We start from the raw sequence: 72,089 nt of genomic DNA, 5'->3' as shown, positions 1-72,089 counted from the left end.
GCTCAGCGTCGCTGACTCCTCTAGCTTCCCTAGTGCCGATCAGAAAAAGGGTGTTTCCATGTGCTGCTTCCTCTCCAATTCCTGACACCTGTCTTAGTGCTTCCTTCTTGCCTGTGCAGTCTTGTGTGCCATCAACATCTGGTCTGTTCCACTTTGGAAATGCACACAGCACTACAGGCTGCTACTGGCACTGGAATTCCCTGCCTCTGCCCCAACAGCTGAGGCCTCCCTGAGGTCCCTGGGGGATGGTGCAGACTCTTACGAAACTCACTCTTCTCTCAATGCTTCCCAGTAGCATGGGCGGGGGGCAGGGTAGGCAATGCCTTCTCCTTATTGTGGCATCTTTGCTAAATCCCTCCCATCACCCCAACAACATGACCATCATGATAAGCAGTGGGGCATTGACAGGAAAGAGGAGAGAAGCTAATATCCATGGGATTCCCACCCCCCTCTTTAAATCAAACATGTTTGCCCTTAAGGGTCTTATCTTTTTTTATATACATTTTTTTGATTCTTAAAATAAAGTTCCTTTGACAATTATCATTTTAAAATCCTCCACTCAAAGCAAAGGGCTGCTAACATCTAGGCACCAGAGATACTGCTCAGAACTGTGTAGGTTCTCTTCAATGCGCAGCATAGATAGCTGCCTAGTAAATATGGAGCATGCTGAAAAAGATAAAAAAGCATGCCAGATGTCCCCGAGTGTTGACTGGACCAGCACGAAAGCATGAAGAACAAATATTTCAGAAATGCTGACTTATACGGCTTTGCTACAGAGTTAGAGAGGTCATTGAATTTGCCAGGTTCCAAATGAGCAGATCCCCTTGGAAGCTTCTCCAAGCTTGACCTCCAAGGGATTCTGAAGGTACACAGCAGAGCACAAGGAAACTGATCCTGCATTACTGAACAGCCATGTCGGTGACTTTTCTACATATGACATTCTAAACTAAGACATCTGGGGGAGCAACAGGCAACAAAGTGACCAAAAAAAATTGTGTGAGTGTTCCAGTTGCTCAAAATTGAATATTAAACAAAAACTCCCAGTGACCCACATTGCTGGAGGTTGGTGTGCATTTGTAAAACACAACAGGAGTCAAATCAATATTCATCCAGAGAAACAAATGAGGAATGAGCAGTTCGTACTTAGCCGAGCGTACCCAGCTCTCCAAGGACGTGGACCTGAAAGATCTCTGCAGTCCTCTGTGCATGCCCCAGAGAACATCTTAAAGCTCCCCAAGGTTAACTCCAGAATAAAAAAGACCTTTGGCAATTGTGATATTGTGAGAATTTCCATTAGATAAAGTTAATGGAATTTTTAAAGTGCTTCTTGGTTGCTATTAGGTCCATGCTGGGAAAATAATGGGAAAAAAATCCAGTAAAAATGCCTTTCGAAATTAATGGGAAATAATATTGGGAAGGAAAATAATCCCCCACCAATGAGAGCAATCTAATTTCTGGAAATGATCATTGTGTTGGGTAGATTTTCCATAATGTCAATTACGAGTAAGGTTAATGCTGACAATAACCGGGACCAGCACAGGAATCCAAGAGGCGTCTAATCACAGAGCTCAGGGAGTGGGACACTGTCGGTAAATTGTTTTTTGTCTTGTTCACCGTCTCAGCGTATTTCCTTATCTCACTCACTTGGCAGCTGCTGTGAGTTGAGGGAAAGGAGGGGGTATTGTGTGGCTCCTGTCATGGGCAAAGAGTCAGAGTCAAGATTTCCAGTCATGTGGAGAACTAGAGGTTGGCAATCCTGTTCGTTTCCCAGCCTGGCTGCCCATCAAAATTCTTTGGAAAATTAAGAAAAATAGATTATTGGAAATGCCTTCAGACTTGCTCAATCAATGTCTTTGAGGTCCAGAGATCAGTATATTAAAAAAAGTCCTGGTACAAAATAGCCATTACCTGGTGTGTGTATATATCTCATATATACTGTACATTATATTTCAATTTAGATAGACATCCAGGTGATCCTATAACAGGAGCAGGTCTTTGAAAAAACGGGGCGAATATCTCTACAGGTAAGAAAGCCAAGTTCCTGAGACACAAGGGATTGGCTTAATGACAGCCAACACAAAGTCATAACTAGAGGCTTGTATCTAAATTCAAAGTGTAGAGCCTTCCGCTCTAGGTCAGGCTCATGTAGTGGTTCTGGAAATGCCTGGGAAGGTTTGACACCACTCTTCACAAAGAGAGCCATGGAAGAACTGTCTTACTTGGTGGAATGTGATGGTGTTATCAACTTTGACAGCCCCTTTACCGGAAGCCATCAAATGAAGAAATATCACCCCCTCTTCCACTGAGTGGTCTCCATTGGCAACTGGACAGAATGCATTTTGCTGATGGTTTACCAAGTAACAGTTATTGAGCATTTACTATGTGGCAGGCACTTTTTTGTCCCCTAGAACTTCACACCTACACCTCAAGGACTAGGAATTGTTATTACCATTTTCCAAACAAAGGGTCATTTTACAAAAATTTTACAAAACTCAGGGCTCAGAGAAATGAAGAAACTCAACCAAGATCACACAGATCAAAAGTACTGAAGGGTTATCAAATCATTATGTTGCGCACCTGAAAAATTAATATAAAGTCTATTATATCTAAAAAAAAAGAACCTAAAAAAAGCACCATAGATTCACGCCCACATCTTCATGGCATCAAGGCTGAAACTCCTTTCTTTGCCTCTATGGTGCTCCTCTTACAATAACTCAAACACCATATCCAAAGAGTTTCAGCAACTCTCACCCAGTTTAGAAGCCAACACACTCTTTGCGATAAAAGAGAAATCTGTATCTTTTTCAGTTGAAAGTGGCTCCAGTGATGTCAATTAATACTTTATAAAACTTGCAAAAGTATCAACTTAAAAGGCAAATAAACCAACCACACAGTGGACTCTTTCCAGTAGGTCTTAAAGAATTTCGAAATCAGGGAATTCTCAATTGTGAGCAGGCCTTGATGAGACCGGCATGCCTGTTAATGAAGTCTTTCATGTTCAACGACATTTTTCTGAGTATGGAGGTCAAGTTCGGGCATTTGTAATCAGTTGATAAAAAGACATGTGTGTGTAGCCACATGGGAAATCTATGAATATTATAAAATAATGATGTAGAGTATAATTAAGGTTGAGCTATTAAGCTCTAATTAATTAAGCTGTCAGATTTTAATCAAGGAATTGATGGTTTCTGTACAGACCTCTCATGGTTCCGCATCTTTGCCAAGCTCTGGAACCCTGATTTGCACAGATTAACAGATGCTCCAGCCCAAAAAGACAGTGAGCTTTTCTGTCCCCCAGGGTGTGCAGACCAAACAAATTTCTGATTCTTATAGGAAGCCGAAAAGGCAAGTGTGCCTTCTTGGGTAGAACCAGGTAGAGATATAAGGGTAGAACCATTATATCTCAAAAAAAGAGACCAGATCCAAAGATTGTACTTGAAATGTAGTTCCTTGGTGGTCAATGGTCAGATTTAAAAACATTTCTGCATTATCTACTCTGTTTCTGGAAATATGTCATCCCACTTTATCCTGGAAACTACCCACTTTAATAATGAATTAAAATTAAATAGCCACATTTGACTGGTGGCTACTATATAAGCACGGCTCTAATGACGCGTTCATTTTATTTTGTTTTGACAGATGAGGGCCCAGAGAAACCATGTGACTTGCCTATATAGTCTTATAGGTTGTACGTGGCAAAGCTGGGATATGAACACAGGTGAGGTAAGTCCTGACTGCTACATTCAACCAAATGGGAACTCCAGGTCAGGGCCTATTAAAGCAGGAGTCAAAGGCCATGTTTTTACCCCATGCTGATGTGCGGGAAGAGAGGGGTGGGAGAAGCCAGGCCATCTTACTGTGTCTGGGTGCTCCTGCCACCAATCTCCTCTGCCCTGGTGAGTCATCTGTTCACAGGCCAGAGGTGGAATGGCCCTGCCAGGGGCACAGTTCACTACCTGGTTTGTGCGGGCTTCTGAGCCAGGGTGGCCCCATGCTTTGGCTTTCAGTTAGTTGAGAAAGGGAGCACAAAAGCACAAGGCAAGTCTAGCAAATGTTGGTTGTGTGCCAGCTGCCATGTGGGTACTTCACACAAATGCTGACATTTCACACCGTCTTTTAGGCGCTGCCACAACCCTTCTGGGGATGAGAAAACCAAATCCCCAACAGGCTCAATGACTGGCCCAAGGTCATACAACGTGGAGGCACCAATGCAGGGGTTTGAAAGCAGGCATTTGGCGTTGTTATATTTTAAGGATTCACTTGCTTTATTCTTTTTCACTGAACTTTTTTTATTGTGGCTGTCTCTCCCTCTTAGCCTGTTTCACTCTCATCTCATGCTGGGACAGGTTTTTGGGCTCCATCTCTGCGGGCAGGAAAGCAACACGTGGAAAATGGAATTTTGCTGAATTTGGCTGAGGCAGCTGTAGGCAGGATGGCAGAAGGGAGTGGGGAGCTGAGGAGGAATATGAATGATAGAGGACCACACCAAATAAAGCCATTATTATAATAATAATGGTAATTATGCTGATTCTTCACACCCTCTCCCTGGGATCCCCGTGACTTCTCCATACCCTGCACAATGGCCTGGTATCTGTCATCTGCCAAGGACTGGTTATAAAAGATTGCCGTCATATCTGGAGAAAATGGAAACAAAACTGCCAACATTTAAGGAAATGCGTCTGCATTTAATACTTTGTTTCTTTTATGGAGCAATAAGAATGCCAAGATTTACACATTTCGGGATTCCTAATCGAATTGTATCAGTGGCAAATGTGAGCACTGGGAATCTTTGGAAAAGCAGGCAGCGGTTTGTCAGCATCAGGTGTCTGCACCCACTTCCTTCTGGGACAGCTTGGTGGCTGCTCTGGTGGCTCTGGGTGTGTTTTCCACACTGAGGCATTTTGTTCCCCTGCAGGGAAACTCTTGAAAAACAAAGCAAAACCAACAAACTTTTGGTCCTGGAAGCTGGTGCCCCCCAGCCTTCTGTCCCCTCCACATCTGACTTCCGGGGTGTGGCTTTCTGAGAATGTAGAGGGATATGAAGAGTCCAGCTCCTGGGGCTCTGCTGTGTCCTAGCTGTGTGACCCAGGCAAGTGATTAAGCCTCTTTGAGACTTCATCCATACCTGATTCTGTAAAATGCAGAGCATCGATTATAAGGGTCATTACAAGTTAAATTGCCCTCCCCCTCATATGTTAAAGTCCTGCCCCCTGGCACCTACGAATGTCACCTCTTTTGGGAATAGGTCTTTGTAGATATCATTAACATGAGGTCATATACTGGAGTCAGGTGGGCCCTAAACACAATATGACAGGTGTTCTTATAAGAGAAGGGACACAGAGACATGAGGGGAGACAGCCATGTGAAGACAGACACAGAGACTGGAACGATGCTGTCACAAGCCAAGGGATGCCTGGGGCCACCATCAGCTGGAAGATTCTCCACTAGAGGCTTCAGAGGGAGCATGGTCCTACTGACACCTTGATTTCTGACTTCTGGTCTCCAGACTGCGAGAGAACGAGTCTCTGGTTTTAACAAAAAACCTGAGATTTCCATAAAATCAACCTCAGGAGTGGGCTGCTTTAGGCTCTGCTCCTGCGTCTCCCTGCCCTCTTCCCCGCCCCTCCCCGCCTCCCCCCCCTCCCACCCCCAACACACACACACCATGACTCAGAGTGCTGTGAAGGCTGCTGTCCTAGGGATGAATTCCATTCTCTGGTCCCTCTACATCAAGTAATACAAGTAACATGTTTACCATGGCCCAGGCACCAGCTAAGTGTTTTGCACCCATTTGCTCCTTTATCCAAAATGCCTATTAAGTGTTCAAAACCAGACATGCACTTTTCTGCCTTTGAGCTCAAGAGTTCTTCATCTTCCCTTTCTCTATCAAACAAACTCCTACTTATCCATCAAAACCTAGTTCAGGCAAACCCTCCTCTGTTAAGTAGTTAAGAACAAGGGGCCTGAAGCCAGCTGCCTAGATTTACATTATCCTCTGCCTCTTACTTGCTGTGTTCTCTTGGGCAGATTGCTTTATCTCTCTGTGCATGTTTTCCTTCTAAATAATTGGATGGTGATAATACTATTTCCCTTACAGTGATTAAATGAGACAACTACACAAATGCTTGGAATAGTAAGTGGCACATAATAGTTGACTAATAAATGTTTAGCTATTATTATTAGGCTTTCTTTGACCCTTCCTCTATTACCACTTTGCACAAGTCTGGGTCTCAAAGGGCCTTTCTGGAGTTATTTGTAGGTGTTTGTAAGTGTTTGTGGAAAGAAAGCATGTGATAGAGAGATGATATGCAGTAGCGACATTTTGTAGGAATGGGTTCTAAAAGCTGAGCAAAAATCCCAACCTTAAACAAACTTCTGAGACCTGAATAAACAGATTCCACTGCCACTGAGAAAATCCTGTTACAGAATTGGGAAAAGAGATGCACGATCTGCTCTGGTGAGCAGCTGTGAGCTGGCCCCAGCACATCCAATTAAGCCTCTTATACAAACACTCCTCTGTTAGTCAGTGGCTTCCTGTAGCATGGTGTTAAGAAAGATGCTGAGGCTGTGTCTGGGGATGGAGTAAAGAGTGGCTTAATCACTTATGGCTATCTGTCGTGGGTAATGGGCGGGAGGTGACACGCATGTGCAGGTACTTATTAACTCTGGATTTTTGAAAACAGGCAAAGGTCCTTTCAGGATCTGGCACCCAGCAGACATTCAGTAGACGGCACATACTGCAGCTGGGCAAGGACACAAAATCTGTCTCTTGTTCTTCTTGTGCTAACACTTGCTGAACACGCATGGAACAATTAAGTGTACTGAAAGTCAATAAATGCTACAAAGGCACAAGGCAGTGGGATGCAAAAGTTTGGGACTTTGAGTCAAGCTGACCTGGGCTGGTATTCCAGACTGTTAGTTGTGTGACCTTGGAAAAATCACATATCCTCTCTGACCCTTGATTTCCCCCTTTGGAAAAAAAAGGGACATTATTGGGAGGATTGATTGCACACATGAAAATAACAAAGCGTGAGGCTCATTGCTGCTGTTTTGTAAGGGGCAGTTTCCTTTCTTTTGCTCAGTTTGAAGCTGCAAATTTGTCGCCTGACCCACAGCCAAGTCAGCCTCATAAATCCGGAAAATCCTGTGACTGATTTCCAAGCAGCAGTGAAGCTCAAAATCACTCACAAGTCTTCTTGCTCCGTTTAAAATTTCCTCCGAGTTGTTATTTTCCTTTTGAAAATAGGAAAAGAATAAAATGGATTTAAAAAGCTACTTACCCATACTCTGCAGATAAACACCCATAAGTAGTCCAGCTGCCACGCAGTCTTTGGTGAAGGATAGGGAAGGTTTGCTTTTGCCCCGTGTTGGGTTCATTACACACCCTGGAGAAAGCGGGGTCCCAGGGGAACCCTGCCACAGCCCAGCTCGGTGTTGCTATGCTACGTACAACTGCGTCACATAAAATCAGATCCTGAAATATGCAGCCTGAGACTTCAGTGACTGAGCCCCTATCTGTCTTGCTGGGGAGCCTGGGTCACTATTTCCTGCTAATACCACTGTTTGTTTTATTTCCTTGATGTCTTAATGAGACTAATTGATCGTGCTCCACACTGTTGCTTCCTTTCACCTTGGGAGATGTGAGCAGACTCAAGTAGATGAGCCAGTTTCCCAGTGAAGTGGACAGTCAGGGGCAGCCAGGGTGAGGGGCCACTTGCAGTTTCTCTGTGTGCCTTTAGACAAGTCACTTAAGGACTCTGCTTACAGTGAGGACCTTCTTCCCAGCTGATTGGAGTCAAGGGTTCTAAGGCCATGCCTCTTGAACTCCAAGGTGTATGTATATCACAAAGGGGTCTTCTTCCCATGCAGATTCTGAGTGAGTGGGTCTGGGGTGGGGCCTGCAACTCTGCAATTTTATCTAACAAGTACCTAGTGATGCCTCTACTGTTGGTTCCTGGTTGCTACTTTGAGTAGCCAGCTTTGAAGACACGTGGAAGTTTTTTGGGAACTGGAAGGTACTGTACCATTGTAAGGACTTTTATATGGGAAACACAGACATAAACATTTCATTAGCTGCTCAGCTAGGTGAGCACTCAGCTAATGCTTACTAAGTGCCTTGGGGGTACTGGGCACTGGATTCAGAAGCAGTGACCTGGATTGTAACTCACTAATCCTCCAGCATGATGATGGGAGTGGGGGCTGGGGTGGAAAGAGAGAGAGAGAGAGAGAGAGAGAGAGCGAGCATGAGAGAGGTGTTGGCCCCAGATAGACCTGTGTTCTGGGTTTGAATCCTGCCTCTGCTATTTCATGATTATGATGATAAACAAGTCAGCTAACCTTTCTTGGCCTCAGTTTCCCCATCTGTTACATGAGGATGACATCGCCATCACAGTGTGGGTAGAGAGGCTTAAGCAAAATGATAGATGCAAAGTGCCTGGCCCAGTGCACTCCTACCAGGAAGAGGTAGACACTCCTTCTGCACTTGTCACGGGCACACACCTGAGTGAGAACTGGCTCTTTGTGAGACTGGCTTCCTCAGGTCTGGGCTCAGAGGGGACAGGCAACCTTCAGCTCTCTCAGCCCTGGCTTGGGGAGGGGCGGCCCATCTCTCTAGGGACTCAGAGGCCATTCCTCTCAACTCAGCTGAAAGGGCTGCAGTGAGTCAAAGTCCTGGTCTGTCTCCAAGGTGAATTACTTGGACCCACAACTCTGCCAGCAGTCAGCAGGCTGCACTTCGTGAGGACCAACAACACATACACCTGGGGCAGCAGCCTTTGAGAGGGGACACCATAGGTTTCCGTGTCCGACAGACCTAGGCTCAAGCCTCACCTAAAGAACCTCTGTGGAACAGGATCACCCCTGCTTCCCTTGCAGAATCATGTGAGGACCAGAGAAAGGGATGATGATAGCCTTGGCCTGGTGGCTTTGTTGGAGCATTGTCCCGTACACAAAAAGTTTGCTGGTTCAATCCCCGGTCAGGACACATACTTAGTTCGATGTGAGTTTCATCCCCTGTTAGGGCATAAACACTGGGCAACTGATCCCTCTCTCTCTCTCAAATCAATAACTACATTCTTGGGTGAGGATTTTTTTTTAAATGATGATAATTAGAGCAGCTCACACCTTACATGCTCAGCACTGGGCTCGGTGCTTTGGATGCGGCATCTGAGTCCTCACAATCTCCATGGGCACTGGTCTCATTAAGTTGCCCCATTTACAAGTGAGGAACTGAGGCTCAGAGAGGTTAACTTATATGCCTGAGGGCATACAGCTGGCAAGAGGCAAAATCAGGATTTGAACCCCAGAAGCCTAACGCCAGAGTTTGAAAGTCTAGCCACTAGACTCTACTGCCTCCTTCATAGTTTTCTTCAGAATCTAAGGTGGGGTTGGGGTGGGTGGCAGGCAGGGCTGTGCTGGGGTGAGGCCATTACTGCTCCTTGGTGGAAGAACAAATATGTGCAAAGATATTCTTTTTTGATGACTTTCTGTCTGAGTCTTCCAGGCTTCTTGTATGGTTTCTCCAACAACCTTGCAGCTAATATGGTTGCATGATCATAAGAAAGTCATTCAGCTCACCTGTCATGGCCTCAGTTTCTCCATTGGTCAAATGGGCATGACGTCACTATCCTATGAAGAGCTGAGATCATTGAGCAACACAAGGGATGCAAAGTGCCTGATCCATCACGTCAAGGTATTACCTTAACAGCTGAAGATACAGTCACCGGATGCCAGGGCTCCCTCAATCTCTTTTCCCCTGGACCCCAGTCCTTGAAACTAGATGTTTCTTTCTTATGTGTGTCTAGAATAGTGTCTGAGGCATAGTTAGAAACTCAGTATTTAGAAATTGTCCTATTATCTGAGCAGTAAGACCTATACACAGGGTGTCTCCAGTCCTGATTATATCCCGTGTTATCAGGGGAACAGCCTCTGGGGTCCTGATGATCTTCCTAGAAAGGCAGAGAAAAAGCCTTGAGAGGGCAAGGTTGTGGGTGAGGTGGTCAGGATCTATCTCTGCAGAAACCAGCGTGCTCTGCAGCCAGCCTGCGAGGCAGTGGCTACAGCTTCCCAATGCTAAGGAGGTCCTGCTTCCCTGAGCACTGCTGCGCAATGCAGCAAGTCCTGACTAATAAAGCTGTCGGGGGATGGGCTCCTTCACCCAGCACAGAAACTGCATCAGTCCCAGGCTGACCAGTATTTGTGTGCCTTAGCCCATGCATCTGGCCTCTGACTCACTCAGGAACCCTGGGCAGAGAATAAACATCACCCATACCTCTGGGAGTCTGGTTGGGGTGCATTAGGCCAGTATGTGGAGCAGCTGGGATGCAGAGAAGAGAGCAGTAGATTTGGAGACTGACTCCAAGTGCTATCCTGTGGGGGCAACTTTGCCAGCAACTGCCCCCATCCACCAAGGATGAAAGTAACACTACCAAGACATGATCTGCTTGGGGAGGAAAGGTGGCCAATCTTTCAGAGGAGAAAAGCCAAGAGCCCCTTCCTCAATGGCTCTTACTGGGTTGTAATACCCAGGAATTCAGGTGACAAGGATCAAACAGTAGATAACATTCCAAAGAAATCTGAGGGCTTAGTCTGAGTCAGTGTCTGTCAGGTAAGGGGGTTGCAGAAACTTTGGGAGACATATTCATTTCCTGCTTGGACCTGCTTATCATATGAATGAAAGTACTCCTAGCAAAGCAAGCTTCATAGGACTTTAGGAATTCTTTCTTGTGACCGATCACCCCAGACCCCGCTGTAGCTGGTAAGGGATTGCACCACCTCCCCCATCATAGGTTTTAGGTTTAAGTGGATTACAGCCAGGAAGTGCTTCTCCCAGAGGACATGGGGACTCGGGCTATGTCAGAATAGCTGAAGGGGGCAAGGGTCCATCATTCCCTCTTTGTTGCAGCCCCCTGAGTCCTTCCATGATGGCCTCCTAAGTGATCATGTCTGGCTTAGGTTGCGCCCTCTCTGAGGGGTTGCACCCATCATGGACTAACTGACCAAGCGTTGCGGGGCTGGGGAAGAAGCAGAAGCAGCGTTTGCTTCCAGAGACAAGCTTTGTCTCCTAAGTGGTTTGCATTCCGGAGGTCGCTCACTCAGCCTTAGCCATGGGGGGCAGTTACAACTCCTGAAACCAGGCAGAGTGGTTCCCAACACTACCTGGTCTCTCCCTCATACTGACAAGTGCCCCCAAAGCCTTGACTTAGAGAGGCAGGGCAGCCGAGGGCAGGTGCTTGGCAAGTCTGGATTTTGATCTTGGCTCAGCCACTTGTAAGCTGTGCCTTTCCAGGAAAATGACTTCACCTCTCTGATTCTCAGATTGCTTTCCTGTAAGCAAGGGAGATAATGAGGGTACCTAGGCCATCAGAGTTACTGTGCAAATTAAAAGAAAATAATGGGTAACGAGCTTAGCCTGTTACATGGCAAAATGTAAATGTTTAGTCTTCTCATAATGGAGTTGTTCATTTCTTCCTTCCAGATAGTGTGTTGGCGCTGAAGGCACACGAGCTAAAAGACCAACGAAAGCTGAACAGACAATTGAGAATTGTGGGGAGAATTAGCCATGATGATGCATGTGATGGAGCCAGACCCTGGCCCAGGAAGCCCTCGGTCTCCACGTTCCCTTCTCCTTACCCTGTCACACCTGCTGACACTACTAATGGTCACAAGAAAGAGCTAACCCTGCATAGCTCATACTAAGTGCCAGGCATTGTTTCAAGCACTTTATAAATGTCAGTTCATTTAATCTTGTGATATGTGAGGTGTTTATCATTAGTATCCCCATTTGTAGATAAGCTGAGCCACAGGGAAGTTAAATATGTAACTTGCCAAGGTTATGCAGCTGCTGAGTGGTGGAGCCAGGATCATAAACTTGGTAGTCTGGTGGCCAGCTCCTTGCTCTGAACTACTTCACCTGAGATGGCCTCTCAGGATGGCAGGCTGGGGCTCCTGACTTTGATTTTTATGTTTACCCTCCTGTCTATTGGTTACAAGTTTCCCACAAGAATGTAGCCCTTAACTCAACTCAACTCAGTTCAACTCAACTCAACTACTTGACTCGGTTCAACTCAACTTAGCTCAGCTCAGGCAGAACACGTGCCCAGGGATCTTAGGCCAGGTGTGACTCCAAAAAATGATGCAAAATTTGGAGATGGTGTTTCCTGCTTGTTCCATTCCCATTGGTCTGATGGGGATCTTTCCCCTCCCTTTCCATGAAATAATACCACAGCATTATGTGCATACCGGACTATATGGTTTTTGAATCTTTTTTATATGTGTAGCTTATTTATAACATGTTTTCTAAACCAAGCCAGTTTGGAAGTAAAGAGAAAAAGGAGATTATACAGGGACTAATTATAATAGTATGTGCTATTAATTGGGCAGCTACTATGTTTCAGGCATGGTGATTGCATGCTTAACGAACAGTATTTAACTAATTTGACATGTCAGCCTGGAGAATGAGATTATTCTGGGCATTTTACAGGTGAGGTAAGTGACATATGGATAGGCTGAGTAAATTTTCCAAGTCATAAGTTAGTAAGTGGCATAAGTTGGTAAGAGGCACCCTCCTTGGGAAGGGTGACTTTCCAGAGCTCCACCCTGCCTTCTGGGCCGGCCACCATCTAGGGAGACCAGCTTGTTCCCTCAAGAAATCTGGGCTCAGGGAACAGGGGAGGACTAGAGGTGTGTCCTTCCACTCCCTGTAAACCCAGAGAAAAGGGAGCTCTGACCTCTGGGCCAGCTGAAAGCAGGTTTCTTGCCACAGGAAAGAGTAAGAACTGCGAAAGAGTGAATTCTGCTTTGCAAACCTGGTGTAATTTCATTCCTCACCCAAACATAAGATTCCTGCTGAGCCGACATGACCCCTGCAAACCTTTATTGTTGTGGGGTGGATGTCTGGGAGTTTGGGTTGAAGACCATCTCCCTCCACATCTTGCTTTCAGATGTACAGGCTATGGTCACAAGAAACAAATCCTCAAATCCAGCGGATGAGAGACCAGAGCTCAGACCTCCACACAATGTTTGCTGGGTTAATTAAATCAACATCTTTAGAAAGAAGAAGGATTGACATTTGGCTTTTAAAAATTAACATCAATCATATTATTGATCTTTTCTTCTTCTCCGCCCCCCCCCCCCGCCCCCAGCATTTGTCTTTAGGGTCCTTGGACTGTGCTTGTTGTGGGCTTCACATATGATTAAAAATCATGTTATTTCACATGCTTAGATTTAACAGGAGACTTTCCTGTGGGAAGCGTGGGTGGGACCCACTGAGTGGGTCCAGAAATTGTGTGTGACTTGGGTGCCTCCAATATAAAAAAGGTTTCACTGAGAACGGATAGTCGAGGTCCCACTCATTTTTCCCTTTTGTCTGGATTCCAGTTCTAATTTTTCACTTGCTTTGAGATGTTAACTCTGGGAGGCGGCATAGCTCAGTGAAACAGCCACTTCCATGTCAGGTTATAATCCCTTGCTCATCACTCTCTGTGTGCTCTTGACCACGGTTCTTAACTGCACCAAGCCTCATTTTCCTCACTCATTAAATTAGGTTAATGCTATCCAACATGCTGGATTTCAGGATGGAACGAAAATAGGAAGGGCCTACATTACTCAACAATAAGTAATTTATTATTTTTGGGGGGGACATCTTAATAGCTATAGAATAACTCAATATCTACAGAACAGGCTTTTCTGTTAGAGAATATTGATTAACTACCTCTCAGTTCTCAAATGATGATACATTCTTTCCCCACTGGGTTTCCAAGCAACCTTCCAGAGCTCACAGTGCCTGTACAGGAGTCATATTTATCAGTGAGCAGGACCAAAATGATGCCATATGTGTAAAGCAGATGCTGAAGACAGTCTCCCACTGTGCACCTCTATTTTTACTGTGGCCACTTTGTAGCCTAGAAGTGCAAACTCTGCCCCCTGCTGTTCTGATGGGTTCCATTAGCCTTTGGCTCATGGGTGATGTGTGCTTTTCTCTCTTGCCAACCCAGCAATCTTTTCCTTGTCTCTCTTTTGCACACAGCTCTTCTATTCATGCACAGAAGTTAGAAATCTAGAGAGAAGCACGTGACCAGAAGAATCAACTGGAGCACTGGAAAGAACCAAGTTGGCCTCCTAGTTCTCCAAGCCCCACCCGTGTGCGCTCAGTTACTATGTAGCCTCTCGGAACCTATCTTCTCTGCATTGGAAAGAGGTAGAATAGTCCTTTCTCGCCCCCAGAGTTGTCATAAGGAATAAATGAAATGCATGTCAGACAAGTGCTTAGCTTAAGGCCTACATGTTAGTTGTTACTATGCCTTTTTTTAAAAAACAAGAAACCCTATTTCTCAATCTTGCTGAAGTCTTCTGAGATGGAACACAAAGAGATCACTGAAAGAATATTTAAAGTAAAATGCATCACTCTCCATTTGCCTTGAGAGCCAAAAGGAAACAGGACCTCACTCTGCCGTCTTCCTCATTGAAGAAAGGAGGTTCAAATGGTCCATTGCTTTCAGGTGGGATGGCAGGTGTCATTAACATAAGAAACCAGCGAAGGATAGAGGTCAAACTCTTTGGCTTGGTGTTTGAGACCTTTCATGAGCTGGTACTTACCTGCCTTTGGGTCTCCTCTCCTTCTGTTGCTGCTCATGCACATGCAGAGTAGGAAAGGGGGAGAGTAGAAATAGCAAAAGGGGGTGCTGCTCAGTGGTGTCAACTTCTCTTAGAGAGCCTATCTGGAATTCCTTGCTCCCCATTCCCTGACCGTATCTGTTTGCATTTCATTCGTTAGAAGGTGGTCATGTGCCACACGTGGCAAGGGAGTCTGGGAAATGTAGTCTTTTAGTGGAGTGCTGAATCTAGGTTCCAATACTAGCAAATAAGGGGAAATGAAATGGACACTAGTATGTTTGCTACTGTCCACATGAGTTTACCTATCCCACAGACAGCCAGAGTGGTGGTGAAGGTTGAGGAGAGTTTAAAATAATTTGAGAGCAAAGTGCCAAACCTTAGGGGCTGATCTAAACCTTGGAGACTGGAAATCAGCATGGTCTGGGGGGAAAACCCTTTAGAGTGGGTGTTTTGACCTGGATTATTGTCTTTGTTTGCATGACCTTGGGTACACAATAGTAGATGGGGATGGAATGTGGCCTCTCAGCTTCCTTCCATCCCTCTGTGATACTAATGGAAGCGTTCTTGCCTATACTGGTTCCATGCTATGCATGTTTTTGTTGTTCTTAAACTTCTCACCACGGCCTTTGCCTTCCATTTATAAATGTTTAAAAATATTCATTTGATGCACAGGGAGATTATAGATTCTCATTTCTGAGATGAAAAGCAGCTCATGCATTATTCAAGAAAAATATTGTATTATTGAACAAAGGTTGGGTACATTCAACACTTATTACTCATTCCAACCTTTTTGCTACCTTATTACTAGATGTGTTCTGTGAGGATTTTTAATGATGGGGTTTGTAAACAAAGGTGAAATCAAACACTAGTGTGTTTAGATGGCAAGATTAAAAGACTGTCATAAAGTCATCAAATTGCATGGCTAGCATATCATCTAGTCCACCTAGTGCCTGGGCTCCTTTTACCTATTTCTACTAAGTAAAAGTTCAACCTTGAATTCTTCCAGGGATGGGGAGCTCACTACCTGGATCTTATCTTTATAGGGTTTGTGAGAAAGCTCATCTCATACTGAGTTGAAATCTCTCTCCCTGTGGCCTTTTCCCACTGGACTTGATTTTTTTAAAAAATATATTTTATTGATTATACCATTACAGTTGTTCTATTCCCCCCTTCATTCCCCTCCACCCGCACACTCCCTCCCCCACCATTCTCCCCCCATTGGTTTATAACCATGTGTCTCAAGTTCTTTAGATTCTATATTTTCCCCACTATTCTTGCCCTCCCCCCTATCTATTTTCTACCTACCCTCTATGCTATTTTCTGTGCCTTCTCCCCACTTCTCCTCCTCCCTCTCCCCTGTTGCTAACCCTCCATGTGTCCTTCATTTCTATGGTTCCACTCCTGATCTAGCTGTCCTCTTGGTTTGCTTTGGTTTTAGGTGTGGTTGTTAATAACTGTGAGTTTGCTGTCCTTTCACTGTTTATATTTTTCATCTTCTTTTTCTTATATAAGTCCCTTTAGCATTTCATATAATAAGGGCTTGGTGATGATGAACTCCTTGAACTTGACCTTATCTGAGAAGCACTTTATCTGTCCTTCCATTCTAAATGAAAGTTTTGCTGGATAAAGCAATCTTGGCTGTAGGTCTTTGGATTTCATGACTTGGAATACTTCTTTCCAGCCCCTTCTTGCCTGTAAGGTCTCTTTTGAGAAATCCGCTGACAGTCTGATGGGTACTCCTTTGTAGGTGACTGTCCCCTTATCCCTTGCTGCTTCTAGGATTCTCTCCTTCATTTTGGTCTTGGCTAATGTAATTATGATGTGCCTTGGTGTGTTCCTTCTTGGGTCCAACTTCTTTGGGACTCTCTGAGCTTCCTGGATTTCCTGGAAGTCTATTTCCTTTGCCAGACTGGGGAAGTTCTCCTTTATTATTTGTTCAAATAAGTTTTCCACTCATGGCTGTTTCTTTCCCCCTTCTGGTACCCCTATAATCCGGATGTTGGAACATTTAAAGATGTCCTGGAGGTTCCTAAGCCTCTCCTCATTTTTTTGAATTCTCATTTCTTCATTCCTTTCTGGTCAGATGTTTCGTTCTTCCTTCTGGTCCATTGCATTGATTTGAGTCCCAGTTTCTTTTCCATCGCTATTGGTTTCCTGGACATCTCCCTTCATTTCAATTAGTTTAGCCTTCATATGTTCCTCTAATTTGTGATTATAATCAACCAGTTCTGTTAGCATCCTGATAAACAGTGTCTTGAATTGTGCTTCTGAGGGGCTGGCAATTTCTCGGTCGTTGAGAGTTATCAGCTCTGGGACTTTGAGTTCTTCTTGCGCCATCTTTTGGGCTGTTCATACCTGTTAAGTAGCAGGATCGGAGCCCTAAGGTGTTCACTAGCGCAGGGCAACTAAGTCGCTGGGTTGTGACGTTATATGTGGGGGCGGGGTCAAAGAGGAACCGACTGGTACCGCAACTGCCACCGTCACCGGGTCCACGCGCGTTTTGTCCCACTGCACTCGAGTGTGCCACCACCGTCAGCCCTCACCCCCTGGGGCCTGCGTGGTCCGTCTCACTGTGTGCAAATGTGTGACCATGGTCAGTCTGCCCCACACCCTGACAGGGTCCGGGCCATTTGCATACCTAGGTCGGGGGATCTGTCCTGCCCGATCCAGCTCTGCTGCTGGCTCCGCCCCTCTTACCATCTGGTTAGAGGTCGTCGGACTTCCATATAATTCAATTTTCTGTCTTTTGGCTGTGTCTTTGTTCTCCAAACCTTAGTTGTATTCAAGCTTGGTTGTGGGAGAAGGCACAGTGTTTCCACCTATGCCTCCATCTTGGTGGAAGTCCCCAACAGATTTTTTTTAATGATTCAAATGCCTATATGACAAATTAAGAGGCCACAGCAGAAATTTTTGTTCAAAGTATAATGTAAAATTTACTCATTTGTCACCTGTATCCTCTACTTCCTCTTGTGAACTTTTTTTCAGTATTGACTCCTTCTTTCCTCTCCTTTATTTATTTATTTTTAAGAAAGATTTTATTTATTTTTAGGGAGGTGAAGGGAGGGAAAAAGAGAGGGAGAGATGCATTAGTGTGTGGTTGCCTCTTACGTGTCTCCTACTAGGGACCTGGCCTGCAACCCAGATATAGACCCTGAGTGAGAATTGAACCAGTGAACCTTTGGTTCACAGTCCAGTACTCAATCCACTGAGCCACATCAGCCAGGGACCTTTCCTTTAGAATGGCAAGAAGAGTTGTACTCATGTCCAGCTGACACATCCCATGATGTGGTCAAGCAAAGCAATGCTAGCATTCTCATTCTGCAGATGAAGAAACTAAGGCTCTGAGAGGTTGAAGGTCATGCAGGTTTAGTGACAGCATATGGACTTTAACCAGAGTCCTTTTCACCAACAGATGGACCAGTAGCAAGCCCACTCCCACCAGATTTTCTGCAGCAGCCTCAGACCAGAGCAGCACAGAAAATAGGGCCCTCCCTGGGGGATTCCTCAGGGGAGTGGACTCTTCATTGCTTCCTCCAACTCTTGTGCTGAGATAGAATTTTCCAGAGAGTGAACCTCTGCTTCACAACTCGCTCTGAACCAATCCAGTTAAGGCAAATCCTGCTCAGCCTGGTGGATCCTCTTAAGTAGAACCAAATAAATAAGCAGGAAGCTCTGAATAATTGGCTTTTTCTTCTCAAAGCCAATTGTTATCAAAATGAATCCTTCCTTTTGCCTCTTTTATTACATTTAACTAAATTATCTTTTGGTCTCTGGAGAAAGATGAACTCTTCTACTTCCAGATGTTTTCTGGGCAATAGCCATACTTCCTTACCTTTCTCCAGAATTTTAGGGTTGACAAAGGACTTTCATAAGAATCATGATTTCAGTTCAGACACGTCAAACCATCTTGTGATGTGTAAAAACACATTTTAAAATATTTCATTTTATTTTTAATTAGAAATTCAGAATCAATCCATAGATGGCTGTATTCATTTTCTAGTAACAAAAACTCAACTCCAGTGGACATACAAATAAAGGGAACTTACTGACGTGGGATTGAAATATCCAGAGGAAATGTTTCAGTTTCAGATGCAGTGTGATCATTACTATGGTTTAATTTCTCTGTAATTTTTTCCCAGTTACTTTGCAAATCAGATTCATTCTCAAGCTGGCTTCTTTCATGATTAATATATAGTTACAGCCAACAATATTTCATGCTTCTCATTCACATCAATGGGTCAGAAAGAGCACTTGTGTTTCTACATTTCATGCAAGATTCTGGAGATTCCCCTCCATTGCACCTCCATGGGTCACATGCCCACTCCTGAACTGGAGACTGGCCGGTAGACTAAAAGATGCTGATTGGCCTCAGCCACTCAGAGCTTACTCCTATTTTAGGGCTTGGAGTCAATTTCCCCTGAAGCATATTGATGCTGTTAAAGGAGAGGGAAGAGGGTTCAAATACTCTCTAGGCAGCTAATGTGTTTTTATGACAGATCAATGATACAGTTGAAGAAACTGAAGATTGAGTGATTTATTAAAGGGCGTTGATTACATGGTGGTAGAGCAGAGTCTGGAACCCACACTTACGTCTTTGTACTCTAAACTCTTTCCAAACATCAAATTCTCCTCACCCTTTGCCGGTATTGAATTTGTTGTGTTCCTTTTGTCAGAGGCTGGGCAACTAACACCGGAGTAAGATCTTAGAGGTGAAGGAAGGCCTCCTTTGTGTCTTGCTGATACCAAAAATTCCACATGATTTCTTCCTTCCAGGTTATAGCATTACTCATTTATTCATCAACAAATTTTCTTTGAGTCGAGAGCATTTGCTGGACTGAACCATCTGGAAACTTCTCTTTTAATCAAGAGTCTTTCAGTTGCGAAACTGAATCGAAACCCAATCAAGTTAGTTTGAGCAAATAAAAAAGGAAAGGGTTTATTCTAAGAATACAGAATTCTCCATCTCCTCCCCTATTCTCCCATCAATGACAACATAATCTTATATGATGACATGTTTAATAAATGCACACATTGCTTTTTGAAAATATTGATTGACCCTTGAGGCTTTTGCAGCTCATTTGGTAGCTTCCATTTGTCTTATATCTGGGTGGAGGGAACTTCAAATGAAATCTAACCCAATTTGCATGATCTTCCTGCTAGCTCACTTATGCTTAATTAGATGGATGTGTTTAAGAAAAGGGAAAGGACTGAGAAGTTTCTCGGGAAGAAAAGATAGGGGATGAATCAGAAATCTGGAAGTGTGCTCACCTCATTATCTAGCTTACATATTCAGTAGCTGTAACCTCACCAGCGTGCCCATTTGCTACTGAGTTTGCATTCTGATTCTGGTCCCACAGGTGCAAGCAAGAGACTACTGCAGGCTGGTGGGAGGTGTGTTGGTTTCAATAATTTTCCTCTGCTTACTCCCATTCAAGAACTGGGACTATGGAAAATTTCTCAGCCGTTGAAATATTCAGACATATCAAGAGAGGGCTCAGTGTTCTTTTCTTCTTTGTGTCTTCATGAAGACACTGGACATCTCTCTTTTGGGGATGGTAAGAGAGAATGCCTTCCTATAGGTCTGCATTAAATCGACTTGAATGAACCTTTCCATTTTATGGATTCCATAACCCCCTCCTCCTTCCAAAAGGAGAGGAGGCCAACACTGAGATAACTTGATGAGTCAGCAAATATCTGCCTCCAAGAATGAATGAATTCTTTCTTTGCTTTCCCACCTAGTTCTGTAGGGTTTCTCTGCTCAGATTGTGCAGCACCAGAAACAGCTGAGAGCTTGCTGGAAATAGACAATCATAAGCTGCATCCCAGACCCTGAGTCAGAATCTGTATTTTAGTAATATTCTTGGGTCTTCACATGCACATTAATATTTGAGAAGTACTGCTATGGAAACTGCTTCTATAGCACCCCTGTTCCTTTGTGGCACTCATTTCATTGCACATCCGTGTCCAGGAGAGGGGCCCAGGTCATGGCTACTCACCAGTGTGTCTCTGTCTCCTACATGGGGACTGGTAATAGGGAGCATTCAATATACTGGATGGCTGGAAAAAAACAATTCTGATAAAACTTGCCTGGGAGGCTGCTTGTTCCAGTAGAAGAATGCTGGGGTTGAAAGGAAAGGGAAAGTCCACTGAGTGGTATTTTTGCCATCAATAGTTTTTGAGCTTTGTGTGAGGTAGTTTACCTACATTATACAACTCACTCCGCATAAAACATGACCAGGGAGGTGTGGATATTATTATTTCACAGCCGACTGACTAGTGCAGCTACAGCTTGGAACAATACCTTTCTTTCCTGCTGCACTGCCATTCAGTATTTGTATGAGTTTGCATTTGCCATCTGACCCTTCAGCCTCCACTTTCTGCATCTGTGGTGGAGGCTTTGGTACTCTGCTCATCTCCACCCTAGCACTCACTGTTCCTGCCAAAAGCTTCAGTCTGTAGAGAGCCTGCTACTCTGCCTGAGGGCTTCCCCTGGTCTTGGGAGCATGCTTGTCCTGTATGGAAGGTGGACCCTATGAGGTAGCTACTGCTACACTCTCCAGATGAGAAAAATGAACCTCAGACAGGCAAAGTGATGCGCTAATGGTCCCCCAGCTGGTAATTAATAGAGCCAAAGTTTGGACCTATTCCTGTTTGATGTCAAACTTTATTTAAATACTTGCCTCCCAAAGTTATTAGGATTATCATCTGAGATTATGGATGTAAAGATGCTTTGCAAAGATTAGAAGTTCAATTATTGTTACTATGTTCTAGAATAGGCTGACTTTGTCAAAAGTTACTATCTGTTTCCCCTGCCCCCCAAAGGCAGTTAGGACAAGTCAACCAGGATTTGATTTGCAAGGGGTCTGTTAAATACTTGGAGAGTCTTAATGTTAGGGTTCAAAGGGACCAGGGAAAAATGGGTAAGTGCCAAGTCTAAGGAGAGGGGAGATCTTGTCAGTAGAATAGGATGAGGCTGGATAAATTCAAGGATAAGCTGGGAAAAATCAGGAATAATCTGGGTTCTTCCACTGACAGTCCTTGTATGGTGCTTGGTATTGAGGCACAGCCTAGGACTGTGACAGACAAGTATGGAAGTAGGAAGAAGGATTATATGTCATTCCTCCCAGTAAAATTTGAGCACCTGGCATCCACATAAATAATTTCTAGATGCCAGCATGGCGACAGCTTTATCTTAGATGCCAACTCTCGCTGACTGATAGTGGCTTCCTGGATCCCCACGTTGAGAGCAATTCTGAGGCTACTTCCCATCTCAGAATGAGAGTCATGATTATCAGTGATGTCTGCTCAGGGCACAGAAGTGGAGAGTGTTGGTACCCATGACACATGGAGGAACAGACTAAATTCCCATATGAGTCAGAAGTATTCTTAAGTTAGGACTGAAGCAACATTTACATTTCAAGTAGGCTTCTAGTTATGAAAGAGCTGGTTTCACTGTAAAGAGAGTTTATCTTTAATTTGAATATATGTGGCTAAACCTAGGCAATATGCAAATGATAGTTTGATCAGAACTCCCTAGGGGCAAGGAAGAGAAAAATCAGAACAAAATTTTCTGAGTGGAACACACATGGAAGAGGAGTTGCTTCTGCTTCTTCTGTTTTTGTTGTGGCACCCTCGATGTTGAGTGAGCTTCGATGAAGCTGGATAAACAATCTTTTTTGAGTCTGTGGTGTTCACCTCCAGGAACACTGGCCTCCTGATCTCATCTAAGCAACAGTGACAAGTCCTGATGGCTGGAGTTTTGTTTTCTTAACCTACTGCATTTGGGTGAGGATGCAGGGAGCCCCCACACATAGTTCTCTGTGAACTATGCATCTGCCTGTGAGGAATGCTGAACATGAACTATAAATAATGCAGCCACTTCTGCCCTTGAGTTTGGAGCTCATGTAGAATTTGCTGCATCACGTAACTTACTGAGGCTCAGTGCAGACCTGTGTGGTGGGGAGAGTCATACTCACCCATATTGTTAGTTTAACCCATAGTTGGTACCCTGGATTACAAAGTGCCCTTAGAAGTCATACACTTTTCAAGATGTTTTGAAATTCTCAAGTTTTCAAAGGAAATTCAAACATTTAAGTAAAGTCACATGGAATGGACTTGTTAAGAATTCACAGTGTGACAAATCCTGCTCATATTTAATTAATGATTGTTAGGTTAAATGGCTTAACAGTGTACTTCACACTGAGAGTCTTTAATAGGAAGTGACTTTTCTGAAATGAGTTTTGCATTCAGCAGGTTAATGGGGAGAGGGTTGATATCCTTCTTCCAGTGCAAAAGTTTGGTTTGGAAACTCAGATGGAGTCTTGCTGTAGAAAAAGGGGTGGAGAGTAGTTTTCCTTGGGTTGGTAGTGGCTGCCTGGAACTTAACTAAATAGAGAAGATGGGGTGGAGGCTAGGATCAGTGAGATGAATACCAAGATTGACTGGAAATATCTGCCATGGGGGAAGGTGGGGAAGACCCACTACACAAACATATATGCCATTCCTTCTCCAAGAAGTTGCCTGGAAAAAAAAAAAAACAGGGCAGGTGGAACAGACACTAACTGTCTTGAAAGTGAAAAAGAATTGGACAAGATTCATCCTGACAGCCTATTACTGGAGAAAAAAATGTTCACTTAGAGATTGTCAGGCTCCAGAAAAAGCTAGCCTCTCCATCCTCCACTGTTTCCTGAAAGGATGAGCCAAAGGCATTGTTTAAGATCTCAGGCAAATGAGGTTTTCAGTCAGGGAAGAGACAAGAGAGAAACAAGTGAGCCTCTTTTTGAAACTGGGCAATGACTAGCAGAATGGTAAAAGAAATCGCTCTCTGATCCATGTCAATAATGGTGCTGTGACTTTGCTTGGAATTCCATGTCTTCTAGATCAGGGTAGTGGAAAGAATTCATTCAACTTTGAATACAGAGTCAAATGCTGTCTTTATTACACATTACCTAAGTAACCTCCGACAGGTCATTTGGATTTTCCAAGCCTAATTTTCTTCATATGTAAACTAGGAATAAATATATAAAACCTTCTTAACTTACAAGGTTTTGCCAAAAGTGGAATATTAATACCTCAGAAATGGCATCATATGTGTGGATGCAACCAGCACAGTGTCAGGCCCGTAGTGTGTGCTCACAAATGTGAATTCAGAAAGGGAAAGTCTATTTAGGCCGGAACTGCTCTGGGTTTTGCTCCTATCCTTATGGTCAGGGAATGCTTCTTCTCAGAGGTCATGCTTTCCAGAATGTCTCTAGAAAAAAAGAAGACAACTCCAGATCCTGGTGGCTTTGGTCACTTTATCACCTCTGTGAATTCAAGAGACTGTGCAAGGAAAAGCAGTGTAGTGATTTGAGCAGATCTCAAAGGCCATGATTTATCCACGCTGTCTGGATCATGGAATCCCTTTCTTTATGAAATGTTCTGGGTGTTGAGTTTTAGTGTTTTGATTCTGTGCAGCTGGGAGATGGAGTCAGGTCTTTATGACACTCCAAGCTGAGGGTCACTGCCAGATACTCTGCCACCATCTTGTTCAGCATCTCATTTTTGAGGTTCCCAAGTCGTGCACCTCTTTCACGCCCAAGGAGAATGAGGTTGTTAACAGAGCCATAAAAGACCTCAGGCTGGAAGGACTTGGGGGCATTTTTCAGGGCCATCCTTACCTGGGTGGCTCCATTAGCAGAAGGATGTCTGGACCTACAACTCTTTCAGCCTAAGGTGATTAAAAAATTGCTAGCAGCAATGGATGAAGAATCCAAGCATATCTCTTCATTTTTGTACCATTCTCCATTTTGAGTGAATATTGCTGAGTTCCTGTGATAGTAATAGGTGTAAATCATAAATTTTTCTGCTAGTGCTGTGTACAAGACCAACTCAGCATGACTCCACCCTTGGCCTTAGTTCTGCAGACACCAGGTCTACCAGAGTCCTCCCTCACTTTGGAGTTTAAACCACAGTAATTTTTTTTTCTTGCTTGGCTCTTGGGGAAGGGTCCAAGATCAGCATCCATCTGCTGACTCTTGCTTCACCCCTTGCTAACTGAGAAGACCTGGAATCCTATGTCCAGAATCAGGCATCTGCTGGACTGTGGTGTTGGATGTACTTGAACATCTTGCTCATGGAGAGCAAAGGCCCTGCTCTCAGGGCCTCTGAGAGCATTGACATGTGAACCCAGGAGACATCACGCCATGGATAATCAAGGGAGAAACTGAAGCTGATTCTTCTTCTTCTTCTTTTTTTCTGGCTGCAGCCTTGCTTTCTTTCCCCCTCTGGGGAAATTAGCTCTGGCTCAGGAGAGAGGGAAAATAAACAAGTCTAACCTGAAATATGCATTAGAGTTTAGTTATTTTGGGAGGTTCCAAGATTGGAAATGACTAAAGGCTAACCAGTTCCTATCTGCCCTGAATTAACTTTCAGAGGCTTTGTAGGGAGAGTGAGGGGGCCCATGCACATCAGGACACTGAGTTAAGATTGGCAGTGATCTGTGGATTTGGTCGAAAGAACTGTGGCCCTAACAAGTCTGTTCCTTTTAGTGACTGACTCAAAGAGAAAGAGACCTAGCTCCTGCTCTCTCCACCATGTGAGGACAAGTGAGAAGAAAGCTGCATACAAATAAAGAAGAGTCTCTCTCAAGACACCAGATCTGCTGACACCTTGATCTTGGACTTCTCAGTTTCAAAAACTGTGAGAAACAAGTGTTTCTTGCCCATGATATTTTGTTATGAAGCCCAAATGAACTCTAATCTCTCTCTGCGAGACAACTTTTAATCTTTCTTTCTGCATCCACAGCTCCTAGTAGAATGTCTGGCACATAATAGGTGCTCAATAATCTTCTTTGCTAATTGTGGAGTAAAATTTGTTGTTGTTGCTGTTGAAGATATTGCAGGCATGGGTTTGTGGGACAGGTAAGTCTTGGAGTGGGGCTGGTATAAGAGAAGAAGGAGAATTTCCAGGTGTCTTTGTACCACCCAGCCCCATGGGATTCAGCCTCTTTAAGCTCCAGGACAATGTCTTTCCCAGCAGCACATTTATTCTCAGCATAGTTAATACCTAACATCACACACACAACATTAAGCATTTAAAGCTATTCTGACTTACATGGGTTCAGTTCTATTCAAATGCTGTATCAAGGACCTACTGTGTATGAGGTGACGGTGAAGATGAGAAAGTAACCCCATTTTAAGTGGTCAGTAGCCACATGTGGCTAGTGGCCACAACATTGAACAGTGCAGATGTACAATAGAACATTCCCATCATTCTAGATACATGTTATCTGTTAGACAACATATATCTAGACCTTTTGTACAACCCCAAGTTCTTAATGGGTTCAAGCTCAACTTCCTGTCTCTTCTTTATGGAATTGGTGACATGTAATCATTTCTCTCGTCTATGCGTGTCTATCAAGTCACCCACGATCTTTTCAGAGTTCCCCACTTTTTTCTCTATAGCACTTGTCATTATCTGTTTAGCTTTCTATGGCTGGTGTAACTAATTACCAGAAATTTAGTGGAGAAGAACGCAAATTTATTATTATGCAGTTTTGAAAGTCAGAAGTTTAAAGAGGTCTCAGCGGGCTAAAATCAAGGTTTTAGCAGGGCTGCTTTCCTTTTGGAGGCTCTATGGCAGAATTTGCTTTATTTCTTTTTTGTGTTTTCTGCCCTCTAGAGGCCATCTGCATTTCTTGGTTGGTCCCCCTCCTCCATCTTCAAATCTAGCATCCTCCTCTTCTGCATCTTTGTCCACTTTAAAGGCCCTTGTGGTTATACTGGGTTCACTTTGATAATTCAGGATAAACCCCCTTAATTTAGTAATCTTAATTCCATCTGTATTCCTCTTTGCCATGTAACATAACATAGTCAAAGTCTAAGAATTAGAATGTGGAGATCTTTGGGAGGTTATTATTCTGTATACCACACTACCTTTTGTTCTAGAAGAAAGCACAGCAAAAGAAATATAATTCATGTGTGTGCAGCATGAGTGGCAGGTGAGAGGCAAGGCTTTGTGATTTGGAAAGCAGTGCAGTGTTGACAGAGGAGAGCAGTGCAGTGTTGTCAAGTGTTGACAGTGTTGACAGTGTTGCTTTCTGGAGTCAGACTGCCTGGCTTTGGGTCTTATTGTGATCTTGGACAAACATCTCATAGCCTCAGTTTTCTCACCCGTGAATGGAAATAATGACAGGAGCCACCTCATATAGTCATGGTGAGGATCAGAAGAGATAATGTATGTTAAGACTTGGCAAATAGTAAACCCTCAAATGTCAGTTACCATTTGGAAGCTAAAAATGCATGATTTAAATGTGTTCTAGGTTTGAAAATAGCTCCAAATTCCATTTATGTTAAGAACCACATTCTGTTCCTCATTCCTGTGTGTGTGATGGTCCCTGGGAGCTGGGTGGTCACCTAATGCTGTGTGGAAAGAAGTCCTGCCTGTTCCAAAGGCCATGACAGGAGGCCAGGTGACCCCAAGAGCCTCCATTCCATCATATGCCATCATACATTTGGGACTTGAAAGTCAAGTGCATGTTGTAGGTCTACAAATCTAATAAAGATACTTTTGTCATCTTGAATGCAATAAAATGTGCTAGTGCTGATGTATTTTAGAAAGTTCTGGCCTCCCAGCCAAGATGGAGGCATAGGTAGATAGATACATTTTGCCTCCTTGCACAACCAAAAGAAGGACAACAATAAATTTAAAAACAAAAAATAACCAGAACTGCCAGAAAATCAAACTCTGTGGAAGTCTGACAACCAAGGAGTTAAAGAAGAAACATTCATCCAGACTGGTAGGAGGGGTGGAGATGGGCAGCTGGGGTGGAGAGGACTCACAGCAAGGTGGCAGCTGGTAGACTGGGTAAGGCAGTGGCTTGCAGACTGGGTGGTCCCACATTTGTGTGCAGATAAACTGGGAGGAACAACTGGTTAGTGAGACAGACTGCACAGGGTTCCAGCCCTGGGGGAATAAAGCATCAAAACCTCTGACTGAAAAAATCTGTGGGGGTTGAGGTGGCAGGAGAAACTCCCAGTCTCACAGGAAAGTTTATTGGAAAGACCCACAGGGTCCTAGAACATATACAAAACCACCTACTAGAGAATCAGCACCAGAAGGGCCCAATTTGCTTGTGGGTAGAGGAGGAAGTGAGTGAAAGCTGGCCAAGAGCTGAGCAAACAGCATTGTTTCCTCTCAGACCCCTCCACAACATACAGTGTCACAATGCAGTGACATGGGTTCCCCTGCCCTGGCAAATACCTAAGGCTCTACCCCTTACTACATAACAGGTGCACTTAGACAAAAAAATATGGCCCAAATAAAAGAACAGATCAAAGCTCCAGAAAAAAATACAACTAAATCATGAAGAGATAGCCAACCTATCAGATGCACAATTCAAAACACTGGTAATCAGGATACTCACAGAATTGGTTGAGTATGCTGGCAAAATAGAGGAAAGAGTGAAGGCTATATAAAGTCAAATAAAGGGAAATGCACAGGGAACCAACAGTGATGGGAAGAAAGCTGGGATTCACATCAATGGCTTGGACCAGAAGGAAGAAATAAACATTCAACCAGAACAGAATGAAGAAACAAGAATTCAGAAAAATGACAAGAGGCTTAGGAAACTCCAGGACAACTTTAAATATACCAACATCCACATAATAAGGGTGCCAGAAGGGGAAAAGGAAGAGCAAGAAATTGAAAATTTACTTGAACAAATAATGAAGGAAAACTTCTCCAATCTTGCAAAGGAAATAGACTTCCAGGAAATCCAGGAAGCTCAGAGAGTCCCAAAGAAGTTGGACCCAAGAAGGAGCACACCAACGCACATCATAATTACATTACCCAAGATTAAAATGAAGGAGAGAATCCTAGAAGCAGCAAGAGATAAGGGGACAGTCACCTACAAAGGAGTTCCCATTGCTGACATCAGCGGACTGTCAGCAGATTCCTCAAAAGAGACCTTACAGGCAAGAAGGGGCTGGAAAGAAGTATTCCAAGTCATGAAACCCAAAGACCTACATCCAAGATTGCTTTATCCAGCAAAGTTTTCATTTAGAATGGAAGGACAGATAAAGTGCTTCTCAGATAAGATAAAATTCAAGGAGTTCATCATCACTAAGCCCTTATTATGTGAAATATTAAAGGAACCTATCTAAGAAAAAGAAGAATATAAAAAATATGAACCATAAAATGACAACAAGCTAACAACTATCAACAACTGGACCCCCCCCCCCCCAAAAAAAACAAAAAAAATGAACTAAGCAAATAACCGGAACAGGAAAGATTCACAGAAATAGAGATCAGATGGAGGGTTATCAGCAGGGAGGGGGAGTGGGAGGAGGAGGGGGAGAATGAGGAAAAGGTACAGGGAATAAGAAGCATAAACGATAGGTACAAAATAGACAGAGGAAGTTAAGAATAGTATAGGAAATTTAGAAGCCATGGAACTTATATATATGACCCATGGGCATGACCTAGTGTAGGGGAGTGATGATGGGAAGTGTGGTACAGGGCAGGGGGGAATAAAGGAGGGAAATGGGACAACTGTAGCATAATCAATTAACTATATTTAAAAAAATCAAAAAGATAAAGAAGAAAATTTCTAGAATTTCTGAGTTATAAGGGAATTTATTTGAACCATTGTAATGATGCTTGAGTGTTCTCTACAATAGTCTGCTAAAATAGTCATCCCTGTTTAAGTGACCCAGGAATGGCAATTGCACTATCTTTTAAGTTAAAACAACAACAACAATAGAATAGGTAATACATGTACATGGTATTACATTTGAAGGGTCTGCAGATTCAGCAATGCAGTTTCCTTTTCCAGAGTGAACTACTAGCATTGGTTTCGTGTATGTCCTTCCAGCATATTCTATGCATTTGTACTCTATCTGTTGCTCTTGCACCATCCCCTGCAGCAGTACTAGCTTACCATACTTATCATTCTGTACCTATCCCCAACTCCTTGGTCAATTTTAAAAATATACCTTGGAGATTATTCTATATGGCTATGACAGCAGTCCAGTATAAGGACGTACCATAATCTGTCTTATTAATAATTTATTTATAAGGTTATCTGCACTGTTTTGCTTTGCAAGTAATACTGCAAGTAATCTTTGTATTTACAACATTTTACACAATCCAAGTATGACTGTAGGATAACTTTTTCTAGTGGAATTTCTTGGTCACATATGATTTGCATATTGAATTTTAAAAGTTAATGCCGGTGTCAGTGGAAAGTAAATTGGTACAGGCACTATGCAAAACAGTATGGAGGGGCTTCAAAAAATTGAAAGCAGAACTACTACACAATCTAGCAATTCCATTTCTGAGTAGATACCTGAAGGAAATAAAATCACTATATTGAAGAAATACCTGTGTTTGCATGTTCATTACAGCGTTATTTACAATAGCCAAGTCATGGAAACAACCTAAGTTCTATTGGTAAGCAAATGAATAAAGAAAAGGTGGTATGTATTAAATGGGATATTATTCAGCTACAAAAGAAGGAAATCCTGCCATTTATGACAACATGGATGGAACTCAAGGCTATTATGCTCAGTGAAATAAATCAGACAGAAGAAGACAAGTACCATAGGATCTCACTTATATGTGGAATTAAAGAAGAAGACACACTCACAGAAACAGAGTCAAATAGTGGTTTCCAGAAGCTGGGGAATGGTTGGAGGAAGTGAGGAAGTGTTGGTCAGATGGTACAGACTTCCAGTTTTAAGATGAACAAATTCTCTGCTCACTTAGACAGCCCATGTATTAAAATTGGAATGATACAGAGAAGATAACCATGACCCCTGTGTAAGGATGACAAGCAAATTTGTGCAGCATTCCATATTTTTAAAAAATGAACAAATTCTTGGGATCTAATATACAGCATGGTGACTATAGTTAACAATAATGTATTGTATGCTTTGAAGTTGCTAATAGTGTAGATGATCTTAAATGTTTTCACCACACACACACACAAAGTTGTAATTATATGAAGTGATGGATGTGGTAATTAACATTATTGTGGTAATAATTTTGCAATCTTACATGTATCAATTTAAAAAAGTTTGTGCCAAATTACTCTTCATAGTTTATCAATTTATCTTTCCACTAGCAATTGTGAGAAATATTTATTCAACCAAATACAACTGTGTCTCAATTGTTATCAAACATTTTGATTTTGGTCAAACAGAAATTAAAAATATGGTATTATAGTTTTAATTTACATTCATCTTACAAATAATGTAAGTGAGCATGTTATATGTTATGTTTAAGAGCCATTCATATTTTCTTTATAAATGAACACTTGGTCCATTTTTTCTATTGAGTTGTTAGTCTTTTTCTTATTGACTTACAGGGTTTATTTATTTTAAGGAAATGACCTTTTCTTGGGTTTACAGAAACATTTTCCTCAGTGTGTTATATCTTTTTAAACTTGTGGTTTTTAAAGGCAGAAATTGCTTATTTTATTTGTTTAAATATACTTTTGTTTAATATAGGGATTCTGAATTTTAGGTAGTCCTAAAGTTTTCTCTTTATCAAGATTTTATAATAAAATTTTCAACTTTTTTTTAGTATTTTAATGGTTCCATTATTTTATGTTTAAATCATGGGTCCATCTGGAATTTGTTTGAGTGCAAGGTGTGAAATAAGGATTAGACTTTCTGTGTCTCCAGATGGTGTCCCAGTTGTTGCCATTTATGGAGCAATCTGTCTTTCTCCCACTGATAGGCATGCAATGCCATCATATATTAGCATCATGTATGTATTTGAGTCTATTTCTAGATTTTGTCTTCTGTGATTCTCTACCATTCAGACTATATATTTGGCCTTTGGAGCTCTTCAATGCTCTTTGTCCCAAACACAAGAAAGGAAGTACCTATTCAGTTGACAAGATTCAAGGTTTTTATGTTGGTTCTATTTGGGACTAAACTCATGCTTGAGATGGTGACATTAGAAAGACAGGCATAAGTATCAGGAAATTCCTCCCCACTCTTAGGTGCATTCATATTCCTTCAGGATTCAGTGGTTTCAAATTGCCACATTGGAAAGATGAAAAAAAATGGGGTTTCCTCCTCTCTTGTGGGGAACTACTTGATGATAACCACTTGATACTGATGATTATAACTACCATTCTGGTTGTGATAGGCATCTTAAATAGGTTATTTCATTGATTCTTCCAACAACTGATAAATTAGCATATTATCCCCACATTACATAAGAAAGGAGTGAATGGAAATGGAACTTATGAGATAACACACACACAAATATCAGGTGTTAACTGTTTCCAAAGCCAGGACTCATATTCTGTAATACAGGATCTCTAGCACAATATAACCAATGAAATCTCACTTTTTTCACTTATTCACTCCATTAATTCATTCTACAATTACTTTTGAGCACTCGGTTGCTATTAACAGGAGTCAAGGGATAAACAGGCAGCATAAATGAATGAAGTTGTCCATTTGGTATACAACAGGAAGCGATGGAAGCATATGTCCTACCTGAGGTTGGCAGATGTCCCTCAGCCCAGACCATTGTTGAAAGGTGAGCTCAGTGTTGCTTGATATTCAGGTTCTCAATAAGAACCAGAAATTCAGATTTTTATGCGAAACCTCCCAATTTTTAGATGTCAACAAATTATAACAACAATCAGTATATGTTCTTTAAAACTCAATGCTTAATTCTAAAGGTTTCTTTATAGATGGTGAATTAAACAAATGGATATTTATTCAACAAAATATAACTCAGCAATGGAAGGGAATGAATTCCTGATACATGCCAATGCACAAAAATTTTTTGGAAGCTCTGTACTGAGCAGAACAAGCCAGATACAAAAAAGCACACATGGCATGCATCCATTTATTTGAAATTCTTGAACAAGCAAAATTAACCCACAACAAGGGCAGCTTTTGACTGGAAAGGGAATGAGGAAAATTTTAGGCATGGTAATAATATTCTGTGTTTGTAAGGGGTTGGGTTATAGTGATTCATGCACTTGTCAAAACCTAGTGAGTGTACACTTAAAAAGTATGTATTTCAATGTATGTGAACTGTATACCAAAAATATATGGATAAATATTGAACTCTAGTTAATGGGAACCATGTTGAAGTACTTAGGAAGAAGTACGCTGATGTCTGCAGTTGACTTTGAGATGAACTGCAAATAAGGTGGTTTAATGGATGGATAAGGAATGGATGGATAAGAGATATATAATACATCAAATTGAGTAAAATGTTAATAAATCAATGTTGCTGTGCACTTTTAAACTTTTACAATAAAATGTGAAAATTAGCAAAACAAAAAAACAACAAAAAACTGTATATGAGCTTAACACACACACATGCACACACTACACCATCAAGCTTCCCCACCATCCCATTACATGGTGTTGTCTCAGCAAGTTTATTATAACGACATTGTTCCTGCAGTTCTCCCATCTACCTCCATGGGGCTTGATTGATCTGGCATGGTTCAGTGAATGAAGGTATGAGAAAATCCATCACTTGTTGACATCATTAACATTTCTCCAACATGACCTCTCTGAGATGAAAGTGAGCATCCTTTTCATTAATCAAGGGGAAAGAAGGAAACCACTCTGGTGACACAGCTCTTTAGTTCCTTCTGCTAATCCATCTTGCCGCATCAGCAGTCTGTCTCCACACGGTGTTTAAATTCATAGGGGACAAAGATTAGCCCAGTGCAGTCCCTTCATTAAAGAACAGGGTTTAGGGAGTGTTTGCTGCTTTGCTGTTCCCTGTGTTGGTCAAGCATACACAGACTTCATTTACCAGCAGCATTTCTGAGCAAGTGGCTCTGCCTGGGTTGAATAGCCACTCTGTGCCCCTGGCTGTTGTCGGGATAATGGAGCAGAAGAACAGGAGTGCCTGAGTCTTGAAGGCGCCACTTGAATTGCAGGGAGATGGGAACAGGGGAGAATAGTTTTTTCTCTAAACACATTCTCTAAAGTGGCACCTTTTCAATATTTTAAAAGATAATTTGTCATCATAACAGCTGTTAAGATTGTGATGCATACAAATGAAACAAGGGTCAGTCTTGCAAACATGTGATTGATATATCAGAGGCCAAACCTTCAGATATTAGAGATTGTAGTCAAAAGGCAGAACCTTTTTATGGACATTTTTCCTTGCTAGTTGAATTATTTACTGGAATATCCACTCCCCTTCCCCAAAGGAAAATGCTCCTTCCTCCCTCAATGACATCATATTTTGACTTAATGTGGCCAATGAAATGTGTGCAGAAGTGATATGAGTCATTTCCAAGCAGAAGAGTTAAGAGCCATGTTCCCTTCCCTCTGTCAAGGCAATGTCCCAGATTGTGGCTGCAACAGCAGCCCAGGTCCCAGAAAGAACAGGTATGGAGCACAGCCATGGCCGGTCCTCATGGACACGTTAGATGGGAGAGACAAGAAGATTTTTTATTGTCCGGTCACTGAGCTTTGGGAGTCACTTTTGCTGTATCACAACCTAGCTCATCTCAACTGATTCACTCACCAACCAAGGAGTCTCCCACTTAAGTCCCATAGACAGATGTTTTTGACTTAAGACTTCTTCATAAAGCTTTTGCCTAGTTTTAAAACCATGAGACTTACATAGTATAAACTATCTTGGATAAAAACAAAGATAAGACAACTTAGGTGTGATTACATATTGGGAGGGTGGTTGCTAAGGAGCTAAGTGAAGAGATCATGTGGGCTCATGGAGATGGGCATTGCTGTTTGGGACAAGGAGGGCATGGAGCAGTGTAGACCAGTGGTCTAGGATTCTACAGACTGGGCTTCAGCCCTGGACCTACTCTTCACTAGCTCTGTGGCTTTGAAAAAAATCCTTGGCCTCTCTAGCCCTCTACCTACTAGCTGGGGTTGCTGTGAACTGTCATATGAAAGAGCAAGGTCAATGACAGGGCCTACCATCAGGGTTCATGTTGCTTTCCTTCTCTTCCTCCTTCCTCTCTTCCTCTTTTCCTTCTCCCATTGACCAGAATAATAATATGAAGGAATGGTGAGAGATTGTACACAGAGCGTGGACAAGACAGGGTGTGCCTGGAGATTGAGAGGACCCCATCCTGCCCCAGAGAGGGGCCTTGTGTTTGAAGTTTTTGGCAGACACATTTGGATGGCAGCTTTGCCACTTCCTGTCTGTCTTAATGTTTTTCAGTGTGCAGTCCAAAGCAACATTGAGTAAAGACACAGATCTCTCCTCAAAAATATTTTAAATACATAAAACAAAATAATTAGAATCACAAAGAAACTGATTTTTTTGTTTTTAAAAGTTTAAAAAAGTGTTTTATTGATTACATTATTACAGTTGTCCCATTTCCCTACTTTACTGCCCTCTGCCCTGTGCACCCCATCCCACCTGCATTTCCCACCTTTAGTTCATGTCCATGGGTCATATATATGAGTTCTTTGGTTTCTACATTTCCCATACTGTTCTTAACTTCCCACATCTATCTTCTACCTACCATTTATGCTACTCATTCTCCGTACCTTTTCCCCTCTTCTCCTCCCACTCCCCAGCTGATAACCCTCCATGTGATTTCCATTTCTGTGATTCTGTTCCTGTTCTAGTTGTTTGCTCAGTTTGTTTTTGTTTTAGGTTCAGTTATTAATAACTGTGAGCTTGTTGTCATTTTACTGTTCATATTTTTAATCTTCTTTTTCTTAGATAAGTCCCTTTAACATTTTATATAATAAGGGCTTGGTGATGATGAACTCTTTTAACTTGACCTTATCTGGAAAGTACTTTCTTTGCCCTTCCATTCTAAATGAAAGCTTTGCTGGATAGAGAAATCTTGGATGTAGGTCCTTGTTTTTCATGTCTTGGAATACTTGTTTCCAGCCCCTTCTTGCCTGCAGGGTCTCTTTTGAGAAATCAGTTGACAGTCTTATAGAAACTCCTTTGTAGGCAACTGTCTCCTTTTGTCTTGCTGCTTTTCAGATTCTCTCCTTATCTTTAATCTTGGGTAATGTAATTATGATATGCCTTGGTGTGTGCTTCCTTGAGTCCAACTTCTTTGGGACTCTCTGAGCTTCCTGGACTTCCTGGAGGTCTATTTCCTTTGCTGGATTGGAGAATTTTCCTTCATTATTTGTTCAAGTAAATTTTTAATTTCTTGCTCTTCTTCCTCTTCTCCTTCTGGAACCCCTATGATTTGGATGTTGGGATGTTTACAGATGTCCTGGAGATTCCTAAGCCTCTTGTCATTTTTCTGAATTCTTGTTTCTTCATTCTGTTCTGGTTGAGTGTTTTTTCTTCCTTCCTTCTGGTCCAAACCGTTGATTCAAGTCCTGGTTTCCTTCCCATCACTGTTGGTTTCCTGTACATTTTCCTTTATTTCACTTAGCATAGCTTTCATTTTTTCTTCTAACTTGTGGCCATATTCAACCAATTTTGTGAGCATCCCAATTAACGATGTTTTGAATTGTGCATTTGATAGGTTGGCTATCTCTTCATTGCTTAGTTATATTTTTACTGGAGCTTTGATCTGTTCTTTTATTTGGGCCATTTTTTTTTACCTACATGCTTGTTATGTAGTGAAGGGCGGAGCCTTAGTTGTTCACCAGGGCGGGGCAACCCAGTCACTGCGTTGTGACACAGTGTGTTGTAGAGGGGTCCAAGAGGAAACAATGGTGCTTGCTCCACTCTCTGCTGTATTTCAGTCACTTCTGCCTATTCCCCCAAGCAAACTGGGCCTTTCTGGTGCTGATACCTGTGTGGGTGGGGCTGTGTTTGTTCTAGGACCCACAAACTGTCCTGTGAGGCTGGGAGTTTCTCCTGCCACTCAGCCCCCACAGGTGTTTTCAATCGGTGGTTTGAGACTTTATTTCCCTGAGCTGGGACCCTGGGTTGCATGGTCTGTCTTGCTCCCCAATTCCAACTGGTTTATTTGCATGTGAATGTGGGACCATCTGGTCTGCTAGCTGCCTTGTGCGCCATGACCCTCCACAATCACCACCTGGCTGGGTCTGCTCACTGCCACCTTGCGCAGCGAGGGTCCACCAGCCCCGGCTTTGCCTCAAGCCCTGGCTTTGCCTGGAGCCCTCTCTGTTTGGCCTCCCAACTCTGCCCTTCCTACCGTCATACTAGTCTGGATGAATGTTTCTTCTTTAACTGTTTGGTTGTCAGACTTCCATACAGTCAATTTTCTGTCAGTTCTCGTCGTCTTTTGTTTTTAAATTGTTGTTGTCCTTTTTTTGATCGTGTGAGGAGGCACAGTGTGTCTACCCATGCCTCCATCTTGGCTGGAAATCCCAAAGAAACTGATTTTATCATTGGCAAGATATTAAAAATACAAATTTGTAATATAATAATACACTTTTTATTAGTGCATTAAATCACTAGATCTATTGGCAGAGCTAATATTACCCATGTTTCAGGGTTAGGCTGAACACAAATAATATTTTGTGGTGTCTATAACAATTATGATGTGATGGGAAAATATTCCTGGTGACAAAGTCACAATATATAAAGTAAGTAAGGAAATGGAAACTTTCAGCTGGAGGTTATTAAAGTTGTTCTCTAATTATTTCCCATTCAAGTTCATGGGCTCTCTAAATCTCTGAGGACACCATGAGTGTCTTTGGACCCCAGGTTAAGGGCTTTCCACTAGCTGGATCTTCTTGAGGCAGTCACATTGCTTCTCTGAGCCTCAACATCTTCATCTACAAAAAGGGTGTCTTGACCTTGATGACCTTTCTAAGCATGAGATTTGGTTATCCAAATGTGAGAAGCCCATCTTGGGGCCTAGATTCCCTGGACAATGGATTTTAAGAGATAGCAGCCAGGTATAGGGCTGGGAAACAAGAGAGTGGCATCAATGAACTGGAATTCTTCAGGAATTCCTGGCAGTTCAAAGCTAGATCATATATTTAGAGAAACAGCACTGGAATTCATCACCTAAAATGTATGGAAAAGGATATCTAATTTTAAGGGCTGCTTATTTTATACTTGTATTATTTACTTTAATTTCATAATAACCCTATGATATAGGTTCTGTTACTCTTCCCATTTTATAGATGGAGAAACTGAGGCTCAACAGGTTCAGGTGCTTTGCCTAAGATCACACAGCCAGAGAATGATAGAGCCAAGATATCTGGCTGTTTTGCTTCAAAGCCCACAATGTTGTCTATTGCACTCCCCAGGTAGTTAATCATTGCATTTATTCATATTCAGGAAGAAATTTTTTTTAACTCCTGCTAGAATCTGCAGCCTTAAGGAATGAGAATAAAAACTGTTCTGGCACCACTTCTGAGTTTGGGAAAAGCTTAAGCTGCACCACTCAACTTTAAGAAGAGCAGTGTAGGCAGCAGTTGCCTGGCTATGGGGGCTGTCAGGGGAACCTAAGCTAGTCTATTTGAGAATATCTGAGTTTGAACACAACTACCTCACTGTTTCTGTTCATCTCTTTCCTGAACACCATTTTCCCTAAAAATACACTTTGACATTATGCACAAACACTGAAGGGACATTTATTTGGCCCTGACCTTTGTAGGTTCCTGCTAAAAGAGAGTCAGTGATACACACGTGGGACTGAATTATTTATAGGCCCAAGGGGAAATCAGAGTTGCTTTTATTTCTATTGAAAGTGTATTAGAAGGCCAGAGAACACCAAATTAGCATTGGCTGCTCACAAAGGGACTCCAGCTAGACTCGAGGGTGTTTATTAAAGTTGGGGTTCTCTCCATGGTTGGGCCTTTAAAAATCCTCATAAACTTGGGCTGTTGTTCCTTTCCAATGCTTTGTCAGGGGACAAAGGCTCTGCACCCTTTTTGACAGAAGCTACCAGGAAGAGAATGGAGACATATAGAGTGCCTGAGAACTTAGGCACCCATGAGGCTGTCATTTATGCATAGATTTAATGAGTCAGTGGACATTGATTGAGTACCTCCTCAAGCTTGGGGATTGGAGAGGAAGAAATAATTTTATTAACTCATTTGTCCAGTAATTCAACAAATATTTATTTAATGTCTTTTCTGGAGAGCTATTATTTCAGGCACTTGCAAAGTATGTAACAAGACTGACAAGGTCCTACACTCATGAACAGGACAACATTCCTGTCCTCAAGTAATTCAGCATGATGAGGTCCTTATCACATCATCATCACCATCATCATCACCACCACCACCACCACCACCACCATCATTTATTGAATGCCTGCTTGCTATTTGCCAGGCACTGTCCTAAGTGCTTTACATATATTAATTCAGCTAATCCTCATAAGCACTCAATGAGGTAGGAATGATTAATATCATGCCTCTTTAATAGTTAAAGCAGTTAAGCTACAGCATTTAAGTAACTCATTCAAACAGACCTTGGAAGCTGTGAGTCTGGGATTTGAACCCAGGTAGTCAACTCACGTTATTATAGAGGTGTAGATAAGGACTACAAATGAATCAGGGAAGGGGTGTTTGAAGTGAGTGCTCAGAAATGAGTACACATTTCCAGGCACCAAAATGGAGTACAGGAAAGACAAGTCATTTGACTTCTCTGCACTTCATCTTCCCATCTGAGGACGGAAGGTTTGTAAGAGTAATAAGTGAGAAACCTGAGTGCAAATGCCTTCTTCCAGGTGCGTGAGGGCAGGGACTGGGTAGCACGCATCTTTCTTCCTCTCTCTGTTCTTTCTTGGTACACTTGGACCTCACCCTGAGATGTCCATCCCTCAGCCTCAGGACTTCCAGGTGTCATGTGGAGATTATGCTTTTCTACACGGGCCACATGGGAAAACAAAGGGCACTCAATCCATTTTTTTTAATTGTTTATTTTTCTTGTATGTGCTGGGTACGGCATAAATTTGGTCTGGAACCAAGTTTTTGAGGCTTCTGTCTATTCAGAGGGCCCATAAACGTGCCCAGATTTGGGTGTCTCCCCTGTCCGATCCATCCGCGCCTTTGAACTCAGCAGCTGGGTGTTTCAATTTGGGCTAATTCTCTCTGATACTAACTTTGGGACTTACTCCATTTGGCCTTTTGGTGAATAAAAATCAGAGTGATGGAGGTTTCCTACTGGAGAAGTGCACTGCTTTTCCAATCACTTAAATTTAAGCATCACTTTATAACAGATGGTGCTGCTGATACTGGGCTCCAGTTCCTGAGAGATTAGCAACATGGAGAGACCAGAGCTGTGTCTTTTCTCCCAAGGGAGAAAGAGAACCCTGCTGTTCGTGTGAGTTGCGAGTTCCTGCTGGATGAAATGCCATCAACTCCATCTTTCCTGGGACCCAGAGATAAGTCCTGGTCTCCAGGGTTGTAGGCAGGAGGCATCCATCCAGCTGGAGCTCCTTTGAGGCTGGGGATGTGAGAATCATGCTCGTTTTGCACCATTTCTTTCAGCACAAGTAGCAGAGAGTGGAATCTCTGTGGGATAAGGTGTTTTAATTGGGGGAGGGCAGGTTATAGGGGAGGAAGTTTTTAGTGCTTCTGGCTCTGATAGAGTCAGGGTACTAGATATGCTCCACCCAGCACAATAGATGATGGCAATAGCAGGATTCTGGAAACATTGTCATTGCCCACATCTCTTATGGTTACTTTCCATCTGTTTTTCCAAAAAGATTGGCAACAAAACCTCTACTGTTCTTTGAAGTAGCTGGGATACCCTACTCAGAGTTTTAGCCAAGTTCCAGTAGGACAGAGTTATCAAGGAATAGGGTGTGTGGGTGTGGGGGTGGCAGCAATTCTAAAACAATGTAAGGCTAACTGACATCAATCTGTGAGCAAGAAGCACTTGCTTGTTCTCTCCTGAGACACCAGTGCCAAGCAGTTTCTGGTAGACAGCAAGTGCTCAAAAATAGTTTTTGATTGAGTGATTAGAACAGAGCAATGAGATAATATAACATTACTGAATTAGTAATCATTCAATTCTCCATATGTGCTAAGAATTGTGCCAAATGCTTAATTGTCAGTAACCCTATGGATTTCTATTAGCCCCATTTTACAGATATTGAAACAGAGGCTAAGAGATTGTATAGGATGTCTCCAAAGCCATAGAGCTAGTAAGTGGGCTGGGCTTGTCTGGTTCTAGAGTTTTGCTCTTTACTGGCAAGCTACCAGGTAGAATAGATGAACGAGAAAGATGTATGAAGATTAAATGATGCACCTGTGATCAAGGGAGCAGTATAGGTATTTTAGGGAAAGTAAAAAGTATAGAAAACCCCCCAAACAAATGGCATTTTATTTGAATAGTACTGGACATATGATTATTTGTGTAAAAAATTTAGGGCTCCATCCCTCATATATAAAATAAATTAGAGATGAATTACAAAAATAGATGCCAATCAAAACCCATGTAAAAGCTCTTACTTGACACTAGATAGGTGGGAAGGAAAGACAGAAAAAAGTATAGTAGACTATAAGTGACCTTTATCTTTTCTTTATTATATTGAAAAATTTAAAACCATGCAAGCAATATTTTAAAATGAGGAAAAACACAATAAATCATTCTTTCTACTTTTATTTCTTTCATGTACAAGACTTCAAATAAAAGAAGTCTTCCGTTATTATATCACACCCATAGTGTTGTCAATTCCTGTGATTCAGCTCCAGTGGAAGTTAGTATCCTTAGCTCCCCACACAATACAGTTCCCATTAATGAGTTCACCATCTTTTTGCTGCCCTGTTCACCCCTCCACCCATCACAAAAGGACTCCTATCAGCTTGTCTGCAGAGCAAAGGGGACTTGAGAAGCTACTGAGTTTCTTTCTCTCCTTGTAGAGCTCTGTGCGTGGCTTCTCTTGGCATGCCCAGTTCTGGGCTAGACCAGGTCCTTGGATGCTCTGTATTACCTTACTCGACTTGAAAAAGCTTCTGTTGAATTTCTTACTGACATTTTCGGGCACAGAGTCCTAATTTTAAGAAAACCAGTTAATGAAAGTTTGAGCCATGTGGAATCGATAACAGGGCCCCAGAACTCTTTTTATACACGTTGATGTAAACACTTTGGAACTGGAACATAATTTACAAGGTGGTCCCGGCTGGCAAAGTTTCATATTGTAGGTAGCAATGTTCATGTAAATGAAGAAATAGAACTGAACTTCAAACTTTGAAAACAGAGTTTCAGGAGATTACGTGGCAGGGAGATAATTTTGTTGCTGGAAGAATATAATTCTTGCCTGGCAAGAGGAAAAGGGGGATATTGGAATTCATGCAAAGTGCTGCAAAGCTCTGAAAAGTCTTAAAAATCATGTTCTTATGACACCACCAACAAAAAGCCTGGGACCTGGTCATCTGAGATATTTTTTCCTTTCAGTGTTGAATTTCCTTTTTGCTTTGTTTCTTCAGGGCAAACCTGTCTGCCATTACTTTCTTTATAAGAAAGAAATGAAGATTTGATTTCCTTTGCAGATCACTTTCCTGAAAAATATCTACTTGCTAAGGCAACAAGAAGCCTATATGGAGATGAACAAAAATCAGTTTCTCCAAAGTCAGAATTATTGAAATTGTCTAAAGTAGTATCTTTTGATTGTTGGTCTTCTCCAAGCTGTCTTGGAGGCCCAGTATGTGAACCACGGAAGTCTGCAAAGAAACTGCCCACTGTGAACAGCAAAGAAACATCTGGCTACCCATTTGTTTCAGTAGCTAAATCAGCAGCTAAAAATACCTCAAATGCCAAGTGGTCTCCCGTGTTGGGAACTTGTGAGACTTCTTTTTGATAACACCCCAGCTAGAAGTGTGAACACTTTGACTCTTGAAGTTCTACTAATGGTCCAAGAAATAAGAACCAGTAGAAAATGGATCTCTTCATTTCTGATGCCCGCAAGTGTTGTCAACTGCTCTGCTTGGTTCTAGGAATTGTATCTCAACCCCTTGTGGCTAAGGGCTAGGGATGACTTCTGGAATGCGAGCCACAGGAGATAAAGCTTGTCTCTGGCAGCAAATACTGCCTCAGTTTCCTCTCCCTGCCCCCAAAGCTTGGTTGGAAGTCAATGATGAGTAAGACCCCTCACAGCGGGGGACAACCTAAGCCAGACTCGATCACGTGGGAGGCCTTCATGGAAGGATTTGGGGGGCTGCAACAAAGAAAGAGCAATGGACTCTCACGCCCCGCCCCCCCNCCCCCCCCCCCCCCCCCCCCCCCCCCCCCCGCTTTGACATAGCCTGAGTCCCCTATTTTGTTCTCTGGGAGAAGTGCTTCCTGGCTCTAATCCCCTTAAGCATGAATACCTGTTGGGGAAGGGTGCAGCTCCTTGCCTTGCTAGAGCGTGTCCTGGGGGAAAATCTGGCATCACAAAGACTTCCTGATAAACCTGTAAAATCTGCTCTGCTAAGAGTGCTTTCATTCATATGTTAAGGGTTCGAGCAAGAAACCCTAAAACTCTGTTCCTGACAGATTCTGGCTCATAGTAAGCCCTCAGATTTCTTTGAAATGTTATTTACTGTTTGATCCTTGCCACCCTGTATTCCTGTGTATTACAATCCAATAAAAGCCCCTAGAGGAGGGGGCTCAATGCCCTTTTTCCCCTGAGAAACTGGCCACTGCTCACGGCCTTTTTCCTCTGGGAAAATAGCCACTTCTCCTCCCCAAGGAGATTGCATCATGTCTCAGTCATGATTACTCTCATCCGTGGGGCTGGGAGGACTTGTGAGGAAAGTCGCCCCATCCAAGTGGCTGGGATGCATTCCTAAAGATGCTATTGGTCTTAGGTGAATATTTCTTTTACTTAAGTCGGCCATAGCTCCTCTCTTAAAGTTTGAACATTGTTTGATTACATCTCATGTGTTGTGAGCTAAGAGTTTTTGGCATCAATTTTTAGCTAGGATTTCACTGGCAGTGGGCTGTTTACTAGTAGGGTACTGTGCTTAGCACCTTATATATTCCATCCTATATAAATCCATTTTTAAACCAAAAGATTAGGAGTTTGTTTCCTCCATTTTACAGCTGAGAAAACTGAGGCACCAAAAGATAAAAGACTGCTCCATTCACAACATGAGTCAGTGGTGCAGTCAAGTTTACAGTTTTTGACTATTACAAATAAAACTGCTATGAACATTTATGTATAGCTCTTTGTATGGACACCTGCTTTCACTTCTCCTGAGTAAATACGTAGGAGTAGACTGGCTGACTCATATGTTAGGTGCATGTCTGAATTTTTAAGAAACTAAGAAACTGTTTTTCTAAGTTCTAACATTTTAAACTCCCACCAATGGTATATAAGACTTCCAGTTCTTGTATATTCTTTCCAACACTCAACAAAGTCTTTTTTTAAAAAAATTGATCATTATTCTCTTACAGTTTTTCCAATTTTTTCCCCATTTGCCCTTCTCCACCCAGTCTACCCCCTGCTCCCACAGTCAGTCCTCACACCACTGTCCATGTCCATTCATACATGCTCTTTTACTAGTTCCTTCCCTTTCTTTCCCCTCCCTTCTGGCTGTAGTTAATCTGTTCCATGTTTCCATACCTCTGGTTCTATTTTGCTTGTTAGTTTATTTTGTTCATTAGATTCCTCTTATAAGTGATGTCATATGGTATTTATTTTTACCTACTGGCTTATTTCACTTAGCATAATATTCTCCAGTTCCATCCACGCTGTCTCAAAAGGTAGGAGTTCCTTCTTTCTTTCTGCTGCTATAGCATTGTGTATCACTTCATTATGCAAATATACCACAGTTTTTTGATCCACTCATTTACTGATGACCACTTAGGGTATTTCCAGCACTTGGCTATTGTAAATAGTACTTCTGTGAACATAGGTGTACATAAGTTCTTTAAATTGGTGTGTTGGGATTCTTAGAGTATATTTGCAGCAGTGGAATTGCTGAGTCAAAAGGCAGGTCCATTTTTAATTTTTTGAGGAATTTCCATACTGTTTTCCACAGTGGCTGCACCAGTCTGCATTCCCACCAGCAGTGCACTAGGGTTCCCTTTTCTCCACATCCTCTCCAGCACTTGTTGCTTGTCACACACAGCTCTCATTTCCCCCTTCTACTGCTGAAACATTAGTCAGAGGGTGACATGCGTGTTACAGAAAATTAAGTTCAAAACACTTAAAGTAATTCTGTACTAAAAACTTGACTCTATCACAAGCCTCTTTTTTTTGGAAGTCATACTGACCTGGTTAAAATGCTGTAACTCCACCATTAACATTTAGGAAGCAGAAGAATATTCCAGAGCTGGTTCAAACCATAGATTTAGTCACTACAACACTGACTCCTGGTTGACTGTGTGGGTTCAGTAAAGTCTATTCCCCTTCCCCCAGCAGAATCTGCTCCTGGATTCCATGGTTCATTCTTTAGCAACTTCTTAGCTATTGCCACGAATATTTCATTTACATTCATTGATGTTTTGGCTGATGTCTCCATGAATAATAAACTGTTGTCATTTGCATAGGATTTTGCTTCCTGGCAATTGACAGCCCTTTTATTTGCAAGGTCAGCCTTATTTCCAGATAAAGCTATTACAATGTTAAGAATGGCTTGCCTCTGAAGTTCTTTAACCCAACTCTGGGCTCTGGCAATGGATTCCTCATTTATGATGTCATATATAACTATGGCTACTTGTGCTCCTCTGTAGTACATTGTGCTAGGCTATGGTATCGCACTTGACCCGCTGTACCCCATACTTCAAACTTTACTGTTGTGTCATCAAGACACATTGTTTGGGTTAGAAAAGCAGCCCCGATAGTATTCTCTTGAAATTCATGAAAATGGCCTTTCACAAAACAAAGTACTAGGCTTGATTTGCCAACAGCAGACTCTCCCAGAAGTACTAGTTTGAACCGGCACACTTTATTTCCAGTATTTGGCCCATTGGGTCTCGTTGCTCCTCGATTAGCCATGTCCAAATTTGAAAGAAGCCCATAATTTCAGTCTCTTAAATGAACTTTCAGGATGCAAGGTATCAATTTTTTCTTTCTGCAGGTAAAGAAATCTTAGACTGCAGCACGCAGAGCCACCGGACTGAAGCTTCCAGGCAGCAGACTCCCAGGCCTGGTCTGAGAAGAAGCTGCAGCTTTGGCGGTGGGCATCTCCCCCCTGCGCCAACCTTCTCAGACTCTCATCCTTTCCTGTTGATTGGGGGTTGTTTTTTTGTCTCCCTATTTTAGGTGGCTCTTTTTTATTTGTTTCTGCATATTAGATCGATCTGCTTTGACTCCCTGTCTTTTTGGAGTTGCCTTCTGTGGTAGGACTCCTGTGGGACTTGGCGGTGCAGTCTCTGTGAACTCCTGAGCTGGGTGCTCTTAGGGATGTCCTTCATGCATTTTTCGTGGGCTCTCTTGTTGTAACTGGGTTTTGCTGGCTGGCTCATTCTTTGGTGGGTTCTTCCCTCTGGCTGGTTGACTGAGAGTCACAATCCCCACCATGCCTTATATGTTATTGTACAGGTGTTGCCAAAACAACAACAACAAAAACACAACCCAAAAAACAACCCACACCAGCAAAAATACCCCCCAGTCACTTCCATCATATCAACAACAAATGATCTAATATTTATAAAGGTGATAAGAGAATAATAATATATGAAAGAGAAAAAGAATATGAGGTGACTATAGGAAACAAATGATTTTGAGAGGGTAGGGGAGGATAGATAAATAATAATAGTAGGGAATAGAAACATGGCAAAGATAAGGAGAAAATAAAATTTACCACATAAATAAAATAGGGTGGGAATAGGCCAAACTGGATAAGACAAAAAAGAGTACAATACGAGGTTTTGGAGGAAAATAAATAGCAAAAAAACAGGAACCAGTTGAAGAAAAACAACCACTGCAGCAATTCCATGACAAGGAGCGAGGATGGATAAAGGTGGACAGAGAATAATTATATTATAAGAAAGAAAAAAGAAAGAAAGGAAAAAAGAGTGTGAGATGCCTAAAGGAAAGAAAACTGATTTTGAGAGGCTAGAGGGCATTAGAAAGAATAAGCATAAGGGTTAGAAACCAGGCTAAGAAAGGGAGAAAATAAATTTTAAAATGAAAATAAGATAGGAAAGGAGGAAGATGAAATGGAGTAGGACAGGAGAACATTAAAATACAAGATTTAAAAAAATAGTGAACACCTAGGGATAGCATGTTGAAAAAATGCAACAACAACCCCTATACCAATGACAACTGAGCAAATGCTAATAAAGGTAGAATGATAATTTTCCTACAAGGCTATTGTAGGAAAGGGGAAAAGATTGTGAGATAACTAATGGAAAGAAAGATGGGTTTGAGAGGGTGGAGGGAGGAGAAATAGTAAGAGCGAGAAATAGAAACAAGGCACAGAAAGGGAAAAAATAGTACTGACTGGGGTGGCTCAATTGAGTGAGTGCTAGCTGGTGAACAAAAGTGTCGCTGGTTTGATTCTCAGTCAGGGCACATGGCTGGGTTGTGGGCCAGGTCCCCAGTATGGGGGTTTCAGAGGCAACCACACATTGATCTTTTTCTTCCTCTCTTTCTCCCTCCCTTCTTCTCTTTCTAAAAAGAAATAAATAAAATCTTTTTAAAAAGGGGGAAAATTAAAATTAAAAAAATAAGAAAAGAAAAGATTGAAAGTAACACAAAGAGAAGGAAAGAATGAAGCGTGGAATTGGAATTAAAACTAAAAGCTAATAATGAAAATAGAAATATAAAAATAAAATAAAAAATAGTGAAATAATAGCAAAAAAATTGAAGACATAGAAATAATGTTAGCTATGTAGGGGGGAAAATCATGCAAATGATGAAAAAGAACAAACTGGAATTTGTCTTAGTGGAGTCTAGTGTTTACCTACTCTCTTCTCCTTCAAGATTTGTCCCTAATGTCAGCTGGTGTTCCAGTCTTGCTTTAGGCAGCCTGTTCGAGACTACGAGGGATCCACAGTCTGTGGCTGTCTCCTCCAGGCTTGGCTGGTCCTTGCTGTTTTTCCCTGCTGGCTTTTTATTAGAACAAGGCCCAGGGGTGGTTCATCTAATATCTGACAGCACTGAATGTACCACCTCCATCTGCCTCCAGAGGGGCCTCTGGTGTGATCGGGAGGTGAGATCCATGAATCACCCACTGGGAGGTGCTAGTCAGCCTTCAGGAAAGATGTTGGGTGTGTTCCCCGCTCATGTGCCACACATCTTGCTCTGTCCCAGATTATTTACATTAATGCATAGTTTCTGATGAATTAGCTGTCTGCTTCATATGAGGGACCAATTTGAGTAAAAGAACCAGTTTTCTTCTGCTTGGTGCTGATGGCAGCTCTCTGTGAGAGCTGAGACTGGGTGGGGCCCTGAATATCTCTTGCTCAACCAATTTCTAATTTCTCTTCTCTGCTGTTTTCAGTGGAATGAGGAGGAGCCAGGATAGCACCTTATAAAAGTTCATAAAGGGCTTCTTTCTTTCCCCTGCAGATATGCCCCTGGCAGGGAGTTCTTGAGCCTAGCTTTATTTTTCTGCAGAGTTTGCAATCCTGCAGGTGGGGGATGGGCACACCTTCCCCTCCCAGAAGGTTTGTACTCCACTGTTTGGGTGGCCCTGCCTGGCTGCAAAGAATCTCAGGTGCCCAGCTCTAGTCTGTCCAGGTCCTGGCTCACTGCTCTCACAGGAGTTTCAGACCCAAAACCTTTGTTCTGTGCACACCCACCGCTAACCAGCCATGCTGGCTGGGGCCCTGCAATCCTTTTGTCATGCAGCCTTTTACTCTTCCTTGACAGCTGGGTTCCATGGACACATACTGTGCTTTGACTGTACTCTTTGTTGACAGGGCAGCTGCACATGCATGTGGGTTCCCTGCTCAGCCATGCCCCTGCTTCCTTCTTTAAAAAAGTGCCTATGTGGCACCCACACAGCAGCTCCAGCCACTGCCTGGCTCTGGCACACACCACTTCCCCAAAAGGCAAAAAGTCTTTCTTGGTCAGGGCTGACCACAGTCTATGGGTGCCTCTGACAGTTTTAGGAGCCAGAATTTCTCTCCTGGACTCCTGGTTGGTGCTATAGCCATGGACATGCTGCTCACTGTGTGTGTGTGCAGCCTGAGTCTCCCAGACTCTGTATATCTTCCCAAGTCTCTCCTGATTATGGTTGGGGGTTCCCTATGCAGGACTGGGGCCCTCACTCCAGGTGGGGCGAGAGCTACCAAGCTATGCTTTCTCTCCTCTGCATGCTCCTTTGCTTCAGGCACCTTGAGCAGGGTATTTTCCCTTCAACTTGTAAGATTTCAGTGGATAGTGCAAAGCCTCTTTTGGACTCCTTGGCTTCAAAAATTTATATCAGTTGATATCCACTGATTGTTCATGTCACCTGTTGGAAGATCAGTTGAAAATCTGCATTGGGGGCACGAGCAGGTGGGCTCAGCTTCCTCCTACTCGGCTGCCATCAAGATCTTCAACACAGTCTTTTTAATTTTAGCCATTCTAATAGAGGCATCTCATGGTTTTAATTTGCATTTCCATAATGACTAATAATATGAAGCATCTTTTCTGGTGCTTATTTGCATCAATATTTTATTTTTTATTCAAGTGTCTGCTCAAATGTTCTGATTATTTTAAAAAGTGGGTTTTTAAATTTGTTTTGGAAGTTCTTTACATAATCTGTAACATTCTGCTTTTAAAAAGATTCCTATTCTCTTTTTGCTTCAGTTTGGAAATTTCTATTGACCTGTCTTCAAATTCGCTAATCCTTTTTTTCACCATATGCAGTCTGTTCGTTAGCCCATTGAATTAATTTTTCACTTTAGATATTGTAGAAGTTCCCTTTGATTCCTGTTTTAAAGTTTACATTTATCTTTTGAAGTTTCTTCATATTTGCACCCATATTAATATTTCCTCCAATTTCTTTCACATACTTTATAATAGTCATTTTGAAGTCATCATTGGTGTCATCTCTTGGTCTACATGTAGTCACCTATTTTTCTATTGATTTGTTTCACATTTTTCTGCCTTATAAAAATATATCCTATTATTTTTTATTATATGCCAGAATTTGGACCTAAAAACTACACTGAAATTGGTAATAATTTATACCAGAAATGCCTTTGTTTCTTCTCTTTTAGACAGCATAATGGGTTAGTTTCTTCAGGTAATCACATTTATCAGGAGTAAACCAAAACCGATTAACTCAGCAAGCCAGCCCCCAGCTAGCTCAACCTCTGATAAGTGTCTTGGATGTGGGACCAGAGCTCTTCCTCCAGGAGGTGTTTGTGACTTAAGAACTGATAGGCTGCAAGATCTCTGACTTCCTGTACCACTCCTCACTCTGAAAATGTTTGGTGGGTGGGGAATGGGTAGGAGTCCAACCGAGCTCAATCCCATGCCTGTCCATGCATAACTGTTAAAAATTTGGTATGTTTGCCTTTTGTCCCATCAAGTTCTTCTTTACATCATTGACTTTGCTTTCAGTCATAGTGTTCTAATTTTTTCTAAAATGGCTTTTATGACTGTGATATTTTAGCTACTGTTTTTTCTAAGTTCTTCTTGTTCTTTTGTTTTTTCCTCTTTTGCAGTTACATAAAGTTCTCTCTGAACTTTTATTTATTTTTAATTTTAAGGACAAACGGCATGCTAGCTAAGTTTCCCCTTGAATTCCCCCTTCCTGACCACCCTGAGGGGTCCAGCTGGGTCAGCACAGGCTACCTCCCATGACCTCACCATACTAGACCCTGACCCCTCCTGATTAGAGACAATTTACTTATTTCTGGATAAGCCTTTCATATCTTTGCCACTTATTTTCAAGTAAATTGGTTTTCTGCTTGATGTCTGAGGAGGCATTTGTTGAGATTCACCTTCACCCAAAATAATGATAATAATGACAATAGCAGCTCCTCACTGCCAGGTACACCGCCTACCTCCTGCCTAATCCTCTCAGCAGCCTGGCATGGTGAACATTATCTCTGTTTTGCAGATACATTTTATTTGTACCCCCACCTTGCTCCAGGAAGGTTTATAGAAGACTTCCTAAAGATTCATAAAATACAGCATCATAATGAAAAGTAAAGGCAGAAAAAACAGTTTCCAAAAAACAGTGTGGAAATAGTCTCATTGCCTTTAAGAACCTTGCCTGCAACCATAAAAGGGTTAAGAAGCAGAATTTCGACTTGAACCTGGCTCCTTTGGCTGCTCAAAGCTGTGATGTTTGTGCTAAGCCAGACTGACTCAGGCTGAGCAATGAGAAGGGACCTTCTCTGAATGTTGGAGGTCAAACCTGACAGGTGACAGTCTGAAGGTGGGCTTTGAAGCCAAACCTGTCTGGCTGGGTATCAGTGTTACTCCAGCTACGCTGACCGTGAGCAGGAAGGCTCTTTTAGAAAATTACCACTTCTGGGCTGGGACTTGGGAGACATGAATCCCCATCCTCAGTTCCATGACTCATTGGAATTAATGGCCACAAGGTCTTGTTACACAAACTACTTGATGGTATTTATTGAGCACCTGCTGTGGGCTAGTCAGGCTCTGATAGATGTGGGGGTTCAGATGTGCCTGCAGGGAGCTCATAGTCCAGTGAGTAAGGCAGCTATTAAAGATATAAATATACATAAACTCGTGCCAAGTGCTATGAAGGGAAAGAAGTGGGTTCCAGAGGAGACCCGCATTGGGATAATTTGGGGCATGAAGAGGGCTCAGGGAAAGTCCCATGAAGAAATACCATATGAGTGGCGGCTTTTTTGTTAACAGCTCTGTTTTTGCTCGGCCCTTACCCTTACTTTGATAACAGAACTTCCATGTGGGAAGCCCATTCATTTCATGTGGGTTGGGTGTTTGACCCCTTGTTTCAGATGTGGCATGTGACCCAGACCTGGTCAATCAGAACACTCTAATCCTCTGGCCACAATGATGGTTCAGGGGTGGCACATGGTCTGAGAAAAACCAGACTCTGTCCCAGCTCTTCCTCTAGAGTCAATGGGGAGGACGTTGCCTTTCCAGTGTGGTTCCACCCACAACTACATGCAGCCTGGCTTCTGATAACCACACTGGAACTGCATGGAGAGAGTGCATCTGAAAGACAGAGAAAGACTGCACACTGATGGCACACTTTGAGACCCCAAATCCAGCCTGAAGCCTGACTTTTTATTTCCATGAATTGATGCGTTTCCTGCTTTTAGAGGGCAAGTTAATCTGAGTATATGAAAGGAGCCTACTACAGAGACAAAAAGCAGTAGAAATGAGCCATGTAGATACTGGGAGGAAGAGTGTTGTAGACAGAGGGAACAGCACGTGTGAGGGACTGAGTTGAGGAGGTCAGTTCGGCTACAGTAAGTGAATGAAGTGAGCAGTACTAGGCCATTGGGCTTGTGCACTGCATAGCATTGCCAGGATAAGGGTGAAGAGAGTTGGTGGAAGTACTGGGTGTCTCCCCAGAATTCATGTCCATCTGGAACCTGAGAGTGTGACCTTATTTAAAAATAGGGTCTTTGCAGATGTAATTAGTTAATTAGTTAAGATGAGTTCATAGTGGACTAGGGTGGGCCCTAAATTTGGTGACTGGTATCATTCTAAGAAGGCCATGTGAACACACAGAGAGAGACACCCAGGGAGAAGGCCACGTGAAGCAGAGGCAGAGACCACAGTGATGCAGTTCCAAGCTAAGGAATGCCAAGGATTTCCAGCAACCTCCAAAAACTGGAAGAGGGAGCAAATATTTCCCCCTAGAACTTTTTGGATGAACCATGGCTCTGCCAACACCTTGATTTTGAACCCCTCACCTCCAGAACTGTTGTTTTAAGCCACCCTGTTTGTGGTATTTTTTTATGGCAGTCTGAGGAAATGGACACAGTGGGTAAGTATCCCAGCTTCCTTGTCCCATGACAGGCAACTCTGAAGCATCTCCCATAGTCGCTGCAATGGTCCACAGCAGAACAGCTCCAGTTACCCACAAGATACACCACTCTTGAGCACAGCCTATGCTGACTCTTCTGTTCCTTCACTCTGCTCCTGGGATCCCCTCCCAAATGAACTAGTTATGCCCAAGTCCTTGCTTTAGGGTCTACTTGGAGGAAACCCAAACTAAGACAGATGCCACTTAAACCAATGGTGACCTGGTGGACAGGGCCTTAGGGTGATGTAGGTGAGGTTGGCAGGAGCCACATATGATTAATGAGTTTGTATTTAATCCTGAGCATCATAGGAAAAATTAGAGCAGGGAGTGATGTTTGGTAGTCATTTTTTCATGGATCTATTGGCCGTAATTTGGAGAATGCTCGCAGGGTGGTGAAGCAGTTAGTTGCAGGGAGACTGATTGCAGTGGTCCTTCTTTTTACAATTCATGCTCTGAGGCCAAGGTCTCCACTGGGGATGGAGTGAGATGCACAGTAGGCATGGCAAGACACAATTTTTCTCCCTTTGAATCTTGGGAACCTTTTTTTTTATGCTGTAGACTTTCTTAGTTAACACTCAATTGCTGAGCAATTTTCATTACCTCTCCTTGCAGACAGACAGTGAACAGCTGTCAAGCTTGTCTTACAAAGCAAGACAATTTTTTCCCCATTACCGTAGCTCAGGGTCAGAGTGAGCGAAGGAGCAGGAGCAGCTGTAATGGAATATTCTGGCAGTGTCTGCCAGCCCTGTTTCCAAGTGAACAATGATTTCCCTGCTGTCATGGGAGGCAGAGGTGGGAATGGGCAACCTTTTGGGTTTGCTTCCCGCTCTGGTTCCTATTGCCCTTTCAGAAAGAAGCCTAACTGCAACCCCCTTGGAATTTGCGTATAATTTGCATTTGCACTTTGATGGGCTATGTGGACATACTTTCACCTGAGATTGTAAATTAATTGCAATCAAATGGGAAATACTCTGATCCAGATTTTAAATGTTGGAAGGGGAAGGAAAGGTTATTTAGGTCTAGATGGGATGCTGGGCACATAGTAGGCACTCAATAAATCCACCTACCTGTGCTTCTCCGTCCTGTCTTTCATTTCTCCCTGTTTCCCTTCCTGCCCAACCTTGTTTCTAATGCCTGAGTCATTTGTGGAATGTATTCACTAACTGCTGGCCAGCCTCAGCATGAATACTGCCAGTGACAGGGAACTCACTCCCTCACATTCAGTTCCTCTCATTGTCAACCCTGACAATGAGAAAATTCACTTTTTAGATGCTGATGTGAAATTTCTTTCCTTGTGTCTTCCACCTACTGATCTGTGCTCACCAGTGGCCCAACAGAATAAATCTTGTCTCTCTTCCTCATGGTTGCTGCTCAGATATTGAAGACAATACTTATTTACTTATTTGGTAAGAAAATGAAGACAGTTCTTCAGCCTTTTTGTCTATCCTCCTACAATTTTTTCCAATAATCATTATCTCTATTAAAATAGTGGCCTGGACTCTAGGCATGAAATCCCACTAGTAAGAACCAGACTTGAAGTACCACCTCCATTTTCCTGAGCAATGTACCCTTGCTGATGCTACCTAAGTTAAGTCATTGATTTTTTAAAAAAAATGTTTTGGTGGTTGCCACTTTATACTGGTAGTTAATGTTTAGCTTAGCATTGACTAGGAGACTTGAACCAAAAGCTGAAAAGCCAAATACCATCAGTAGCCAGGAAGGTAAGGTAAATGAGCAAAAAACATCTTGGGTGAGGCTTGTGGTAAGCTGAACAGTTCATGCCCCTTTCATAGAGAGCAATAGCTCTCAGCTCCTGCTGATTATTGCCATCTGGGGTGCAGGCTACACAGTAAAAATTAGGAGCTTCCACCTAAAAACCCAGACTTGCAACTCAGTTTTCAAAAAACCCCAAAGATCTAACAACTTTGTGCTCATACTCCAGCATGGCTAGGGCTGAGCCATGGCTGCCAGAGGTCCTTGGACAATGCTGCAGAGCAGCTAAGAGGGCCCTGGAGTACTTTTCATGTGACCATGCTGACTTGATCTGTCGAATGGGGGTGGAGGGGGAATCAAACCGTGCCTGGGAGAGGCTGAGGCAGTGAGGCTCAGACACTCTGTTCCCTCGTGTCATTTGTGGAAGTGATAACAAGGGCAGGGGCCATGTCATACAGAGTCAGACAGGCCAAGGTGAGCAGTTGGCCTTTAAGTGTGATATCAATATTCAACAAATATTTATTTATTGAGCTCCTTCTATGGGCCAGGCACTGTACAAGACGTTAAAGATGCCTCCCTGAACAAAATGGATAAAATCTCTGTCCTCATGGGGCTCAGATTCTAGTGTGTGTGTGTGGCATATGATGAAATATACAAGCAGCATAGACAATAAAGCAGGGAAGGAGACTGGCATGATTTCAGGCCAGCATCAGAGCCTCAATGCTGATCTTTAAATGACTCTGATAGGCGTTTCTGCTTGCCATTTTTGTAAGGATTAAATAAGAGGGTGTTACAGGCTATATTGTATCTTCTCAAAACTCATATGTTGAATTCCTAACCCCCAGGACCTAGAATGTGACCTTATTGGGAACACGGTCTAATAGAGAATTCAAATTAATACAAGGTCGTTAAGGTGAGCCTAATCCAATATGACTGTGTCCTTATAAGAAGAGGAGATTTGGACACAGACATACACACAGAGGGATGACCGTGTGAAGACTCAGGGAGAAGACGGCCCTCTGCAAGCTGAGGGGAGAGGCCTGGAACACATCCTTCATTTGCAGCCTTCAGAAGGAGCCATACAACTCCTTGATCTTGAACTTCCAGTGTCCAGAACCTTGAGAAAACAGATTTCTATGGTATAAGCCACCTAGTCATGGTACTTTGTCACAGTGGCCTGAACAAACCAATCCAGAGGGTTTATGTAAAGTGTGTGTCCTGGTGTCTGGCTCTAGTAAGCATCATTATACTGGACAGATGGAGGCTGTTGTTATAACAGAGGTATGTTGTTGCCTGGCCCAGGGGTGACTTATTCCATGAACCCTCTCCCTCCTCCCTTTGACTAGGCCCTTTATAAGGGAAACTGCCAGTCAAATTCCTGTTGCCCCCTCACCATGGTGTGCTAGCTTTTCTCAGCTGGGTTGCTCCAAGCAACAAGAACCCCAATCCCTCAACCAGATATGGGTCTGTGAAGTTATGTCTCAGAACAGACAGAGGAAAACTTCCCACCAGCAATAACTCTCCAGGGAAAATCACCTCCTGATACCTCTCTATCTCAGCTTATCTTCAAGGTCTCCATGCCAGACTGCTACAAGCAATATCTTCCGTGACTTTGGATGACAGATTGCCACCTAGATGAGCAACTGGGCTGTGTTCTCACAGCTGTCACAAGGAAAGGGAGGGTTGTGATCCCCCCGCCTCCCCAATCACAGCCTGTTCTCTAAAGTGCTGCTGATAGACACAGAATGGTCAACACAGCTCATTAGATGTGGGCACTGAAGAAGAATCCTTCCTTGAAAACCACAGCCTGACAAACTCCTCCACTCCTCGCCTTTCCACGACATTCTAAACCTGTTTCCTCGATTCATCTGATCTGGCGGTTTCTCCAGCATCCTATGGTGAATGTTGGTGTGCAACAAAATGTTCTTCCTCACTTGGCCAGGACACCTTGACCACTGGTTAAAGCCCTCGCTGTGATTGATTAACAATAACCAGGTGCAGCTTCATGCCCTAGTTGCCTGGGAGGGAGGGCAAGCCCTAGTGCCCCAGTGCTGATGTCTGGTGAAGCTGTGTCTTAAGGCTGTTTGCTTGCTTACGGCTCTCCTTCTTCAAACTATTCTGCACATGACTGTCAGAGGGATTTCCCAACAAACACAGAGCTCACCTCACCAGCTGCTGCTTAAATCCCTCCATTGGAAGCCTAGTGCTGCAGGGTTCAGAGCAGGCCCTTCAGCAGGGCATTCAAGGCCCCTGGGGCTGGCTCCCCCTCCAGCTCACTTCCTCCACCTCTCTAGTATGTTCCTGTGCATCTCCATTGTTTCCCACCTCTGTGTCCTTGCAGATGGTATTTCTGCTGTTTGAATGCACTTTCATTTAGTCCATCAGGCAAACCTCCATTTGCCTTTGAAAAATTTGCCATCTTTTGTGCAGCTTCTGGGGAGCTGGCTCTCTCCTGTTAGTAAATCCCTCTCTTCTCTGTATGGTGGGCTCTCCCTTGTACATGCTTTTATATACAGTTGACCCTTGAATAACATGAGTTTGAACTTCATGGGTCCACTTCTGGACAGATTTTTCTTGGTAATATAGTCAGACCTCTGTAACTTCAAGTTTTGCATTCATGGATTCAACCAACCATGGATTGAAAATAAGAATTCTCTCTGATGTCTCAGGTCTGGGAATTTAGCCTTTGAATTTATGCTACAGGAAGATCTTTACCTGCTGCCCTAGACCTGCTCCTTCCCCAGGCTTCCCCATCCCAGAAATGGTGCCTCCTTAGAATGTTTAGAGATAAACATGATAATGGAGATATCATGGAGATAAACATGATAATGTTTATAACGTTTATCATGGAGAATTCCAGCAAGTGCAACAGGGGAACAATGGTGCAATGAAAACCCCTGAACCTCTCGCCCAGCTTCAACAGTGATCAATGTTTGGCCAATCTTGTTCCATTTCCCAAGCCCCTGCCTTACCACCCCAAAGGCCTCCTCTCCCTTACTATTTTGAAGTTAATCTCAGAATTATATCATTTAACTTATAAAGCTTTTGGTATGGATCTCTAAAAATCAAGGGCAATTGAGAATGCATACCCACACTCCCATCACCGAATCTAAGCAGTGAATAATTCTTTAATATCATCCAATATTCTGCCAGTGTCTGGGGACTATAACTGATTACTCTCCCCCCACTGTCCTTCCACATTCAATCTGTGAGTCCTGTCACCCTATCAACTCACTGCCTATCTTCAATCCATCCATTCAGTCACTTCCTGACTTCTGACCTCCTCCAACCCTCTCCCTCCCTTACCCCACACCGTCCTCACTGGCCTTCATGTGGCCCCCAAACTTGCTCAGTGCTCTCTCCCTTCAAGGCCCTCACATTGGCTGTTCCCTGGTGCTAGAATACTCTTCAACCAGATATCTCCAGGGCCTCATTCCCAATTTATCCAGGTTTCTGGTACATGCCGCTTTCTCGGAAAGACCCTCCTGACCAGCTTATCTAACTGGTCTCTACCAGGACTCTATCCCCAACCCCAGCCCTTATCACTCTCAGGAATCAGGTCATGTCACAGCTCTCCATTGACTTGTTTGTTGTATTTCTTTCCGGCCAGAGGGGGCCAGGTAAATCAGTGGCTTGGCCCATCATTGTTCTCTCTGTATGCATGGTATCTGAGACAGTCCTAGCATGTGTTCAGTCCTTCATAGTGTTTGCTAAGTGAGTGAATTTACTGAGTGGACTCTTCTACCCTTCTGACAGGCATTGGCTGTATAGAAATTATAGCAAAACAAACAAACAAACAAAATCCTCCTACCCTCCCCCAAAATTTAAAAAATGGGAGATCTGATCAAAGAATCAGCCAGGCCTGGAAAGCATCTTATTGGATGGTTGTAGGACAGAGTGAAGGCCTTCTCTTGGGGTTGGAGGCCTCACCTCTCCAAGGGAGGCTGGAAAGGACTGGAGATGGTCTTGCCTTGGTTTGCCCACTGTCACTGTCACTGTTACTGTCACTCTCACACTCACACTCACTCTCACTCCTTGCATCTCATCTTGGACACTCTCCAACCTCCAACTGCAAATGGGGCTGGTGAATTCCGATCATACTGCAGAAACAGCCCACCCCAATGTGCACTCCAGGACCACACCATGGGGAGGAAGAAAAACTGTGGGGAGAATTCCTTTTTCCAAAGGTGCATTGGTTGTGCCTGGAGCCCATATCCCCCCAGGCTTGGGAAACTCTGTGCATAAGAGTTAGCAATGTGGGGCTCTATTTAGTGAGCACCAGAATCTTCCTGAAAATTAATTGAAAACACAGTCACCTGCACTCTCCTAGCTGGTTCAGGGGATCCACAGAGTGGCCTCCCCTCTCTTTCAGTGGGTACCTCAGAGGCTGCTGATGTAAGTGGCCTCCAACCTCATGCTGAGGAAGAGCAGACTAGAGCTAGTCCTGAGCTAGAGTTCTGTCTCTCTGTAGTGCTGCTTCGAGCAAACACAGGAGACTAATTATGCAGTTCTGTCAAGACCTCCCCTAAGTGCTTAGCCACCTCATTAATCGCAGCTCAACAAAACCCAGACTGGAGGTTGGAATAAAAATAGCTTTATGCAGGTTAAAAGGTAAAATTAGCTTTGGTGTCAGGAATTTAAGTCTCAAGGTTGGTGGGGATGATGAGGGGAGTCAAAAATGTGAGTATTTGTGTCCCAATATTTGTGTCCCAGTATTTGTGTGGATCATTTGGAGCACGTGCAGACCATACCAATGAGATGATATTAACTAATATGCTGTTTGAGTTTCCCAGGGCTGCTGTAACAAATGACCACAAACCGGGTGGTTTAAAACAACAGACATTCATTGTCTCATAGTTCTAGAGGCCAGCAGTCTGAAACAGGGGTCAGCAGAGCCATGCTATTTCTGAAGGCTCGAGGGGAGAATCTGTTCCATGCCTTTCTCTTAGTTTCCAGTGTCACTGGAAATCCTTGGTGTTTCTTGGCTTGTGGACGCATCCCATATTCCAGTCTCTGCCTCTGCTGTCACAAGGCACTTCCACTGTGTGTTGATGTCTGTGTCTAAATTTCCATCTTCCTATAGGGATAGATTAAGGCCCACTCTAATCACCTCATCTTAGCCTGATTACATCCTAAATGATCCTATTTCCTAAAAAGGTCACTTTCATATGGCTCAACCCATAACATATGCATTTGCTGAGAATCCCCTGGACACCTACTGCCTGCAGTAGGTGACCAGGGCAGGCTCATCCATCCTAAGGCTAATGCTAGCAGTTGCTACATTTACCTACATTATGACATGTTCAAACTCATCCCTTCCAAAGATGGGCAAAATCACTGTGACACGGGTGGCAGCTCCTGAAATCCATTCTACCTGTGGCTTTGGCCTCTAGATTTTGGAATCTCAAAGATGAAGACAGACTATTTCACTGGCAGAATCTTAGGAGGCTTTAGTGGCTACAGATGGCATTCCCGCCTGGGAATGAGAGCAGTGTTCTGGATTGCACCTTACAGAGAGGGAGGCTTCCTCTAGGACTACACATTTCCAAGTTGACAGTTCCCAAGTCCTGTCCCACTATTCCATGCCTTCCCCACACAAGATCCTATGATGAGATGGCAAGGGGTGTGTGTGGTGAGGATGTTGAGGGACCATCCGACCCTCCACTGTGTGGCCTTATGAGATCTAGCCCTTGTTTAATTCTTCACTTTCTGTTGATTGCTGAAAGGATTCATTCAACATTGGCTTAGGAACTATTTGAGCTTCTGCTCCATGCCACCTGCTAGATAGCTACATGAGTGAAGGCTAGGGATATGTCGGGCAACAGAACAGACCAAGTCTCTGTTCTTTTGAAGCCTACATTCTATGGAGGAATGAACAAGGAACCAAGGAATGAATGAGCCCCCACTGTTAGCTACCACCATCTTTTTTCATCCTAAGAAATCTGAGATTCTAAATATCATGACCATTACCATGACCCTGTGCCATCTCTGCTTGAGAAGGGGAAAGAGGCACCTCCTGCACACATGTAGGAAGGCTGTGCTGGCCCCAGCCCCAGCCCCAGGCAGTCTGTACAAAACTCACATCTATCTCAACAAAGGAGAGTCATTAGGCAGAGGCTGTTCCCTCAAAATCACCTTTCTTGAATCTCCTACCCACAAATGGGGAGCAGGAAACCAAGGATGAACATTTTCTGCACTGTCTAATTTAACTGCTGATTCTATTTTCATACCGGAATTCAGTGTGATTGATGAAATTGTGACCCTAGAATAGACAGCAGGAAGGGAGAGGGGATAGAGATGCACCATCCTCTCACATTCACTGTGCACTTACCAGGGCCAAGACTCAAATGAGGCCAGTGACAAAGAACTTACATGCATGACTCATGGACATGAACAATGATGGGGGATCGCCTGAGGAAGTGGGGGGTGCTGGGTGGAGGGGCCAAAGTGGGAAAAATTAGGACAACTATAATAGCATAATCAATAAAGTATAATTAAAAAAAATAAAAAATAAAATGAGGCAGGTGAGGCACTTTCTTTTGGATGCCCCAAAACTCAGCAATCAAGATAAGTGATATTTTCATGGACTATTTTAACAAATCAAAATTAATGCAGAAATATTAGACTCTGAAGTGACAACATTTAGGCACAACTCTTGGTACATAGCAGGTATTCATGAAATCAAACACAAAAACTGGGAAAGTACAATAATAATAAGGATAAATATACCCAGCATTCTTTTAAGGAGTCTGCGTGTGTGAACTCATTTAGCCTTCACGATACCCCTGGATTTCATGATATGGATTTTATTATCTCTATTTTATAGACGAGGAAAATAAAGGCATGCAGGCGTGAAAGGATTACTCAGATTCATACAATGAACACGGGGTACAGCCAGAGTGAAACCTAGACAGTCTGGTGCCAGCGTCCATATGAACAATCACTCATGCCATTGATGCTCACCATGGAATAAAAGGACCCCAGCGTTTCCACTGTTTCTCTGAGTTTCCATTCTGGATGAATTTGAACAGAAGAAGACCAGTGGGGCCGTGTCTCAACACTGCTAAATAAATAAAATTAAATCACACAAGGCTTTTCTCTGAGACCCAACAGCTAGCTATGTAAAGTGGAGGAAGAAAAACGAGTTTGGCATCAGCCTAACTGGTGACACTATTGATTGGATTCCTTGTGAGCCCCAGACGGCAGCCATCAGGGAGGAAGACGTTATCAGATGAGAGGGAGGAAGGGGGCTTAATCAGTTTAACCTTTGTCAGCTGCCAAGTTCTATGTAGGACCTCAATAACAGTGCTCCTGGGGAGGTGGCCCTGGAGGTAAGGTAGAGGGATTTGTCATTTCCAATAAAGTCTCTGTGATAAAAACCAGAGAACCATTTGGGTTGAATAACACCATGGCCTCCTTGAAAAGTGGAGTCATATGCATAGGTTTTAGCTTGAAGGTGATGTCCTTACCTCTCTCTGTCATAGCACCTTGTTTATTTCCTTCATAGAAGCAGTTGTTATTTAATTTCCTCACTTGCTTGCTCGTTTATTGTCCATTTCCCCCACAAGCCTGGAAGGTAGTGCTGTATCAGAAGCAGTATCTCTTCCCAACTCCATTCTGGTGATGGGTAGTTTGTAACAATCATAGTAGGAGCATTTATGCCATGGAAATCGGCAAATATTACAAGTCAGTTTCCTCCCGCCCCTCACACGACTAAGCTCCCTGAGGATGGACACTACATCTGTTGTGTCTCTGGCTGCCACTCTGCCTCTTCAGGGCCAGGTGCATGACTAGTGCATGGTAAATACCCAAATCAAGTAGCTGGAGGCAGCCATGGGAGGAGTACTTATAACCTAGACATAGCAAATGGGTGGATTTTGTTGTTTGGTTTGCTCTAAAGAAATTAGTTCAATTCAAGTCTGCTATCCTGTATCTGACCCAAAGGAATGAGACAGAAAAATCAGAGCTTCCTGCCCCCAAAAGGCTCATGGTCAGGGTGTGGGGTTTGGGAAAGGACACCTGGACAAGTGACTAAATGCATCACAGTGAGTGGCCAGAGGAGATGCTGGTGACACAATGGCAGATTAGAGCATCCCTGCTTATTTGCTGAGGGATGATAACTGCCTAGGAGTCAGTCCTCTGTTTTAGGTATTGTGGTGACAACCAGATGTGGACACAAACCGGGTTCTGGAGGGCATGATTGCCCTGTCTGACGTTACTGAGCTGTGGGACCTTGGACACCTTAATTGTCTGAGTCCTGGCTTGTTCACGTGTTAAGAAAGAAATAATAAAATATCCCACAGGTATTGTTTACAGAGATAACTTAAAAAACAAATATAAACACAGTAGACAATAAAGTACTCACTGAATTAAAATGTAATCATCTGATGTGTTGGAAGAGGCAATTTTTTCCTCTCAAATGCAATATACATCATTCTAATGTTTGTTTTCTCTTTCCCTCTCTCTCCCTCTCCTGTTCTTCTCCATTTCTCTCTCCCTCCCTGTCTTCCTCTCGCCTCTTATTTCTCCCTCTCTTAGCTAACATTTATTGAGCAGCAATAGCTAAGATTTATTGAGCATTTACTCAATGTCATGCCAACTCAAAGTGCTTTTCGTATACAGCTTACTTTTTTTAATACAACAATCTCACAGGTTGGTCCTATTGCCATCTTCATACATAAAGGAGAAAACAGAGACATGGAGAGGGTGTCACTCAGCAGAGCTGCAGTTGAAACCTAGGTGCTCTGTCACATACGCCTGTCATATCACCTGCTGCTTTTACCACTCCCAATTCCTCTTATCATCTTCACATCACATATGCTGTTCAGATTAAAAGGAAACAACTGAGTAGCTGAGGCAGGGGCCTAGGCAGACAGATCATGGACCCTGAGCCTGGGCCCTGGGGGGTATAAAGGATTAGAGGCACAGTTAAAGCCAACAGGCTCGGAGAGCTTTTTTTTTAGATGTGGGGGAGGCAGGCAGGCTGCTTCTCATTTTCCCTTGGGTACCAGCGGTAGCGGAGGAGAGATGCTGACCATTCCTATCTTTAATGAGAGATGCTCGGGAAAGAGCAATTAACAGCATCAGCTTTAATTTTCTCCCAGGAGGGGTAGAGTTAGTCTTATTTTTTCTCTAAACAGGCAGGGTTTTCTTCTGGTAAAAGCAGAAGTTTGCTAAGAATTTCAACAGCAGGAGCTACAAACATTCAATGGAATCTACCATGATCAGGGGCCACAGTGCCAGCCTTTTTTCAGAGGGGTGCCATGTTCCCCCGGGTCCCTGCAGCCTTGCTCCCCTCTCACCCACCCTTGGATTGGCAGGCAGAGCGAAACTCTAAAATGCAAACATCAATGAGTAGCTGCTAAGTTAAGTAGGCTTCCCCTGGGCCCTGGGATAAAGTCCAAACTCCTCTGCTAGCACATGTAGCCCTTCCCAGGCTGATGCCCTACTTTCCCTTCTTCCCCTGGGCACCAGCCTCATAAAACTGCTTCCAGGTTGATGTATACAATCACCTCTCTTGCTAGCATCTCAGCCCTTCCATCATTTATCTCCTCTGTATGAAACAATCCATTATGCCTCCACCTGCAAGCTGGTATTCCAAGGTCTGGTGGGATTTCTCCTCCTAGGAGGCTCCCTCACCTCTTAGACTAGGCTGGGTCTCCTGTTATATGCTCTCAGAGCCCACTGAGTCTTTTCCCTTGCCAAATTTTGCATAGTTTATAATGCTATTTCAGGTGTGTCACAGACCTGACATGCTTCACATAAGGAACTGTGGCTTTCAGAGAGTCTTGGGGTAATTTGGATGATGCAAAGACAAAGCCACATACATACACACACATACATGAGGAACACATATACATACATATACACGTGCAGATGTACAGACATAGACACATGCATACACACATACACATATACATACATCTGAGATAATAGATCTTGTGCTTTCTTGAGAGGGCAGGAAAGTATCCAAGGCATGAAAGAGACAGAGAAAACGGAGTCTTTATAATCAGGGAAGATTTCCTGGAGGTGGTGGAACCAAAGGAAAGCAATGAGTGAAATTCACCATTGAGTGATGTCTTATTGGAATAGCTTTCAAAGACTTGCCATCCATTGGCACCCATGATACACCACCCTATCCTTTAATAAATGCTCCATTTGTGTATTTATGCTTGCTCTTGTTTGGATTCATTTTTATTTTGTGCTACCAAAGAGCCTGCACACATCCAACCACTTGTTCAGTTCAGGAGAGTGGCAGTAGTGTCATGGGTTATTCTCTAGAAGGAAGAAGTATGTTGTTCAACTTCAACGTTCTATCAGTTAATATTCCTGGAGTACAGCAACAGAAATACCTTTTGGCTGAATTAAGCACAGAAGGTAGCCATTTGAAAAATATCAAGGACTTATAGAACGGTAGGAATAAGTGGGGACATAGATGGGAATCAAGGATGCCTTAGAGGCCAGAAAGAAGCGGCTCAGTAATGTGCGGGAACACGAAATGTCCCTAAACCTGGCCTCCCACTGGGCCTTTTGTCTTCAGGGGTAAGAATAGGATTGTTTGGCCTTGGTTCGGGAGCCCACTCCTGCATATGCTGGCTGGATCTGCTATGCCTACTTTCAAATGCCCTTTTAGAGAAGCTGAGTTCACCTTCTGTGTTTCTTTGGTGTCTTCAGGATGCAAAAACCAAAACCAAACCAAACCAAACCAAACCAAACCAAACCAAACCAAACCAAACCAAAAACAACCCCCACAAAACAAACAAACAAAAAAACAAACCAAAAACAACATAAAAAATACACTTTATTTCCTAGTTCTTTTCCTAGCTGATACAAATGAGGCTTCTAAGATTTGATCTTTGAGATTTCTCAGTAGGGCTGAATCAGGACCTCCTGCTTTGGTCTTTAGTAGACAAGTGGTGTATATGAAGAAAGAGCCTGACTGGATGCAGCTTACATGCCAGTCAGCCACTCACCTGGCTGCCTCTCTGTCCCTCTCTGACTGCCACATCTCAAATATTGACCTAACGGCCACATGAGCCATGGCCCACAAACATGCAGTGGACCTGGATCCAATCCCAGATCCACTACAAAGCTGTGAGAATGGGAAAATCCATTTAACTCATCTGAGCCTGTGTAACCATTGGCAAAACGGGGATAAAAATGGTACCTGCCTCACAGGTGTGATCAGGCTTAAATAAAACAACAAATCAGTCAGTAAATAACTGGACACATAGTAGGGGTTCATTAAAGGTCAATTATTATAGTTCTTAATAAATGCTTTTGTGGGTTTAATACATGGCCCTTTGCCCTCTCATAACTGAGGGCTAGTCAGAGGGTCTCTGTCCAGAAGGAATGTATATTGTTTTGAGAATGGGTTGTAACTCCTTCCTTATCTCCTTTTGAGAGCAGTTTCTTGTTCTGCGACTGCTTCTTGACCTTTTCCATCTGCATGTACACACTGCATGATGTAATGTAGCTCTGGGTCACATATAGGTTTGTGTAACCTGGACCTGTGCTGCCTTTGTCTGGGGCCTCCTATAATGAGCCTCAGACTGGAGGAAGTTTAGTCTCTTGCACCAACCCACCACCATTGGTGCATTCCGCTGTGATGTGAGGAATAAGTGGCATGCCTGAATCTGCTAGTCCTCCAGGTGGTTTGTTTTGGAGTATCATGAGCACTTAATCTGCTCCCTGGTTTGGGTTTGGAGCTCCAGTGCTGCAGCTTACTTCAACCTCAAACCAGCTGCTTGACATGGTAGAAAGAAGCCAGACATCGAAGTCAGGTGGACCTGAGTTAGAACCCAGGATCTCCAGATTTTTAGTTAGGTGAGTTACTTAGCCAACTGAGTGGCTTCCAGATCCCTGACTCATAGAAACTGTGAGATAATCAGTGTTTGTTGTTCAAGCTGCTAAGTTTTGAGGGTAATTGTTGTCCATCTGTAGATGACTAAAATACCCATCTATTAACTTCCGATTACTTCTTATTAGTTAGAATGTGTCACATGGGAGGCTGGGAACTGTAGTTTTAAACCTGGTGGACAGGGAATCTGAACAAAGTGAAGGCTCTGTCTGTGAGGAAGAAGGGGAGAATGAATATTGTATCAGCCATTTCTTTCTGATGGTTTATTATATTTCTTAAAGCACAAAGCTGAAAGAAGTTGAAAATGGTTTGTGGATGACAATTATTATACTTCCCTTTTCCTTTATTTTTTTTCATTAATTTGGGCTAGAGAGACAGCCATTTAGCTCATAAAATGGCAGTGTTTCTGTTTCTGTTGCAATGTTTCAAATAAAATTCTGAGACAAGAAAAGTATATAGAAGTCCTACCTGTGGCTATTGCTCCCTGTAAATAAGTCAGTTAAAAATATATCTGTATGATTCATCAACCATTTAATTTCTTAAGAGGATATTACTTTAAGAATCTTTCTACTGGCCAATGTATGACTATGCAAGGATTTGGAAGGATTTATAGTCTCTTAATTTTTCTAACTGGCATGTTCTCCTTCAATCCTTTTTCAAAAAGAGATGACCAAAATGCCATCATAATATTTCATATCAATATACTTGAATTTCTGCCACAGGAACATTTTACTTTTTTCCTAATTAAATTGGGAGTGCAGCCCCAGTTTTTATGTCCTCATAAAACACATTTATCACACCAATAGCCTTCTTATGCTTTCTTCCCCAGTGGGAAGGACACTGACATTCACTGAAGACCTACTGCGTGCCAGGTACTTTACATATATTAATTGCCGTATATGCACACGATAGCCTTATGATAGAGGGCACGATTATTATGTGAGTTTTATGGATGAGAATTATAGAAATGACTTGCCCAGGGAAAAGGTGAGGTTGGACTCAGGACTCTGGTTTCAAAGTCAAATTTCTGGACCACTAAATTGTAACTCATGCCCCACTCTCAATTTAAGAAGGACAAATTCCTGCTTTGTAAACAATGTTTAAGTTTCTTCTATCAGTTGGCTTCTTGACCCAGTTAAAGGAAAAGTTAGCATCAAAACTTTTAGGCACTTACATAGTGCCTAATTGTATTTTAATATTTGATATGCTTAGGAACTATGAAAAATTAGTGCTAGTTCTGAGCTGATTATCACATTCTGGCACATCTTATGGTATGTGAACTGTGGCCTTCAGGACATTCTTGAACTTTTTCTCCAATTATCACTGGGTGGATGTGAATAATGCTGCTATTCAAGGAGCCTGTCAAGACTTCATTTTAAAAATAAAGATTTAGGAGAATATGATTCTGGCTTTTCTGAGGATGTTGGCTGAATGACTAATTGGTGGTATTCTGCTGCCTATAAATTTGTTTCCACTGGATTAGAGGAAACAAATTCCACTGAGAGGCCAATCTCTGTTCAGATTTAATTTGGGTGGCAGGGTCATCTTAAATGAAGATTTTGTTTTACTTTGTTTTGTAGCTTTTTAAAAAAATCAAACTTTTTTGATTTGTAGATCATTTTAGATTTACATATAGTTGTAAGAAATAACGTGGAGAGATACCATTATCTTCTACCCGGTTTTCCCCAATGGTAACACTGCAAAACTAAAAACAATATAACAACAAGGATATTAACACTGCTACAGTCAAGGTGCAGAAAAGTTTCATCATCACAAGGATTCTGTCTGTTGTGCTTTCATAGTCATACCCAGTTGAGGTATTTTGATTGCAAGGAATGAAGTCCACCCAGGAATGCTTCTCGTTCATCATCTCCTATTCCATTTCCTCTTTTTCAATCAGGTGACTCTGGCAAGGCTGTGAATTACAGATCTTGCTCCCACTGCCATAGAGATTGGTCATTTGATGCCTAGCCAATCACAGTAAACCATATCCTTGCTAACAGGGTTTGGTGGTGGGTGGGTGAATGTGTTTTCAATTATGGCCTAAAGACTTTTCCTGGGATTTTTTTTATTTTCCGCTGCAGAAGGTGCTTGCCTCTGGGTTCTGGAGCTAAAATAATGAGGAGTGGTTGCTTGTAGCCTATTTCTTACCATATGGGAAGAGACTTTCTATTTGAGGAAAGAATGAAGCCCACACACAGATACAGATTTTGGAAAGGTGACAAATAAGTAAGTGATGGAGTTTCCTCTCTGGTCCCAGTCATGCCTGAGGCTACCTCCTTCTATCTACTTCTGGTATGTAAATCAGTAACTCCCATTTGTTGCTTAGGTTGGTTTGAGTTCTATCACTTTCCCATCAAAGAATGCCACTGGCTATGAAAGATTCCAGGAAATCTCTTGGACTCAAGCACAGCAAGGCTTCTTGAGGGTCTGGGACCAGGAACTCAAGACATGAAGACCCAGGAGGCCTCTCTTCCTGATTGCTGTCTCACTTCTCCCTCTGGGCCACTCTCCCTTTTCCCTTTCTCAGCAGACAAGCTCTTTCTTTTCCTCCATGTTCATGATCAGCAGAAGGTGGCCGCTCCTCTAATGTCTTAATTCGAAACCTAGATTCCTGGGGCAGAGAATCCATTTGACCCAGGCTGAACCCCCATGCCTATTCCTGGTGTAATAGCTATAGACAGAGGTCAAGGCCATGTGTCCTCACAACATGGCAGCTGGATTCCTTCAGAGTGAGTGATCCAAGAGAAAGAAAGGGGAAGCCACAGACATTTTATGACCCAGCCTCAGAAACCATATACCATAATGTCTATAAAAATTCTGTTGGTCACATAGGTTAGCCTATTCACTATGGGATTGGGGTGGACAGACAAAGGCAAAATACTAAGTAAGAATCATTGAGGGCCATCTCAGTGGCTATCACACACAACCAGATAAAATAATGTCCAAAGAAGATATATGAATGACCCATGAACATGAACAATGTTGTGGGGATTGGCTATAGGAGTGGGGGTCAGGCTGGGTAGAGAGGGGACTAATGGGGAAAAACTGGAACACCTCTAATGGCATAAATAATAAAATATAAAAAAATAATGTCCATAAACTTGTAGCTCAGGGTGACACCCAGAAGACACTCAATTCCTCTGTCCCCCCTTAACTTTATTTAATTGCAATTTTTGCACTTACCTCTCTCCAACACAGTCAAGAAAGACTTCTGACACCATTATTTTCTTCAATGCTCACAAGTGCAGTAGCTCATAAATCTAGAAATGCACTCTCTGTATTGTGGATTCTGTTTTCTTTCTCCTCATGAGTATCTTCTTAATTCACAAGACCACTTACTGGTTAACCTTTATTCTCTCTCTTTGAATGGAAGGTAATCTCTCCCCCATGAGGGCTGAGAGCTCCCTTGCCTCTGAATGGAAGTGGGATGGTGATAAGAAGGTTCTTGCAATCAGCCTGAACAAAGAGCATTTCATGGAATAAACCAAGCCTGAGAGAAAATAAAAGGCTTCCAGCTTCCCAATGACAGGAGCCCAGAGATACCAGACAAGGCATTCTAATTTCAGATTTTACAATAAAAGGTAATTTTAGGTTGATTTTGATGAAGGAATTAGAGAGAACAAAGAGGAAGGAAAATGTAAAAATTTGGAAAAAATAACATCTGAAAAGAACATCACTTATTCAATAAATATTTATCAGGCATCTTATCTGTGCTTCAAGCTGGTTAGGAGTGATGCACAAAAAGATAAGTAAGATTCAGTCCTTGCTCTTAGGGCATACATTATCTGATAGGGTACTGCAAATAGGTAATGTTGTTATTTTGTGTGGGGTGAGAGCCTAGGAGAAGGTCCACTCTCCAGCCCAAAGATCTTCGTGGATTTCCAGAAGGAAGCAGTGATGCCTGAGCTGAATTTTAAGCTGAGCAGCAGAGAAAGAAACAAGGAAGTCAGCTCAGATAGAGGAATAAGAAAGTGCTAAGAAAGAGACGTGGACTGTAGGAGACTTTCAGAGAAGTTAAGCAGCTACAGAGGAAACCCATCCTCTCAGGAGTTCCCAGTGTTGTGAGAAAAAGGGATGTGGGAAACACTAGTGCACTAATGTTGTACTGTGTTGAGTGTATCCACTTTTCTTAGAGCAGTGTGTGTGCAGGGCATGTGCACACACATGCATTAGACATTCATGCCCTTGCTGCTACTAATTCATTTGACACCAACTAGTAATTGACAGGTCTTTTGGAGACTGGGTCAGGAACTAATTCCCTATTTTGAATTGTTGGGTTCCGATAGATCCTAAAAATGATAAGGTTTTCTACCATTTTCCCTCCCTCTTCCTTCCCTGCCTCTCTTCCTTGCTTCTTTTTTACCTTCCTCCCTTTCTTCTCCATATCTTTCTTTTAAAGCAGTGACATCTGTTCACCTACACTGGACATTATGAGTTGGGAACATGCTCTAGAAACGACAAAGGTAGCAAAGTAAGGAGGAGAACAGGTGGAAGGATGAGAGACACAGAAACTCCTGTTATTAACATGTGAGGAAAGGGATTTCCTTTTCATTCTAAACAAGAAATAACCCTCCCCCTCACCATAGATATCTATTTTGTTATATACTCATACCTTATTTGATAGAGATTAGTCCTTACCTGAATGCTCAGGTAGACACACGTTCATGGGGTTCCTTTGGCCTGGAAGGGAAATTTTTTAAAATTCAAGTAATTGAATGAGGTGTTTGCCTTTCTCTATTTTCTAGAGGAATGTGAAGCAGGCATTCTAGTCTATTCCTGGCATCCAGGAAATAACTAGTTTCATTCTTACTAAGGACAATTTCAAGAAATAACGATGAGATTCAAGATGGTGAAAGAGTAAGTAGAAGCTACAATAACTTCCTCCCAAGACCAATTTGGAATTACAATGGAATTGTAAAGAAATCCTTTGGAATAAACAACTGAACAGGGGGAGAGAAGCCTTATAATCATAGACAGATAGACAGATAGGCAGACAGACAGACAGACAGACAGAAGAAACAGCTTCAACAACATGACTGCTATGGAGTGCAGAGGAGATGGGAGAGGGCTGGCTGGGCTCTCATGTGTGGCAGCTGAAGTGCTGGAAGACTATTTCAGTGGCCAGGGTGTTCCCCCTGAAAAGTGTGGCGTCTACACCCTAAGCTGGGCCCCTCAACATACAGCACCAGAGCTTGAAAAGAACCCAGATAACATCCAGCTCTGAAGAGCAGCTGGGTTTCTCTCTGCCAGGAACAGACAGCTCGAGTCACAGGAAGCCTTTTAAAGGGCCAATGCACAAAATTTCATTTATAGTCACTTACCCTAGGCTCTGGCAAAGGTGGGGACAGTGTGGACTACAGATGCTTGAGGAGAGGCTGGGAACAGTGGCTTTGGGAAGAGAACTGAAAGAGCAGCCACCAGGATCCTGGTGCAGAGTCATCCCCCATTCTGCAGGACCTATCTTGCTCAGGCAGACCACTCCCTCTGAGTGGCATCAACCCAAGGGGGAGCAATAGCCTCGCCCCCAGGAGTTATTCTGCCCAACCCTGTGGTGCTTAAGCCTGACTACTGATTACAGAGTGGGTAGATTAACCAGTGAAGGGGTCAGTTATATATGCTGGATCCCTGGTAGTCGCAAACAGGCTGCCTAAAGCCACAATGGGACACCATCTGACATCACTAGAGGTGTATACAGAAAGAAAAAAACAGTGGTAAATACTACAAGCTATGGAGATGAAAGCCACTGCAGTCTCCTTCATGATTTGCCATATTTTCTCTTCTGCATTGCTTCCCACCCAAAAAAAAGATTTTATTTACTTATTTTTAAAGAAAGTGAGGGAGAGAGGAAAAGAAACATCCAAGTGTGTTTGCCTCCTATGTACCACCAGTTGGGGGCCTAACCTGAAACCCAGGCATGTGCCCTGACTGCACATCAAACTGGCAACCCTTTGGTTCACAGGCTGACACTCAATCCACTGAGCCACATTATCCAGGGCTCTCCTGCCTAGCTTGTTAACATTAGTTTCTTGTCCTTCAAGTTTGTACACTTGAAAGTCACTAGATTTCATATTGTAGTTTATTTCAAATCTCATATTTGGCTCCTTCCCTCTCTAACCTCATTTTACATTCTTCTTTCCTCTTCTTATTTTTATTTTTATTTTATCTCTTGCTATGACTTGTTTCCATTACACACT

The 72,089-nt window shown here is 42.8% G+C and overlaps 1 non-coding gene and 1 pseudogene across 1 annotated transcript; one reads left to right on the top strand and one right to left on the bottom strand.

Moving 5' to 3' along the window:
• The first annotated feature begins 30,350 nt into the window (after positions 1 to 30,350).
• Positions 30,351 to 30,455, top strand: LOC119002949 (U6 spliceosomal RNA). The gene has a single exon (XR_005069843.1). It is a non-coding gene; the product is annotated as a U6 spliceosomal RNA (small nuclear RNA).
• Positions 30,456 to 44,701: 14,246 nt separating this feature from the next.
• Positions 44,702 to 45,400, bottom strand: LOC119002926 (ras-related protein Rab-5A-like; annotated as a pseudogene).
• Positions 45,401 to 72,089: the final 26,689 nt, after the last annotated feature.

This window comes from Sturnira hondurensis, unplaced genomic scaffold (genome assembly GCF_014824575.4).
Source record: "Sturnira hondurensis isolate 20B ecotype Veracruz unplaced genomic scaffold, ASM1482457v3 Scaffold0018337, whole genome shotgun sequence".
NCBI classification, from domain to species: domain Eukaryota; kingdom Metazoa; phylum Chordata; class Mammalia; order Chiroptera; family Phyllostomidae; genus Sturnira; species Sturnira hondurensis.
Note: the sequence above shows the minus strand (reverse complement) of the source record. Positions and strands in the feature narration are given on the sequence as shown.